At 42.5% G+C, this 69,429-nt stretch overlaps 1 protein-coding gene across 1 annotated transcript; it reads right to left on the bottom strand.

Moving 5' to 3' along the window:
• Positions 1 to 25,497: 25,497 nt before the first annotated feature.
• Positions 25,498 to 37,770, bottom strand: penkb (proenkephalin b). The gene is made up of 3 exons (XM_043688396.2): positions 37,581 to 37,770; positions 36,621 to 36,761; positions 25,498 to 26,426 (listed from the first exon to the last, which is right to left on the bottom strand). The coding sequence occupies exons 2-3, from the start codon at positions 36,756 to 36,758 to the stop codon at positions 25,776 to 25,778; spliced, it is 789 nt and encodes a 262-aa protein (XP_043544331.1). The 5' UTR covers positions 36,759 to 36,761; positions 37,581 to 37,770; the 3' UTR covers positions 25,498 to 25,775.
• Positions 37,771 to 69,429: the final 31,659 nt, after the last annotated feature.

Raw genomic sequence — 69,429 nt, 5'->3', positions numbered from 1 at the left:
TGAGGAGGTCATTATGGTTCCTTGCTGTGGCACGTCGGAACTGGCGGTCGATGAGTTGAGCATCATACCCTGCTCTTGTGAGGGCATTCTTGAGTACATCCAGGTGTCCATCACGTTCCTCCTCATCTGAGCAGATCCGGTGTATGCGTAGGGCTTGTCCATAGGGAATGGCTGTTTTAATATGTTTTGGGTGGAAGCTGGAGAAGTGTAGCATTGTGAGGTTGTCTGTGGGTTTGCGGTAGAGTGTGGTGTTGAGGTGTCTATCCTTGATGGAGACGCATGTGTCCGAGAATGAGACAGATAGTCGAGAGTAGTCCATGATGAGTTTGATGGTGGGATGAAACTTGTTGATGTCACTGTGTAGTTTTATCAGTGACTCCTCGCCAAGGGTCCAGAGGAAGAAAATGTCGTCAATGTACCTGGTTGGAGATCCTGCATAGAGAAGAAGTCTTGTTCGAACCTGTGCATAAAAATGTTGGCATATTGGGGTGCAAATTTGGTCCCCATGGCTGTTCCGTGTGTCTGAGTGAAGAACTGGTTGTCAAAGGTGAAGACGTTGTGATCAAGGATAAAGCGGATGAGTTGTAGGATGGTGTTTGGAGATTGGCAGTTTCTCAGCCCATGGGAAGTGTTGAGTACTGAGGCTGTTGCCGCGATGCCATCATTGTGGGGGATGCTGGCGTAGAGTGCGGAAACATCATTGTGACGAGGAATGTTCCCGGTTCGACTGGTCCATGGGTGCTGAGTTTCTGTAAGAAATCCGTAGTGTCGTTACAGAAGCTGGAGATCCCCTGTATAATAGGTTTCAAGATGCCTTCCACATAGATGGAGAGATTCTCACATAGGGTCCCATTGCCCGACATGATGGGTCGTCCCGGTATGTTGAGACCCCTACTCAGGACTTCAATCTCTTCCGGTCGAAGGGTGTGGTCCCACATACTTCTCGTGTAGGTGACTTCTACTGCCTTCCAAAGGTACATAAAGCCACCAGCATTCTACACCAGCATCCCCCACAATGATGGCATTGCGGCAACAGCCTCAGTACTCAACACCAACAACTGCCAATCTCCAAACACCATCCTACAACTCATCCGCTTCACCCTTGATCACAACGTCTTCACCTTTGACTGCATGAATTTATGTAAAACCCCGTTATCTCACTTTTTAGATTAAAATCAATCTAAACATCATGGCATAGACAGAGAACACAGGGGGCCAACACCTTCAACATATTGTCAAGCTATCACCATTGTTAACAGCTAACCCAAGAATGCAACTTTTTTAAAAAAAGGTTTTGTGATTTGCACATGAAAGACGTGAAACTATCACTGTATTCTAACAGATGAAAAACTTAACAGACAAACAATTTTTCAATGTATAATTTCAGTTACATCACACTGTAAATTTTTGCTATAAATTCTGTGTTAGGATTGAGCCCTCCACTATCACCTGATGAAGGAGCGTCGCTCCGAAAGATGGTGTGCTTCCAATTAAACCTGTTGGACTATAACCTGGTGTTGTGTGATTTTTAACTTTGTACACACCAGTCCAACAGCGGCATCTCCAAACTTTGAAGAAGTGACCAGATTGATAGATGAAGGAAGCACTGTAGATGTCATATACGTGGACTTTATTAAGGCATTTGATAAGGTTCCCCAAGGTAAACTAATGGAGAATGTTAAGTCACATCGTGTGCAGGGTGTTCTAGCTAGGTGGATAAAGAACTGGTTGAGCAACAGGAGACAGATAGTAGTACATGAAGGGAGTTTCTCGAAATGGAGAAAGATGACCAGTGGTATTCCACAGGGATTAGTGATGGGGCCGCTGTTATTTGTATATACATAAATGATTTTTAGATTACTTACAGTGTGGAAACAGGCCCTTAGGCCCAACAAGTCCACACCAACCCGCCGAAGCGCAACCCACCCAGACCCATTCCCCTACATTTACCCCTGCACCTAACACTACGGGCAATTTAGCATGGCCAATTCACCTGATCTGGAAGAGTGTATTGTTGGTCTGATCAGTAAGTTTGCAGATGACACGAAAATTGGTGGAGTAGCAGGAAGCATAGGGGACTGTCAAAGAATACAGGAAATTATAGATAGATTGGAGAGTTGGGCGGAGAAGTGGCAGATAGAGTTCTTTCCAGGCAAATGTGAGGCGATGCATTTTGGAAAGTATAATTCTAGAGTGAACTATATTGTAAACGGAAGAGCCTTGGGAAAAGTTGTTGAGCAGAGAAACCTGGGAGTACAGGTCACATTGTACCCTGAAGGTGGCTGCACAGGTGGATAGAGTGGTCAAGAAGGCATATGGTATGCTTGCCTTCATTGGACAGGGAATTGAGTATAAGAGCTGGCAGGTCATGTTAAAATTGTACAAGACTTTGGTTCGGCCACATTTTAAATACTGTGTACTGTTCGGCTGCCACATCACCAAAAGGATGTGGATGCTTTGGAGAGGGTGCAGAGAAGGTTTACAAGGATGTTGCCTGTTATGGAAGGTGCTAGCTATAAGAGAGGTTGAGTAGGTTAGGATTGTTTTCATTAGAAAAAAGGAGATTGAGGGAGGACCTGTTTGAGGTGTACAAAATCATGAAAAGTATATACAGGGTAGATAGAGATAAGATTTTTCCCAGGGTGAGAGGTCATGTGTTCAAGGTGAGAGGTGAAAGTTTAAGGGGGATATATGCGGCAAGTAACTACACAGAGGGTGGTAAGTGCATGGAACGCGTTGCCAGCAGAGGTGGTAGAGGCAAGTACAGTAAATTCATTTAAGGTGCATCTGGACAGATGCATGAGTAGGTGGGGAGCTGAGGGATACAGGTGCTTAGGAATTTGGCAATAAGTTTAGACATTGATTTGGATCGGCTTAGACTTGGAGGCCGAAGGGCCAGTTCCTGGGCTGTAAATTTTCTTTGTTCTTTGTTCTTTCACTCTTTCTCTTGATACCTTCCACTACTTCTCTGTTCGCTGCTTGACATGTGCTTTGGGACCTCAGCTGTGGGCCTGTCTCCACCATTGCTGCCACTCCCGCAAAGGCCATATCCATGTTGGAGCCATGGGCCTAATCCTATACCTCCTGTTCCCTCTCTGATGCTCCTCCAGATGCTACCACCAGTCATCAGTCACCTGAGTCCTGGCTTTCTGGGCTCTTCTCTGCCATTGCTAAAGACTGGACGACCTCAGTGCTAGAGCTGGAGCTGGCCATCGATCTGGGGTTGAATAGGCCCTAGCTTTAACCAACTCCCCTGTGGGAAGAAAACTTGTGGAGAGACAATGAAGCTGCAGTGGCAGGGAAGGATGAAGATGTATGAAATGATGCGGATGCAGCCAATCCCTGGGATCAGGAGCTGAATGGTGCCAACCCAATCGCCGCCATCTTGAAGATGCTATAACCAATTAGTTGACTGGAATTTACAGGTTTCAGGAGCATGTTCTGCTGACATCACTGGGCTGCGGATGGTTTCGAGAGGCTGGGCAAGCAGAAGCTGATGAATCTGAACTTCCCCTCCATAATGGTATATGCAAAATAGGTCAGTGTAGCTGTTGCTTCTTTGCTGCACTGTTGCCTGACTCTCTTCCAACATTGTGCTGCATGGGTGGGGTTCCTTCTTGGAGTTGGGAAGTTGTGCCTGTGGCTCAAGGCTGCTTTTGCAATTTACCCCTGCTCCCTAGTATTCCTCAGCATTGCTTCCCCATCACAATGACATACATCCTTGTCAAATACTAAAGAACCTGATAAATATTTTTTGCCGGCATCTGCATTGAACAAGTTAATGGCATGAGTTAACCACAAAACTTATTCCTGCATCTATGCACTTGTCTTTGAGCCTGGTCATGCTGGTGCTCATAATAAATGTAATGTGGAGGTGCCGGCATTGTACTGGGGTGGACAAAATCAGAAGTCGCATGACATTAGATTAGATTAGAGTGGTGCTGGAAAAGCACAGCAGGTTAGGCAGCAACCGAGGATTCCCTACAGTGTGGAAACAGGCCCTTCAGCCCAACCTGTCCACACTGACCCCCCGAAGAGTAACCCACCCAGACCCATTTCTCTCTGACTAATGCATCTAACGCTATGGGCAATTTAGCATAGCCAATTCATCTGACCTGCACATCTTTGGACTGTGGGAGGAAACTGGTGCACCCGGAGGAAACCCACACAGACACGGGGAGAATGTGCAAACTCCACATAGTCCAACAGGTTTATTTGAAATCACAAGGTGAAATGACGAACCTGTTGAAGGAACAATGTTCTCAAACCTTCTGATTTCAAATAAACCTGTTGGATTATAACCTGATGTTGTGTGACTTCTGATAATAAATGTAACCATTTTGAAAAGTGTCAGTAATGTTAATTTTGTTCACTTGAAACTACCAAAGTCATTTTTATCAGCAGAGGGAGTCTTTGAGAAGAAGAAGCAGTTTTCTAAAAGAAGATTTTGTTTGCTTGTCTAATTTCAAGCCTGTGCTTCCCTAGTTATGTTGCACCCCAAAAACTTAACAAATTCCAGGTCGGAAGAAATAATTTGATACAGGGAAATCAATAATTTTTATCCTGAAGCTTATAACTGAAAGACACAAATGCACAACATCAAACAAATTTTAAGATTGAAAGGAAAAATGCTGGAAATCATAGCAGGTCAGGCAGTAATTCTGGAGGGAAAGCAAGCTAATGTTTCGAGTCTAGGTGACTCTTCATCAGTGTAGAGGGGGTAGAATTTATGCAATTGTTGGGGACTGGGGGACAAAGGATGTTGACAGTTCAGATTAAGTGGTCTGAATGTGAGAATGGTAGAATATTGGTGCGCCTAACTGTCAGATTGGAAAGAACAGAGTAGGGAGAGGGGAGAGAGGACATGGTGACAGAGAATGTAACATGTGAGGTTAAAAGGGAAGGAATAGGAGTGGACTCACAATCTGAAGGCATTGAACTCAATGTTGAGCCCAAAAGGTTGTAAAGTGCCTAGTCTGAAGATGAGATGTTGCTCCTCCAGGTTTTGCTGTGATTCATTGGAGCATTGCAGCATGCCAAGGACAGAAAAGTGGCACGTGAGCAGGATGCTGTGTTAAAATGACTGTCTATGGAAAGGTTGGGGTCATGCTTGTTCACGGACTACAGATGTTCTTCAAAGCAGTCACACACTCTGTGTTTGGTTTCTCCAATGTGGAGTAGGACAATTGGGTGTAGCGAATACAATATGCCAGATTGGAGGAGATACAGTTGAAATGCTGCTTCACCTGGAAAGACTACTTAGGCTCTTGTATTATTGCATAAATGCTGCCCTGTCCACACTTCATGTCAGCTCTCATGAAGAGTTACCTAGACTTAAAATGTTAGATGGTTCTCTCCAAGGATGCTACGTGATTGATAGCAGTTTTTTTTATCCTTAGTACAGGTTCCATCATCTGCAGAAATGAAAGGAATTCTCTTTATAAGGAATCATTGGATAGTTGGAGCAAAATCTCAGCTAATTTTGTCTTGGTTTTTATTCTTAAAGTCAGAGTTAATGGAAATCTGTATCTCTATGAAGGGTAGGGGATTGCGGAGTGATATTACAGAAACTCAGCTCATGTTCTGGCACCCTGGTTTTGAATCCTGCATTGGCAGATGCTGGAATGTGAATTCAGTGGGGAAAGAAAATCTGGAATTAAGAATCTAGCAATGACCATGAAATTATTGTCAATTGTTGGAAAAACTCATCTGACTTCAGGGAAGGAATTCTACCAACCTCACCTGATCTGTGTAGTGCTGGAAAAGCACAGCAGGTCAGGCAGTATCGGAGGAGCAGGGGAATTGACATTTCGGGCATAGGCCCGATGCTGCCTGACCTGCTATGCTGTTCCAGCACTACACTCTTGATTCTGATCTCCAGCATCTGCAGTCCTCACCTTCTTCTAATCCTCACTTATCTGGCCTACATGTGACTACAGTACCACACAATGTGGTTGACTGACATCTGTCCTCTAAAATGACCTAACAAAAAACTCAGTTGTATCAATTTTTACAAAATCTCAAAGAACTGAAACCAGACAGATCATCTGGCATCAACCTAGGCACTGGGAAGAGTCAATGGCAGAAACAATCCTGTCAACTGTGCAAAGTCCTCCTTACTAAAGTCCAGGGGCTAGTCCACAATTGGGACAGCTGTCTCAAAGACTAGTCAAGTGACATCCTCACATAGTCATACTCAATGAATCATACTTCACAGAGAATGTCCCAGCCACCACCATCACCATCTCTGGATGTGTCCTGCCTCACTAGGACAGAGCCAGTAAAAGTGGCAGCAGAGTGGTATGTCAACAGGACGGAGTTCCTTTGGAGTCTTCATTGACTCCAGACTTAATGAAGTCTTGTGGCTTCAGCTAAATAGGAAAAGGAGGTCTCCTGCTGATTACCTTAACTACTCCTCCATTATAAACAATACTTAGACGAAGCATTGAAGATGACAAGTCCCCAGGTGGGGACTTGCAATGACCACCACCAAGAGTGGCTCAGCAAAAGTATTACTGATCGAGCTGGTTGGGCTTGAAAGAACATAGCTGCTGCAATGGGTCTATGGCAGATGGTAAGGGAATCAACAAGAGAGAAAAAACATACCTGACCTCATCCTTACTAGGCTGCAGAAGCAACAGTCCATGACTGTATCAGTAACAGCAACCACAACAGAATCCTCGTGGAGACGAAGTCCTGCCTTCATATTGAGAATAATGTCCATCGTATTGTGTGGCACTATTACCATGCTAAATGGGACAGACTTTGAACAGATCTAGCAACTCAAGACTGAGCATCCATGAGGCACTGTGAGCCATCAACAGCAGCAGAATTGTACTCCAGCACAATCTGTAACTTCATGGCCTGACATATCCCCCACTCTACCATTAGTATCAAGCCAAGGGATCAACCCTGGTTCAATGGAGAGTGCAGGAGCAATGCCAGGAGCAGCAACAGGCATACTTCACGATGAGGCAGAAGTGGGTGCTGCAGATGCTGGAGATTAGAGTCAAGATTAGAGTGGTGCTGGAAAAGCACAGCAGGTCAGGCAGCATCCGAGGAGCAGGAAAATCAACGTTTCGGGCAAAAGCATCTGAGGATGAGGTATCAACCTGTTGAAGCCATCAAACAGGATGACTTGCATGCCAAACAACTGATAGACACAGCTAAATTATCCCACAACTAATGGATCAGATATAAGCTCTGCAGTCCTGCCACATCAGTCATGAATCTGGCTGATGAACCTTCAGCCAGAAATGCTGTGTGATCCATCCCAGCGTTCAACAATGGCCCTCAGCATCATAGATGCCACTCTTCATAATTCAGTCCACATGTCATCAAGAAGTGGTTGGACACTGCAAAGGTTAAGGATCCTGACAGCATTCGGGCAATACTACTGTAAGTGAGCGCTCCAGAACTTGTTACTTTTCTAGCCGAACTGTTCCAACACAGCTACAACAGTGGCATTTACCTGATAATGTGGAAAATTGCCCAGGTTTGTCCTATAATTAAAAAGCAGACAAATGCAAACCGGCCAATTACTGTCCCATCAGTCTACTCTTGTTCCATAAATAATACTATCAAGTAGCACCTGCTCAGCAATACCCTGCTCAGTGACACCCAGTTTGGGTTCCACCAGGGCCACTCAGCTCCTGACCTCATTACAGTCTTGGTTCAATAATGGACAAAAGAACTGAATTCCACAGGTGAGGTGAGGTGAGGTGAGAGTGACAGCCCTTGACATCACTGCAATCAGTTGCAATCGACTGAATGTGGACTCAAGGAGCCCTGACAAAACTGCAATCAATGAATAAAAGAGGGAAAACTCTCTGATGGAGTTATACCTGGCACATAAGAAGATGTAGGAGGTTGTTGGTGGTCAGTCATCTTAGCTCCAGGACATCTCTGCAGGAGTTCCTCAGGGTTGTGTCCTAGGCCCATCCATCTTCAGCTGCTTCATCAGTGATCTTCCCTCTACCATAAGGTCAGAAGTAGATTAGATTAGATTCCCTACAGTGCAGAAACAGGCTCTTCGGCCCAAATAGTCCACAATGACCCTCTGAAGAGTAACCCACCCAGACCTGTTTCCCTCTGACTAATGGACCTAACACTATGGGCAATTTACCATGGCCAAATCACCTGACCAGCTCATCTTTGGAATGTGGGAGGAAACCGGAGCGCCCGGAGGAAACCCACGCAGACACGTAGAGAATGTGCAAACTCCACACAGACCGTTGGCCGAGGCTGGAAGGGAACCTGGGATAGTTTGCTGATGATTGCACAATGTTCAGTACCATTCACAACTCCTGAGATATTGAAGCGATCCATGTAACAGGATCTGGACAATATCCAGGCTTGTGCTGTCAAGTGGCAGGTAATATTCGCACCACAGAAATGCCAGACAATGCCTATCACTAATAGGAGACAATCTAACCACCACCCCTTGACATTCAATGGTGGTACCATCACTGAACAGCCCACAATCAACATTCTGGAGATTATCATTTATGAGAAGGGGCAGCATTGTGGCTCAGTGGTTAGCACTGCTGCCTCATAGTGGCAGGGACCTGCATTCGATTCCCGTCTCGGGCGACAGTCTGTGTGGAGTTTGCACATTCTCCCCGTGTCTGCGTGGGTTTCCTCCAGGTGCTCTGGTTTTCCTCCCACAATCCAAAGATGTGCAGGTCAGGTGAATTGGTCATGCTAAATTGCCCATTGTGTTAGATGCATTAGCCATGGGTAAATAGAGGGTATGTGTCTGGGTGGGTTACTTTTCAGAGGGCCAGTGTGAACTTGTTGGGCCGAAGGGTCTGTTTCCATACTGTAGGGAATCTAATCTAATCTACTACACTCACCACATAAACACAAGAGTAGGTCAGAGGCTATGAACACTGCTGGAAGATTATCATTTATGAGAAACTCAACTACACACTCACCACATACACACAAGAGCAAGTCAGAGGTTAGGAATACTGCGGGAAGTAACTCACCTCCTGAGTTCTCAAGGCCTGTCCACCACCTACAAGGAGAAATTGAGGACTGCTGATGTTGGAGATCAGAGTTGAGATCAGGGTGCTGGAAAAGTACAGGCAGCATCCAAGGAGCAAGAGAATCAACATTTCGGGCAAGAGACCGGGTCTCGTGAGCCGAGGGGGTGGAGAGATAAATGGGAGGGGGATGGGGCTGTGAGGAAGGTAGCTCAAACTGCGATCGGTAGATGGGAGGTAGTGGTAATCATGATCGGTCGGAGAGGAGGGTGATGCGAATAGGTGGGAAGGAAGATGGACTGGTAAGACTGGTCATGAGGGCGGAGTTTGGAAGTGGGATAAGGTTCAGCAGTCATCAGAGCACAAAAAAGTGGGATATCCTCAGTATGTTTGAATATCTCCTGATCATTGGAGAAATGTCTGTACAGCAGCAAAGATGATACATAAATGGAGTTTAGAATCTCAGCACTATTTAGCAATGGATGACAACGATGACTGCAACAAACATTGTAAATGAAAAACAGCAAATGATGAGGAAGTGAGGCATTTTCCTGATCGAATCTTTCTTCGACTCATGTTTCAAATGGAAGAACCTTATCAGAGAGACAAATTGGAAATGTTTGGATAGTGGAATTATCTAACACACCACTATAGCAGATAAAGGAGCTGATTCAAACAAGATGGGGTTTTAGAGATGGAGAAATGAGGTTCCAACACAGGCAGAGTGAAAAAATCTCCATATCTTTGGGTTCAGGGGATGCATGCCAATCCTCCCAGTGCAGTGAGCTGTTAGTGAATTACCTCTCATCGCATTATCTTTAGCAGCAGAGAAGTCTGTTGATTATGTCAATTTTCACTGTCCACCTTCTCTTGTGTGTCTCATTGGGTCAGGTACAAAAGTTTACACACTGTCAAGTGTCAATCCCTGTTGAAAGAGTGAAAATAGTAACAACAGGAGCTGATAGTGTCACATCTTTCATGTGCAGCCTTTTCCAACACACTAGTGCATGCCTCAATGGGTTCTCATATGATGTTAGAGAGTATAGCACAGAGTGAAGTAGACATCACCTCAGAGCAGGAAGAAACAAGGAAAATGTGTCAGCTTTGAGTAGTTTCCTTTAGAGAATGGTTACAGCCTTGTTCAGGAAGATGAAGGAAGAACAGCATTGGGTGTCACAAAATAGATGGTTCTACCTGAGAATCAATGTGAGTTGTGTCCTCAAGTGTCAGAGTTCCTGATGTACCACGATCTTGACTATGTGCTTTCCCGCTGACCGTGGCATACATTTGAATTGCTGTTTCCCTGAGAATCCTTAACATTGACTCCAGATCACATGAAGTCGTAGGATGTCAGGTCAAACATGAGCAAGAAAACCTCCCCCAGATTTCCACTTACTGCAGATACCTAATCCTTCTCTTGGGAATTCATCTTTCATATGGTATCTTTTCAAATAGTTTTTGGAAATCCAAGTATAACAAGATGATTAGGGGGTTAGATAGGGTTGACAGTGTGAACCTTTTCCCGCGTATGGAGTCGGGTATTACAAGGGGGCATAGCTTTAAATTAAGGGGGGGTAGATATAGGACTGAAGTTAGGGGTAGGTTCTTCACTCAGCGAGTCGTAAGTTCATGGAATGCCCTGCCAGTAGCAGTGGTGGACTCTCCCTCTTTATGGGCATTTAAGCGGGCATTGGATAGGTATATGGAGGATAGTGGGTTAGTATAGGTTAGGTGGGCTTGGATCGGCGCAACATCGAGGGCCAAAGGGCCTGTACTGCGCTGTATTCTTCTATGTTCTATGTTCTAACAAATTTACAAGTTTTACTTTGTCTATTCTTCTACTTACATACTCAAAAAGTTATAATAAATTTGAAAAACATGATTTTTCTTTCATAAAACAATGTTGAATTAATTATACATTGATTTTCTAAGTGCAATAACATTTTTTTACTAATGGATTCCAGCACGTTTCAAAGAGTAATGTCAGACTAACTGGTATAATTCCCCATTTTCTCAATCCCACCTTTTTTGAACTGTAGCATTATATTTATTAACCACCAATCCAAAAGGACTGAACTTCCCCTTCTGTCTAATGGTATATGAGACAGATAAAACATGTGCCTGCATTTATTTTCATAGCTGGACTTTCCTGCAGTATGTTGCTAGCTGTCACCAGAGGCTTTAGATTGAAGTATGTTACTACACATCAAGCATGGACGATTCTCTTCGTCTAATCACCTGCCACAGACATATTGGAAAAATTTATGGATTAATAACCTATATGTTTGGACATGTTACAAAAGCACCTTCAGTGTCCACCAAGTCCTGCAGTGGAATTTGAACTCAAAACTTCTGACTCAGAGGTAGAGACTCTACTATTATTCTAGTATCTAGAGAACTTGGAAAAATCATTTGTTGTGGGTAAATTATCATAAGCTATTCTTAATTCACCTACCTATTAAGAAATTTCTAATCGAAGATGGAGGATGGGAAAAATTGAGGCCATAAGAGCAGTTCCTTATTTGAGGTATTTTAGGTGTTGGAGGTGATTTCCTCAAATTACAGGAGCAGTAATTACTGTTTTATAAGCTTTGCATTGTTTTGGAAATTTGGGGGAAAATATCAAAGCAATGGCACTTAAAAAAGGAGGAAGACAGTCAAAAATAGAGACCACACGGAGAGAGGAAGAAACCTTTACTGCTGTCTGACAAAGCACTGTATCTGCACAGTTACTGCTTTTGCTGTTTGAATTCAAGTATTTCTGGTTATTGGAGTGCAGATAGGAAAAATTAAAAACAGCAAAATTTACAGCTAGCCTTGGAGGAGCCTGTGTGGGAGAGCTCACAACAAGGAGCAGCTATGTGCATAGTTTTTATGTGTAACCTTGCTGTAAATCTACAATAGTGAGTGGAGTGGTTTATTTTTTGATTATATAGAGCAGACAACATAGAACAGTACAGCACAGTAGAGGTATGTTTTATTGAAATCTGTCTCTTTATTAAATTTTAAAAATATAAAACTTAAGTACCCTGTGGCAGTATCTTTTTAGAGCAATAAGATGGTGCTATTTTCTGGGTCTGTAAATTGTTAAGGAACAAAGATGGCCTTTGATAGAGTGATGTGCTCTTCCTGTCGGATGTGGAACAATAGGAAGTGTTTCCATGTTACTAATTATTATGTCTGCAGGAAATGTCTTTGATTGAAAATCATAACATATTGCATGGATCGCGTTGGACCGGCATTTGAGGTAATGAGGAATTTACAGGAGCTAGGTGTGTGATGGATGACAGTCTTAGGAAGGGAGAAATGCCACAGATGCAGTCAGGTAGATGGATTACCTCCAGGAAAGTTAGGAAAGGGAGGCAGGTAGTGTAGGAGTATCCTGTGGCAATCCTTACCTCAAATAAGTATGTTGTTTCATAGGGATGTAGCATGAACAGTTAAGTTTCTGGTATCAAGACTGGCTCTAATGTAAGAGGGGTACATCAGGTTCCAATGGATCGATTGTGATAGGGGACTCTCTAGTCAGAGGCACAGACAGATGTTTTGGTGATCAGCAGCAAGAAATCAGAAAGGCATGTTCCTTCCCTGGTGCCAGGATCAAGGATATCCCAGACAGGGTGTAGAATATTCTCAAAGCAGAGTGGGACCAGCAGGAGGTCATTGTACTCGTTGGAAGTAACAACATAGGAAGGAAAAAGGATGAATTTCTGAAGGAAGAATATTGGAAATTTGGTAGTAAATTAGAAAGGAGGATAGAAAGGGGCAAGAGTGGAAGGAGAATTTTTTTTGATGAGGGATAACATTACAGCTATATGTAGGGAAAATGTTCCTGGGAATAAATGCAGGCAAGTTATTTGGATGGAACTGAGAAATAAGAAAGGGAGGATCACCTTATTGGGATTGTATTATACACACCCCAAAAGTCAACAAGAAATTGAGAAAGAAATTTATAATGAGATATCAGTTATCTGTAAGAATAATTGGTTTGTTATGATATGGGATTTTAACTTTCCAAACATAGACTAGGGCTGCCATAATGTGAAGGATTTAGATGGAGAGGAATTTATTAACTGTACCAACTACAGAAGCTGCAAAACTTGACCTATCTTGGGAAATAAGGCAGGGCAAGTGACTGAGGTGGCAATGGGAGAGCACTTTGAGGCCTGCAACTATAATTTTATTAGTGTTAAAACAGTAAGGGAAAAGGATAGACTGGATCGAAAAGTTAAAGTTCTAAATTGGAGGAAGGCCAAGTTCGACGGTATTAGGCAAGAACTTCCAAAAGTTGATTGGGGGCGAACGTTCGCAGGTAAAGGGATGGCTGAAAAATGGGAAACTTTCAGAAATAGGATAATGAAAGTCCCGTGACAGTGTATTCCTATTAGGATGAAAAGCAAGGCTGGTAGGATAGGGAATGCTGGATGACTAGAGAAATTGAGGTCTTGGTTAAAAGAAGGAAACCTATGTCAGGTATAGACAGCGGAGATCAAGTGAATCCTTAGAAGAGTATAAAAGCAGTGGGAGTATACTTAAGAATGAAATCAGGAGGGAGAAAGGGGACATGAGATAATTTTGGCAAATAGGATTAAGGAGAATCCAAACCAGAATTTCTCTCAATATTCCAAAAGTGGCCGAGCCAATGTCCTGTACAGCCGCACATGATCTCCCAACTCCTATACTCAATAAAGGAAAGCGTACCAAATGTCTTCTTCACTTTCCTATCTACCTGTGACTCCACTTTCAAGTCCCCTCAAAGATCAGCAATGCAACCTATGTGTGAAATCACAGGAGATGGAGGAGATATTAAATGAGCATTTTGCATCAGTATTTACTGTGGAGAAGGACATGGAAGACATAGAATGTGGAGAATAGATGATGACATCTTGAAAAATGTCCATATTACAGAGGAGATGATGGATGTCTTAAAACGCATAAAAGTGGATGAATCCTCAGGACCTGATCAGGTGTACCCTAGAACTCTGTGAGAAGCTAATGAAGTAATTGCTGGGAATTGCTGGGACCCTTGCTGAGATATTTGTATCATCGATAGTCACAGGTGAGGTGTTGAAGACTGGAGGTTGGCAAATGTGGTGCCACTACTTAAGAAAGGTGGTAAGGAAAAACCAAAGAACTGTAGACCAATGAGACTGACATTATTTATGGATAGGTTGTTGGAGAGAATCCTGAGGAACAGGATGTAAATGTATTTGGAGATGCAAGGACTCATTAGGGATAGTCATCATGGCTTTGTGTGTGGGCCATCATGTCTCACTAACGTGATTGAGTTTTTTGAAGAGGTAACGAAGAGGATTGATGAGGGCAGACCAGTGGACATGATCTATATGGACTTCAATAAGCAGGCGACAAGGTTCCGACTGGATAGCAAGGTTAGATCTCATGGGATACAGGGAGAACTAGCCATTTAGATCCAAAACTGGCTCAAAGATAGAAGACAGAGGGTGGTGGTGAATGTTTGCCTTTCAGACTGGAGGCCTGTGACCAGTGGTGTGCCACAAATATCGATGCTAGGTCCAATGCTTTTCATAACTTATATAAATGATTTGGATGTGAACAAAGGAGGTATAGTTAGTAAGTGTGAAGGCTACATCAAGATTGGAAGTGTAGTAGACAGTGAAGAAGATTACCTCAGAGTACAATGGGATCTTGATCAGATAAGTCAATGGGCCAAGGAGTGGATGTTGGAGTTTAATTTAGATAAATGTGAGGTGCTGCATTTTGGAAAGGCAAATCAAGGCAGGATTTATACACTTCATGATAACTCCTGCCAAGTGTTGCTGAACAAAGAGACCTTGAAATTGGAGTCACAGGTAGATAGGAAAGTGAAGAAGACATTTGGTACGCTTTCCTTTATTGAGTACAGGAGTTGGGAGATCATGTGCGGCTGTACAGGACATTGGCTCGGCCACTTTTGGAATATTGAGAGAAATTCTGGTCTCCCTCCAAAGGAAGGATGTTGTGAAACTTGAAAAGGTTCAGAAAAGGTTTACAAGGATGTTGTCAGGGTGTGAGGGATTCAGCTATAGGGAAAGATTGAATAGGCTAGGGTTGTTTTTGCTGGAGCATCGGAGGCTGAGGGGTGACCTTATAGAGGTTGATAAAATCATGAGGGACATAGATAGGGTAAATGATTAGGAAAGATTTAGATGGATATGGGCCAAGTGCTGGCAAGTGTGACCAGAGTAGTTTAGGATAGCTGGTCAGCATGGGTGAGTTGGACCAAAGGATCTGTTTCTGTGCTGTAAATCTCTATGACTCTGTTGTTACGAAGTTGAAGGCATGTACAGTACCTTTACAATGAAAGCTGAAAAGCTGGCAAGCACTGATCATGTGACTAACTAACAAGCAGAAAGTCTACTGGACAATTTGAAGATGTAGCATTTGGGTTGTAACCTGAGTATGTGAGTTGTTTTCATAGCAGTTTGAATTTGACCAATCAGTTTAAATTACGCCCAAGATACTAAAACCCAATCAAATTTGAATTTTAATATTTTGACAACACTGAACCGATGAGACAATCTGATGTTTGGGGTATAAAAAGCCAGCATTTTGGGCAGTTTGTCAGAAAATGAGCACCTTCTGCCATCGAAAGATTGCTATTCAAAAACACTCTCTATTAAAGATACCTTTTTCATATGAAACATCTTTGCAGCAGAAGACCAAAGATGACTCAGGGAGATCTACAAACAGGGGAGGATCGACACCAGAGATGACAGCCGCTCTCTGGTTTTAAAAACTAATTTGCTGTAAATTTAATAGGGGCTTTATCAGACCAGCATATTGTTATAGAGTGGGAGATAGATAACAAATCTTTTAGACAAAGGAGGCTTCAAGTTGTAAATAGTTGTTGTTTAATGTTCACTTTTAGAGTTAAAGAATAAAATTATTTTTTTTTTCTTTAAATAGTAGAATTTTGTAGTTCTCTGTCACCCATACTTTAACGGATTATGGGGCAAGCTGAGCTTTTCTGTGTGTTTGGTTTAATAAACAGAAGGAATTACTGTTGTGTTGTAACACTATGACTCTCAGTACCAAAACATCAACCGAAACATTATTGTATGTAGTAACCAAAATAGGTTCCCTCAAGTAAGCAAGTTAAGGCTCACAACTCAACTTGGCTATTTCCTGAGTAATGGTGGAATTTTGCAAAGACTCCAACCAACATTGTCTGTCTCTGGAAGTGTCCAGGGTTCAATATTTGTGCAGTGTTATTCTTCAAAGTTCTGCTACTGAATTGTTCTAGTATTGTATTCTGATACAATTTTCTCTCTTTTAAGTTTGTAATAATGATCATAATTATTGTTAATCCTTCTGAATTTTTCATCCTCAATATTGATTGTACTTCTGGACACCGCAAGTCTGTAGCTTGCCTTCTTATCAGAAGTAGCTCCCTTTTCCTTTAAAGGAACGGCTGGAAAATGGGAAGCCTTCAGAAATGTGATAACAAGAATCCAGAGAAAGTATATTCCTGTTAGGGTGAAAAGAAAGGCTGGTAGGTATAGGGAATGCTGGATGACTAAAGAAATTAAGGGTTTGTTTAAGAAAAAGAAGGATGCATATGTAAGGTTAGATAGATCAAGAGAATCCTTAGAAGAGTATAAAGAAAGTAGGAGTATACTTAAGAGGGAAATCAGGAGGGCAAAAAGGGGACATGAGATAGCTTTGGCAAATAGAATTAAGGAGAATCCGAAGAGTTTTTACAAATACATTAAAGACAAAAGGGTAACTAGGGAGAGAATAGGGCCCTTAAAAGATCAGCAAGGCAGCCTTTGTGTGGAGCCGCAGAAAATGGGGGAGATACTAAATGAGTATTTTGCATCAGTATTAACTGTGGAAAAGGATATGGAAGATATAGGCTGTAGGGAAATAGATGGTGACATCTTGCAAAATGTCCATATTACAGAGGAGGAAGTGCTGGATGTCTTGAAACAGGTAAAGGTGGATAAATCCCCAGGACCTGATCAGGTGTACCCTAGAACTTTATGGGAAGCGAGAGAAGTGATTGCTGGGCCTCTTGCTGAGATATTTGTATCATTGATAATCACAGGTGAGGTGCCGGAAGATTGGAGGTTGGCAAACGTGGTGCCACTGTTTAAGAAGGGTGGTAAGGACAAGCCAGGGAACTATAGACCAGTGAACCTGACGTTGGTGGTGGGCAAGTTGTTGGAGGGAATCCTGAGGGACAGGATGTACATGTATTTGGAAAGGCAAGAACTGATTCGGGATAGTCAACATGGCTTTGTGCGTGGGAAATCATGTCTCACAAAGTTGATTGAGTTTTTTGAGGAAGTAACAAAGAGGATTGATGAGGGCAGAGCGGTAGATGTGATCTATATGGCCTTCAGTAAGGCGTTCAACAAGGTTCCTCATGGGAGACTGATTAGCAAGGTTTGATCTCATGGAATCAGGGAGAACTAACAATTAGGATACAGAACTGGCTCAAAGGTAGAAGACAAAGGGTGGTGGTGGAGGGTTGTTTTTCAGACTGGAGACCTGTGACCAGTGGAGTGCCACAAGGATCGGTGCTGGGTCCTCTACGTTTTGTCATTTACATAAATGATTTGGATGCGAGCATAAGAGGTACAGTTAGTAAGTTTGCAGATATCACCACAATTGGAGGTATAGTGGACAGCGAAGAGGGTTACCTCAGATTACAACAGGATCTTGACCAGATGGGCCACTGGGCTGAGACGTGGCAGATGGACTTTAATTCAGATAAATGCGAAGTGCTGCATTTTGGGAAAGCAAATCTTAGCAGGACTTATACACATAATGGTAAGGTCCTAGGGAGTGCTGCTGAACAAAAAGATCTTGGAGTGCAGATTCATAGCTCCTTGAAAGTGGAGTTACATGTAGATAGTATAGTGAAGAAGGTGTTTGGTATGCTTTCCTTTATTGGTCAGAGTATTGAGTACAGGAGTTGGGAGGTCATGCTGCGACTGTACAGGATATTGGTTAGGCCATTGTTGGAATATTGCATGCAATTCTGGTCTCCTTCCTATCAGAAAGATGTTGTGAAACTTGAAAGGGTTCAGAAAAGATTTACAAGGATGTTGCCAGGATTGGAGGATTTGAGCTATAGGGAGAGGCTGAACAGGCTGGAGCTGTTTTCCCTGGAGCGTTGGAGGCTGAGGGGTGACCTTATAGTGGTTTATAAAATTATGAGGGGCATGGATAGGGTAAATAGGCAAAGTCTTTTCCCTGGGGTCAGGGAGTCCAGAACGAAAGGGCATAGGTTTGGTGTGAGGGGGGAAAGATATAAAAGAGACCTCTGGGGCAACTTTTTCACACAGAGAGTGGTACCTGTATATGGAGAATGAGCTGCCAGAGGAAGTGGTGGAGGCTAGTACAATCGCAACATTTAAGAGGCATTTGGATGGGTATATGAATAGGAAGGATTTGGAGGGATATGGGCCGGGTGCTGGCAGGTGGGACTAGATTGTGTTGGGATATCTTGTCGGCATGGATGGGTTGGACTGAAGTGTCTGTTTCCATGCTGTACATCTCTATGACTCTATGACTGTATTTGGAGTTGGCTGTCCTGCAATTAACCCCTTTGTTTCAGGACATTCCTTTTACAGACAGTCCCAGGAAACAACTTGTTTATGTTGCTTTGACTCCTTCTTCCCAGGAATGGCTAACAAGCAAGCTACTTTTTATTCCTTTATACCAGTTTCTCCTTATCCGCTTCACCTCAGGAAGCAATTTATTCTAGAAAGTGTTTTGCTGCTTCGTTCCATGTATAACAGTTTTTGTTGATTCTTTCAATCCATGAAGAGTTACTAAATTCTGACGTATACATTATCACAATTGCTAGTTCCTCTGCTATCTCTACAGATATCTTATTCAGAACCCTAGAACATAGGCCAACCGATCCTGATGATTTGTCCAATTTTGTCACATTAAATTATGCAGTACTATTTCTCTGTCTGTATTAATTACCATAACTTCCTTGATCATATTAGCTCCTACATTACCCTCTACTCCTGGTATGTAACTTATACCTTCTTCTATGAAGACAAACATAAAATATTTGTTCAATATCTATGCTATTTCTTGAACTCCCCATTTCTCATGCCTCAGCATCTAAAGCATCAATGTTAACAGTTTTACAACTGTTTAAATAGTTGGCTATTTTACATTCATAGTATATTTTTCCCTTTTTATCAACATTTTGGTGGTTGCTAAACACCAAAATACTCAAGACCGTCAAACTTACTAATACCTTTTGCTAGATTAAAAGCCTCTTCTTTTAATTTCATGCTACCCTTAACTTCCTTAGTTAGAATAAATATATCTTGGTATTTTGTTTTCAATAGATCATAGCTTTATTAAATATTTTAGATTTCTTTCTTTAAATCAGTGGGCGGCACGGCAGCATTGGCCACATGATGGCTCAGTGATTCTCACTGCTGCCTCATAGTGCCTGGGACCCAGATTTGATTCCAGCTTCGAGCGACTGTCTGGATGGAATTTGCACATTTTCCCTGTGTCTGTGTGGGTTTCCTTTGGGTGCTCTGGTTTCCTCACACAATCCAAAGATGTGCAGGTAGGTGAATTGACCATGTTAAACTGTACAAAGTGTTCCAGGGTGTGTGTGTTAGGAGCATTAATCAGGGACGAGAGTGTAATGCTGGAAAAGCATATCAGGGCGGGCAGCATCCGAGGAGCAGACGCATCAATGTAGAGATTCTATATATTCTATAAATGTTTAAGTTGTTATTTATTTCTATGCCCTTTAGCTTCTTCATCTAATTAAAGAACAAAATTGAAAATTCAAGTCAAAAATCTATCAAAATGATTATGTGTGTTTCAAGAAATCAGGATTTGTACTGGAGAAGGTAATGGGAAATGGGCTCATTCCTGAAGAAGGGCCTGTGCCCGAAACGTCGAATCTCCTGTTCCCTGGATGCTGCCTGACCTGCTGTGCTGTTCCAGCAATAAAGTTTCAACTTTGATCTCCAGCATCTGCAGACCTCACTTTCTCCCCAATGGGAAATTTGACATGGGATCAATTGTAAAGGTAAAGTCACTACAGGTCCATTGGGCTGTTCTTACATTAGAGAGACACAGAGAGACAATTGATGGTGGTCAATTCTCCTGCTTCTCGGATGCTGTCTGACCTGCTGTGCTTTTCCAGCACCACACCGTCGACTCTGATCTCCAGAACCTGCAGTCCTCACTTTCTCCTAGCATTAGTCAGGGGTAAATGTGGGGGAAATGGGTCTGGGTGGGTTACTCTTCAGAGGGTTGGTTTGGACTTGTTGGAACAAATGGCCTGCTTCCACAAGGTAGGGATTCTATATATTCTATAAATGTTTAAGTTGTTATTTATTTCTATGCCCTTTAGCTCCTTCATCTAATTAAAGAACAAAATTGAAAATTCAAGTCAAAAATCTATCAAAATGGTTATGTGTGTTTCAAGAAATCAGGATTTGTACTGGAGAAGGTAATGGGAAATTTGACATGGGATCAATTGTAAAGGTAAAGTCACTACAGGCTGTTCTTACATTAGAGAGACACAGAGAGACAATTGATGGTGGTTTAACCTGATGGTTACCAACCCTCAGGTGAGGGGAAAGGCTGAGGAGAAGTTTTGTGGTAACCTTAGCAGGTGTGGGCATTGAATGCACATTGTTGGCATCACTCTGCATTGCAAAACAGCCATTCAGTCAATAATACTGATTGAGCACACCTCCAAATCTGTTAAAGGTGAATGTTAGCAGTCCTATCTCAAAACTGGCCATTTTTTCCCCATGTGGAATCAGAAATGCTTTGTTTAGATAGATTACCTACAGTATGGAACTAGGCCCTTTGGCTTAACAAGTCCATGCTGACCCTCCAAAGAGTAACCCACCCAGACCCGTTCCCCTACCCTATATTTACTCCTGACTAAAACACCTGACACTATAGGCAATTTACCTGACTTGCGCATCTTTGGATTGTGGGAGGAAACCAGAGCACTCGGAGGAAACCCATGCAGACATTGGGAGAATGTGCAAACTCCACACAAATAGTCACCCGAGGTGGGAATTGAACCCGGGTCCCTGGCGCTGAGATAATAGTGCTAACAACTGAGGCACCGTGCCGCCTATAGAGCATGTTAAGACACAAAGTAAATGCTCGTGCTTAATTTAACCAGAAACACAGAAAAGATTTACCCCATGCAGTAATCTGTGAAAATTCGAGAGGCCAAGAACTATTTAAAGTAAAACTTCACAACTTTATTTCTTAAAGTATAACAGAGAATAATTAACTAACAACTATTTACAACTCCTTCCTCTATCCTAAATTTTACTTTCCCTTCTATAATACTAGTCCTATAAAACCCCCAATTAAGATTTACCAAAATTCAACTTTTCAAAACCAGTCAGATGTCAAATCATCTCGTTATGTCTTTCTCTGTCATCTTTAACTCTTCATAGGGGTTTCTGCTTCACAGGTTACGATCAATAAAGGTACCTTTAAGAGAGTTATTCTCCATGCAGTCTTCAGATGCTGGTGGCTTGGTAGTTCTCCTCCCAGCTGTTCAATTTTCCCTGGTCTTACACTCCCAAAAGAGATGTCAATATACTAAATTCAAACTTCGTTTAGAGTTTGGTATTTTTTGAGATATAATTTAAGCTGATTGGCCTAATTCAAATTTGTTTTGTCATCTCCAGGCAACCAGCTAATCGAGTTGTTCAACCAAATGTATTATTATATTTTGTTCAGAACACTTGGTGCTTTTAACCCACATCTTCATTACCAAACAAACATGAGACGGTTGAAGAAGGGAGACGGATTTCAAGTGACATGGGCAAAGTTTCAAAGACAGATTCAAAACAAATGTCTTCAAATAGTAGTCAGAATCAGAAGAATTGTATCCTGGAATGAGATTGAGTGAGATTGAAATGTTTGTATTGCAGTTGTACCTAACCATCAATGGTATGAAAATTGACTTCCATAAAGGGAGGGCAACTACTCAGCTGAGATTTTTCACCCATACTATTTCAATTTTGTTGATGCTGATTATTTGGTAAATTGATAGCTATCCCTCAGCTCTTCTTTGTCATCTCTGGTTTTCATTATATGTTTTCTAACCTACTTGTTCACAGATGTTACGACACACCTCTGAAGCAAGTGGGACTTGCACCCACATCTCCTGGCTCAGAGGTAGGGACACTACTACTGTACCACAAGACCTTTCTGGTTTTAAGACCATAAGACCATAAGACATAGGAGTGGAAATAAGGCCATTCGGCATATTGAGTCCACTCCGCCATTTAATCATGGCTGATGGGCATTTCAACTCCACTTACCAGCATTCTCCCCATAGCCTTTAGTTCCTTGTGACATCAAGAATTTATCAATCTCTGCTTTGAAGCCATTTAGCATCCCGGCCTCCACTGCACTCTGCGGCAATGAATTCCACAGGCCAACCACTCTCTGGCTGAAGAAATGTCTCCGCATTTCTGTTCTGAATTTACCCCCTCTAATTCTAAGGCTGTGCCCACAGGTCGTAGTATCCTCGCCTAACGGAAACAATTTCTTAGCATCCACCCTTTCCAAGCCATGTATTCATTCTATTGAAATTGATGGAATAAAAAGCAGATCATTTTCCTGGTAGTGAAGTTGAAAATAACTAGCAAAGTAGTAGGCTAGCAAAGGAAGTTCAGCGACAAAGTGACTATCCGAAAACTGCTCCATTGTCCAATGACTGAGCAATCATGTCCATAATAATCCAAGGCTGTATTAATGGTTAATCAGATTTGTCTCCTACTGACACTTTGAAAATAGATGAGTCAAAAAGAATCAGTCTGCAGCTGATAAGTGCCAAGGTGCCAAGGGTGTTCCTGATTGGATAAATAGTTTAAATGTTTCTGAGCCATTCAGATTCACTGTTTTCACTGGTTAAGTAGAGCAGTGCCTCAGCAGTTACCTGATGGCCCCTGACTTTGAATCTACTAACAATCTGCCAAGGTTTCTTTGATGGAATCATTTGGCAGGGATCAGAACCACCCTAGTAATGAAGACAACTATTACTCTGATAAGGAAGATTTTCAGATTGGATCAGAATGGGTATGGTATCAACAGCAGCCTGTCCAGACCAGAGTTCAGAAGCTGCACCATTTTATGTTGTGATCACATCTAAACATTCTGGTTATCACCCATCAGATGCCTGACAATCTGGGCCTTGGAGTTGTCTGTGGGAGGGGTTCATTTGGAATTTGGCCACGGGGGATGTCATCCGGTGACAAGTGGTGTTCCGCAAGGATCAGTATTGGGACCACAACTTTTCACTTTATACATTAATGATCTAGATGAAGGAGCATAGATAATTCTGGCTAAGTTTGTAGATGATACAAAGATAGATGGAGGGACAGATAGCATTAAGGAGGTGGAGAGGCTGCAGAAGGATTTGGATAGGTTAGGAGAGTACGCAAAGAAGTGGCAGATGGAGTACAACTTGGGAAAGTGAGGTCATGCACTTTGGTAGGAAGAATAGAGGCATTGACTGTTTTCTAAATGGGAAGAAAATTCAGAAGTGCAAAGAGACTTGGGAGTTCTAGTCCAGGATTCTCTCAAGGTAAACTTGCAAGTTGAGTCAGTAGTTAGGAAGGCAAATGCAATGATGGTATTTGTTTTGAGAGGACTTGAATATAAAAGCAGGGATGTACTTCTAAGGTTCCATAAAGCTCTGGTCAGGCTACATTTGGAGTATTGTGCACAGTTTTCGGCCCTATATCTTAGGAAGGATGTACTGGTTCTGGAGCGTATTCAGAGGAGGCTTACAAGAATGGTCTCAGGAATGAAAAGCTTAATATATGAGGAACATTTGAGGACTCTAGGTCCATACTTGATAGAGTTTAGAGGGATGAGAGGGGATCTAATCGAAACATATAGAATACTAAATGGCCTGGTCAGAGAAGATGATGTGAAGATGTACCTCTATTGGTAGAGGAGACTAGGACCCAAGGGCATAGCCTTGGAGTAAAGGGAAGACCTTTTAGAATAGAGATAAGGAGAAAGTTCTTCAGCCAGAGACTGGTGAATCCATGGAATTTATTGTCATAGAAGGCTGTGGAGGCCAGTTTACTGAGTATACTTGAGACGGAGATAGATTAGGTTCTTGAGTATCAAGAGATTCAACAGTTATGGGGAGAAAGCAGGAGAAAGGGGATGAGAAATTTATTAGCCATGATTGAATAGTGGAGTAGACTTGATGGATTGAATGGTCTAATTTCTGCTCCTATGTCTTATCGGTGTAATAGGAGTACAGTAGGTGGCTGAGGATGCATCCTTTGTGGGGTTACAGTGTTGAGTGTTATTGTGAATGAAGTGTAGTTACCTATCTTCACAGATTACAGTCTGTAGTTCAGAAAGCTGAGGATCCAGTTACAGAGGGCAGAACTGAGTTCAAAGCCATGGAGTCTTGAGATCAGTCTTAAGGGGATAATGATGTTGACCACAGCTCTGCATTCAATGAGGAGGAGTCTGAAATACTTTGCACTCAAGCTGAACACAGTCCAATATCACCAGAAGCTCAACAATGTAGTTAATGGCAGGGCTGTGGGGAGTGCTGCCGAACATAGAGACCTAGGGTTACACGTGCATTGTTCCTTGAAAGTGGAGTCACAACTGGACAGGTGGTGAAGAAAGCTTTTGGTACACTTGCCTTCATTGATCAGAACTTTGAGTATAGGAGTTAGGACATCATGTTACAGCTGTACAGGGCATTGGTGAGAGCATTTTAAGATTACTGCATGCAATTCTGCTCACTCTTATATGGGAAGGATGTTGTTAAAGTTGAGAGGATGCAGGTAAGATTTACAAGGACTATGCCAGGACTGAGGGGTTTGAGTTAAAGGAAGAGGCTGAATAGGTTGGGGCTTTTTCTCTGGAGCTTCAGAGGTGGATGAAGTTCATAAAATCATGAAAGGCATGGATAAGCTATTTTTCCCTAAGATGGGGGAGCCCAACACTAGAGGGTGCAGGTTTAAGATGCAAGGGGAAAGATATCAGAAGGCCCTGAAGGGTAAATTTTTCACACCGAGGGTGGAGCCTAAGTGAAATAAGCTGCCAGAGGAAGTAGTGGAGTTGGGTACAATTTAAAAGGCATCTAGATGGGTAAATTAATAGAAAGGGTTTGGGGAGATATGGTCCAGGAATTTCACATGTAACTAGGTCAGATTGGATGTCTGGTTGGTGCTGACAAGTTGGACCCGAAGGATCTGTTTCCATGCTGTAGGACTCTAAATATATAGCTACTTACATTGAAACAGTAGGTTTAATGAAATTTGTATCTTAATAAGCCACTATAAGTTATACTGGCAGCCATTCATCAATTAGCTTGGTACTGAGCAAAAGCTTTTACATGAAAGCTGCCCAATTGTGTAAACAAAATTAAAGAAACTTATGTGATTGTGAAGTTTCACTCTTAAAAATATACTTGTTAATTTGAATGAAAGAGCAAATATTTTAAAAAATACACACAAAATTTTAAACATCATTTTGCGGTTAGATTTATTTGAATATGTACAACTAAGCAGATGAGATCATTCTTTGTTAACTTATAATGAAAATTAGACAACATGAAGAAAGTGCACAAAGAAGGCATACATTTTGATACTCTCATCTCAACAAAAGGCAATATATATCTGCACGTCAGATGTAGGTTGCATGTAGCCTGTTCTTGTTAAACTAAACAATAAAAAACACCTATACATTCTAAGCAACACAGCACACTTAAATACGAGAACAGAGGCAGTCTTTCTGATTGAATGTCTAAATTCTCATAAATCCACCATATCTCTTATCAAATTCAGGAACTTCTTTGGAATAAATTTCACCATCTTCATCAGAAGGAATGACAGCATCGTTCCAACGTTTCATAAATCCACCATATCTTTTTTGGTAATCTGGTTTTCCAAATCTTCTCATGAAGCCTCCATATCTTTTTTGCAATTCTGGTAAATCTTCTAATTCAGAGATTCTCTTAAATCCATTCATGAATCCTCCATACCGCTTTGTGATTTTGCTATGGTTGTCAGTGTTGATGTTATCTAGGTAATGCTTCTGTTCATTAAGTTCCCTCAAGTTGAGCAGCTCTCGCAGAATGTCAGTAGATTCTACTGATGAAGGGCTCTCAATGTCCTTCTTCATAAACCCTCCATAGCGCTTACTCAGTATCTCTCTTCCTTTATTTTCATCATCAACTTCAGAAATGTATGCATCATTGCTGTCCGCTTTTTTCATGAAACCTCCATAACGCTTTATGAAGCCGCCATATTTTTTATTCAAAAGTAGGTGTTGTTCTTCCTTCTCTTTGTCACTCTTAGGAGAACTTTGACTGTCATCGTGAGCTTCCTCCAGCTCCTTACACATTTCCCACGCCTTTCCTGGTGGCAGTTTACCTTCACACTCTAATGTACAACCCTGAAATAAAACAGCATTTGTGGATCAAAGAATAGAGAATTCATAGTGAAGAGCAGCATGATGGACAAGTGAAGGAGACAGCAATGACCTAACAAGTTTCTAAATCTTAATTAAAATGGGGCAGCAGGTCTGGCAGCATCTGTAGGAATGGAAATGGAGTTAATGTTAAAAGTCAAAAATCATTTTTTGACAGAACTGAAGGGAGGTAGAAATGTCTTTTTTGTTGTTGTTGAAAGGGGAAAAGAGAAAAGAATGAAAGGAAAGCTCTAGAATAAGATAGAATGCAAGAGAAGTTAAATCACAAAAAACTGTCATGGAACAAAGAGCAAAGGGAATGGAAATAGTTGTAGCAAAAAACCTTTCTCCCTCAGAGTGAGCAAAAATAGCAGCATAATTAACAACACTTTCCAAAACCAAAAACACAAGTTACAGATCAGCACATGATAGAAATAACTGAAAATGATGGGCAGAATGCAATATCTGAAATTTTTGAACACAGTTTTAAGTCCAAAATGCTATGAAGTATCTAATTAGAAGAGGAATTCACGTTAACAATCATTACATTCATTTCGTGGTTTGGTCCATTACCTTTTGTCATTTAATTTCTCCTACCCTATACTGTCCCAGACCTCTTCATTCCCACTTTCAATGGCAGAAAACCAACAAATTTTTACCTTTTTTTTAAACCACAACCATCTGATGAAAGGAGCAGTGCTCCAAAAGTTATTGCTTCCAAATAAACCTGTTGGACTATAACCTGGTGCTGTGCGATTTTTAACTTTGTACACCCCAGTCTAATACCAGCATCTCCAAATCATGATTAGCTTTTTTCAGTTCTGAAGAAGAGTCATATTCAATCCTAAACATAAAATTTATTTCTCTCTTCAGATTCTGACAGACCTGCTGAATATTTCTTGCACTTTATGTTTTTATTTCAGATTTCTAGCATCCAAAATATTTTACTTTTATACTACTATAATGGAAAATTAACAAAATTAACATTTACACTGAAATCCATTTACTCTGAAATCTGAAAGACAATGCTTTTCTAAAAGTAAAACTTTCTGACACTTTGCTGAAGTCTGCAGTCGAGGGACAGCTTGTCTCTACGGCACGTTGTAAACATTCAACAAGAGAAAAATATAACAAGGGAATGAAAAGAACAACAACTCAAATCTTCACAGCCTTTGTCCTTGAGAGCGTGATAAGGAACAGTATAAAACAAGTATATGACTTATGCTCAGGGTCCTTGCACAAGGCATTGTTTTCAAGTGCAGGTTGCCCTCTGAAATACAGAGGTTAAAAAAATTAATAAAGCACTTTTTGGTTGCTCTTGCTAATAATTGAGTTGAGTCAATTTAATTTCCATGACTTGGGGGCTCGTCTGGGATCCCGTGACTGGAGAAGATTCTGAAGATTCCCAGGAGGTGCAGGTGCCAGCACCTTGAATTCACTTCATCTCAAGTGCTGAATTGGCCCTTTAGCGTGAGAGGACTGGGAATCTGTGGATCGCCCTAGCATCGGGGTCCGAACTGAATAGGGTAGGGGTAAGAGTCGTGGCTTAAGTAATCCTATATAGAGACTCATTCTAAGAGAATAAATTAATCAGGAAAAGGGTTCAGTAAACTCTTGTGTGATATTTGAGCAAAACCCAAGGGAAAGGGATTGCCATATCTAGAGTGTTTAAGAGACAGTAAGTTTGAGGGTGGTTTTAGACTTGGAACCACCACTGGCTGAGTTGGATTCGCCAAAGACGTACCGGGTACATGGTTTCTTGGTTTACGAAAACCAAGGCAATGTGATGGATGTGCCCAATGTGAGAGGGGAGCTCTGGGAGGTAAAAAGCAAGTCAAAGGGAAAAAAATAACGGTACTGCGAGCGAGAGAGAGAGAGCTGATCACTTTTCCAGTAACACTGAAAATGGGCTCTGGCAAGAGCAAACAAAAAGAGGGTCCACAGAGGACTTGGAATGGCAACCAAAAATACAGTACATGTTAAAGAATTATGTCCCAGAGTCTGTAAAGCAGTTAGAATTATGGGTCAAGGAATGTGATTTTCCGATGGGGGTAAGTTTTAGTAAAAGGCAGTTGGAAATATTGAGGTCGAGGTTGGAGGAGAGAGAGGAGAAATGGAAGGGAAAAATAGAACCTGTGAATTGGAGTGCTTATAACATGTGGAAGGCTGAGGCTGATATCAGGGAAAGGAAATCTCAGGTAAAAGATAGATCGAATACGTGTACAAACACCAGTGTACATGCAGATATTCACGGAAAACAACCTAATGAAGCTGTACAGTGTCTTAAGTCTGTTTCAGATCCTGACTTTGATGACTGCCCTCCGAGACCTACAGGTCCCTACGAGAAATGCCTGGCGAAGGTTCCACGTCAGCGGCCACCGCCTCAGGGTCTGCTGAATCACTAGTAGCATCTCGTACCCGCAACAGATTGAAGCACGAAGCCCAAGAGAAGTATAAATGGCCAGCCGCAAAAGTCCATGCCAGAGCAGCCAACCCACAAGCGGTGCAGAATGGAGACTTTAATGCTTTTGTTGTTGCACTGGCAACTGCTTGTAGGGAAGCATTCCCAGTGCGAATGGACATGATCAAAATTGCCATGTGTAAACAACGAGAAGGTGAGACAGTGTCCCAGTACCTTACGTGCCTCAATGAAGCCCATAACGCTCGTAGTGGACTGAGACCACCTGAGGACATAACGGTGGCAGAGATCATGCCTTATGAAGCACACCTTAGGAACAGCTTCATCAATGGAATGAAAGACGAAATAGCGAAAAAGGCAAAGGATATATGTATTACCTGGGACATGGGAAAGCTGAATTTGATAGAACAACATGTGATTCATGCTGAAAAACTGCAGAACCTAAAGATGGAACAGCAAGCACATAAAGCTTACTATGATGCAGATGGTTGCCCAGCCGTTGAGGGAGGTGCTGCAGAAAAAGAGCGTGGAAGAGATGCATGCAGAGGTTGATCTGGCGGGTGCTTTGTTTGTGAAGCAATGGACCACTGGGCGAGACAGTGCCCACACAAACAGCCTCAATTGGCTCTGGAGACTGGACTGCAGGATGACTGACAGGGGAAGGCTAAGGTGGAGGTGGACAGCCTACAAGGTACAGATAAACCTCTTTCCTTTATGCTTGGCAACGAAGACTCACTTATGCTGATCTCTTCTACTAACCTTACATGCACTGAAACAAGTCCCACCCCCATATTGAGCACTGAGATTGCAGAGTATGTTCAGTACAATGATGATGCGCACAAGTCAATGCCTACCTCTATGTTATATGTGGAAGGTACACCAGTTACCTTTTTTGGTAGATACAGGGGCATCCCGGAAAGGCTTAATAGTGACAATGGGATACAATTTGTCAATAATGCCTTACAGCAAGATCAGTGATTATTTGGGAATAAACATGAGACAACATGGTGCCTACCACCCAGCGAGCGGTGGGGCAGTGAAAAGAGAAAATGCTACCCTAAAAAATAAATCGACAAAATGTTGTGAGGAACTAGGGGTGGCATGGACAAAGGCACTTCCAATTGTGCTGATGTATATGAGATCTAAGAGGAGAGGAAGAGCTAATCTTAGCCTGTTTGAGATTTTGTTTGGTAGGCTACCCAATACAGGAATTGACCCAAGACCGAAGGTAAGACAGATAACAGGCCACTGTGAGGATGAGATGTTGTGTTACTGTATGAAACTCTCTACACTTTTGTCTGAAATACAGAATCAAGTGAAAGCTACCCCAACCAGTGGAAGGGAAGCTGTATAGTTTTGTGAAAGAGTTCAAGAGGAAAAACTGGAAAGCGAAAGGTTGGCTGCGACTGTTTAAAATGCTCCTTATAACATAGAAAGAAGTACCTTCCACTGAAATGGTGCAGCATCTTTTCTCTTTATTCCCATCCTTATCAGAGTCTGAATCAGATTGTCAGTCAATGTGTGCAATTTTCTTGGGAACTGGATCTAGACTATCAAATCTCATTTTATAGAAAATCTTTACAATCAGCAAATGTTTAACCAACTGGCATATATGTATCTTCTCCCACTTTCTTTTAACTGGCTCTGTAGATTTTTAAAAATCTGGCTCTTTTTTTTTGTTGTCCTGGTTGTCATAAAATGACAAAGTGGGGGGAAAATGTAATGGAAAATTAACAAAATTAACATTTACTCTGAAATCTGAAAGACAATGCTTTAGTAAAATTAAAACTTTCTGACACTTTGCTGAAGTCTGCAGTCGAGGGATAGCTTTGTCTCTGTGGAACTTTGACAAGAGAAAAATATAAGAACAGTATATCCACAACAAGGGAATAAAAAGAATAACAACTCAAATCTTCAAAGCCTTTGTCCTTGAGAGCATGATAAGGAACAGTATAAAACAAGTATATGAATTATGCTCAGGGCCCTTGTACAAGGCATTGTTGTCAAGTGCAGGTTACCCCTCTGCAATATAGAGGTTAAAAAAATTAATAAAGCTCTTTTTGGTGCTCTTGCTAATAATTGAGTCGAGTCAATTTAGTTTCCATGACAACTACATATTAAAGTTGTTATTTTTTCTTTGGATACATTTAAACAACTAGGTTGTACCTGTAAAGACTGGACATAGTTGCAACCATCTGGTAGTTTTTGACTACCTAATCCAATCAGACCTATTTTCTTTACAAGATATCTAACTGCAAATATTGCCTGTACACATTGGGTGAGGGTTATAATTCATTAGAAACAACTTCAACTGTATCCGAATGTTAACATCAGTTTAGTATTGGGCAACTGATAAACATGTATATAAACTCAACTAAGCAAGATGTAACAGAAAATGAATGCATGTGAGTAACATCTCTGATTATTGACTTGGGATTGACATGGCTGATCTCATTTCATGTTATCTGAACCCTTCCATCTAACTGCTGTTTTACATCACATTAAATGTTATTTTTGAATAAGTTTTATAAGATTAGATTAGATTAGATTACTTACAGTGTGGAAACAGGCCCTTCGGCCCAACAAGTCCACACCGCCCCACCGAAGCACAACCCACCCATACCCCTACATCTACCCCTTACCTAACACTACGGGCAATTTAGCATGGCCAATTCACCTGACCCGCACATCTTTGGACTGTGGGAGGAAACCGGAGCACCCGGAGGAAACCCACGCAGACACGGGGAGAACGTGCAAACTCCACACAGTCAGTCGCCTCTGGCGGGAATTGAACCCGGGTCTTTGGCGCTGTGAGGCAGCAGTGCTAACCACTGTGCCACCGTGCCGCCCACTATGCCTTTTTTGTATTTTTGTTTAAAAGAAAGTGGGAGAAGATACATATATGCTAGTTGGTTAAACATTTGATGATTGTAAAGATTTTCTATAAAATGAGATTTGATAGTCTAGATCCAGTCCCCAAGAAAATTGCACACATTGACTGATAATCTGATTCAGGACTGTGGCACGGTGGCACAGTGGTTAGCACTGCTGTCTCACGGCGCCAGAGACCCGGGTTCAATTTCCACCTCAGGCGACTGACTGTGTGGAGTTTGCACGTTCTCCCCGTGTCTGCGTGGGTTTCCTCCGGGTGCTCCGGTTTCCTCCCACAGTCCAAAAATGTGCAGGTCAGGTGAATTGGCCATGCTAAATTGCCCGTAGTGTTAGGTAAGGGGTAAATGTAGGGGTATGGGTGGGTTGCACTTCGGCGGGGCGGTGTGGACTTGTTGGGCCGAAGGGCCTGTTTCCACACTGTAAGTAATCTAATCTAAATCTAAAAAAAGGACTCTGATAAGGATGGGAATAAAGAGAAAAGATGCTGCACCGTTTCAGTGGCGGGTACTTCTTTCTATGGTTAGGTATTATCTAATTAGATATGACTTAAGCTTGATTACTGCAAGATAGTTCATATCCTAATACTAAAATCTTTCATCCTAAAAATCACAAATATCATATCTCTATCAGAGAGAAAGTTAATGAGTTTACAGTACTGAAATGTAATTTTTCAATGGTGCAGCTTCAGTAATAAACATCACATGACAATGGCTTGCCATATATGTAACTTCCTTATAATTGGGTAAGGTGCTGTTAGCCATGAATTAAATGTTTGTACAGCAAAAGTGAGTTATGCAGATGCTGTAGATTAGAATCTAGAGTGTGGTACTGGAAAAGCACAGCAGGTCAGGCAGCATCTGAGGAGCAGGAACATCGTTCCTTTTGCCCGAAATGTCGATTTTCCTGCTCGACGGATGATGCCTGACCTGCTGTGCTTTTTCCAGCACCACACTCTCAACTTAAATGTTTATAAGTTAAGTAAACAATTACGCTTTAGCTAAGATGATTCTGAAAATTGAACTTAATTTCTAGACATGATTTCTTACAGTCCCCCTCTCCCCAATGCAGATGCAATTATTTAAAACCAAGAAGTTGACCACTAATGAGAAAATTAAGATAACAATAAAGAACTGTGAACTGGACCTCATCTAGAAACAATAAACTCATTATGCACAATTGGCAGACGTTGCCTCAGTACCATCATCATGAATGGCCAATAGTTATCTTCAATGCTCGGCATAAAGCCGGTTTTCAATTTGGCCATTGTTCATACAGAGAATCCTTTACAAGAAGAGCTTCTTTTTGTCATTGAAATTGCAGATGTGCAGGCCTCAAACAGGTTGGCTTACCATGGGGACTGCTAAGGGATCCACAATGTGTATGTTTCCACTCTTGATTAATTATAATGTTCCTCTTTGTCGTTTATCTTGAATCAGTTGAAAAAAAAACAAAAAAAACCCAGAAATTGTGGGGAATACTCAGCACATTTGGCTGTGTCTGTGGAGAGAGATCAAAGTTATCATTTCATTTTGAGTAACTCTTCCTCAGAACTAATGGTAGCTAGGAAAAAAGTTGTTTTTTTAATGCAGAAGTGTAGGAGGAGTGGTAAGGAATAAACGATAGATGGAGCAAGAGCCCAAGAAGCAAGGGAAAAACAAATGGACAGACAAAGGAGTAGTCAATGATTAATTTCAGAGAATTACTAATGACTTCAACACACCACCGTGTTCCCTGGCCAAAATCTGTCTCAGGCTTGCTGCAATGCTGCAGCTTAGCTCAACTGGAAGAACAACACCTCATTTTTCACTTGGGGATTCTGCAACTTCTGGACTCAATATTGAGTTCAACAATTTATGGGTTGAGGCACCTCCTTCCATGTCCTTACCTCAAATCCAACACACCAGGCGTTATCACATGGTCTACTTCACACACAACCCATTGTTAGTAACTAATGGTTCATTCTCTTAGGCTAATTATTATCAACTCCTTTGTTCTCTCTCCTTGGGCTCTAATCTCCACCTATTGCTTACTCCTTAACCCCCCCCCCCCCCCCCCCACCGCATAAAGAAACAACTCTTTCCTGAGCTACCATTAGTTCTGAGGAAGGGTAATTGGACCCAGAAATTTAACTCTGATTTTGCTTTTCCAACAATTTCTGTTTTTGTTTCTGATTTCCATCATCCGTAGTACTTTCAGTTTTAATCAAGATAAATGACATTTGGCGAACTGTTATTGATATAGTAATGTTCATCATATTCTGTTACATGAATGGGTGAACTTTTGTAAAATAACTTTGTTTGGTTGGAAGTCTTTTCACATTGTAAAACTGCACACAACAGGATTCTGAACACACATTGTTTAACCAAGTTGGTTTCCTCTATTGCCGAATGTATCCCACATATTTATGGAACCATATTCAGTCTAAGAATCGAGTCGAGGCATTGAACGGTATTTACCTATGAATATTGTTGTCATCTCAGGGAAATTCACCTCCTCCCCGGCCTGATCGACATTTATTACCCATCTCTACAATGTAGTGGTTGGTCTTTTAATGCTCACTACATCATATACCACAAAAAATGAAACTTGCGTTTTCTAATGAATCGGATGTATTTATACAGTATTCGATTTCCAGACATCATTCTCCTAGTGTTATTTAAATGTGTAACCCTGATAAGACTTACAGTGCACCGATCGCTCGGTCTTTTTCTGATACACTTTCGCAACTGAGAAATGTGACAGCAAGCCAGAGGACTTCGGATTGACACGGCAAACAGTTGGTTGCAATTTTTTTTAAGAAACTGATGATTTCCACGGTGATGATTGTGGCCAGGTTGCCTTCCAACACCACTTCCTGAAAAATGTTACTTTCCAGTATGCATGGTTAGTAGACAATTACGACAATTCTTATATTTTACACACAAAACCAAAAAAAATGCTGGAGAAGGGTCACTGAACTCAAAATGTTAACTCTACTTTCCCTCCACAGATGCTGCCAGATCTGAATTTCCCCATAATTTCCGCGTGGTTTAGTTCTCCAGCACGCACAGCTCTTTATTTTATCCTATAGTTTATAACCTACCACATTTCTTGCACTCTGTTGGTAGGTTTCCAAGGTCTTCTGCTTTCAGGTGAAACATATAAATATAATTATACTAAATTTCATAAACCTTCCACAGCGTTCGGAAAACCACGCTAAATTAAATTATTTGTTAACTTACATCATCTTCTGGTATTACACCATTGATTTGTTGAGAGCTATTTGTGAACACTAAGTCCAATGACGGCGGGTCTACCCCAAGCGTTCCTGGTAAAATAGCTGAGGATGAACATAGCTGAAAATGTGTTGCTGGAAAAGCGCAGCAGGTCAGGCAGCATCCAAGGAACAGGAGAATCGACGTTTCGCGCATGAGCCCTTCTTCAGGAGAATGAGCATAGCCCCAGCATCTACACCGTGGGGCACACCGCCGCTCATACATTGCGACTCCGTATTCTAAACACTTCTAATACACCACCCAACGATTTTTCACTGAATTTAGATGTCCATTGTCTTATTTTAAAACACGCCCATCACTTGCACTGTAGAGGATATCTACAATATTCGAGATTGCATTACAGCTTTTCTCCAAAACTAGTCAATTAGTAGTATTTGGCCTGGAGCAAAATGAAATCCCGCCAAGGTCTACGGGGAAACTGGATTGAGGCCAAATCAGATTATCGAAGGGTTGGTTGTATTTATTTCCTAGTCTTTACGAAAAAGTACGGGAACAAAAAATACCGAATCGATTATTAAAGACCAACGCGCAATGTTTAGTTTCAGTGCGTAAGTGTTTTTTTTAATTCTTGCGGACCGATGCTGTTGATTATTATGAGGAGGAAATCGAAATGTAATATTTGCCTGGAGTCCTCCTTGTGGAAGGCTGAACTGCGTGGCATTCCACGGTAAACTTGCTGCAAATAGCCACAGTCCGCGATAGTTGGCGCTCCTGGAACTTTAGAAAGCGTCCAGTTCTGTTCCTAGTGCCTTTAGAGACTTTGAGCTTTTGTCTTTGGTATCAGAAATGCAGCGGGGTGTTTAATCATTATATCCTTATCATTATTGTGACAAAGTAATAGCTGTGATTAACAACTTTACAGAATCGTAGCTTTCTCTCTCATTGTTTGTGGTGGTATATTTAAAGTTCCTTTTCCATCTCACCTTGAGATATACAGAGTTAAAAATCACACAACATCAGGTCATAGTCCAACAGGTTTAATTGGAAGCACACTAGCTTTCGGAGTGATGCTCCTTCATTAGGTGATAGTGGAGGGCTCGATCATAACACAGAATTTATAGCAAAAATTTGCAGTGTGAATTTACACTGCAAATTTTTGCTATAAATTCTGTGTTACGATCGAGCCCTCCACATTCACCTGATGAAGGAGCGTCGCTCCGAAAGCTAGTGTGCTTCCAATTAAACCTGTTGGACTATGACCTGATGTTGTGTGATTTTTAACTTTGTACACCCCAGTCCAACACCGGCATCTCCGAATCATGAGATATACAGGCATTCTTCACGTACGCTTTCGCGCAGAGTTTACCCACCTCCCTTTCAAGCACCCTTCACTGCTAATGCAGAAAGCGCTACCGTTACAAATACATCACTTTGTTAAATCAAACGAGAGTGTAAATGTGGAAATCAGTCATTGGATTTGCCAAAATCTAAGTACTGGTACATGAGACCCTACATGTCCATTCTTTGGCTACACGGACGCAAACGACCTTCTGTAACCAGGTTTTGGTCGATAACATAAACTTCATATTAGAATTCGGCTATCACACACGGGGTTGCTGAAGCGGTGAGGGTGGCGGGGCAGTTTAAACTTACCAGCGGGTTAAACTCTGTCAAATGACCGGCCAATTGGTAGGCGCAGTAAGCACAGTCCTGGTCGCAGTCTGCCCCGACCCCCATCAAGGAGGCACACAAGGCCAACACCAGGCAATGGCACTTCCACAGTACCGCCATGAGCTGCAAATATAGGACAGAAAACAAAATATACTTAGTGGAAATACTCAAACGCGTGCCTTCAAACTTTAAACTTCATTCTGCGTTGGTTCAAACACATTTCAGACCTTCCCATCGCGTCAATAAAAAAAATGACGGTTTGGAATATTTTCTATTCTATCTATAAGTTACATAAATATTCCAGCTTTTATAGAAGTAAACCCACAAAGAGCCATTTTGTAAAATGAAGATATTTATTGGGAGATGAGACAGTAAGGGCTGCATATGCTGGAAGTCAGAGTCAATAGATGTGAAGCTTGAAGAGCACAGCAGTTCAGATAGCATCCGACAAGCAGGAAAGTTAACGTTACGGCCGAAACCATTCGCCATATGTTATCAGGAGAGGTTCGGTTAATCGGCCAGACCGCCACCTCCCCCAACCACACCTCCCCCCCCCCCCCAGTACAAACTATATTCAAAACAATTTTTTAGGATCCGCCAATTATATGTGACTGTAATAGAATAAGACACTTAGACAACTATTCCGCAGCAACACAATCCGTCAAACGTAAATACATTGCAAAATAGGAGATTAGCAAAGCATGAAAATTCAGTTTTCATTTCATTCCTCCCCTCGCCATCTCAATCGGAAGAGTTCATTTCGAAAGCGTTCTTCACTCCGAATGCACTACATTCGCCACGCTAAAGGATCAAATATTGCGTGAAGTTATTTAAATCGAAACAATACAACCACAGAATATTGCAGTTGCAGTGAATTTTCGAAGTTGTATTTGTGCCATAAACACAAAGGCGAGTCTCAGAAGACATACTATCTTGCCTTACCTCTGTTGTAGCCTCTCTGAAAATGAAACTGGTCTGAAGCTGGACGTGGCTTTTCCGCCTCTTGCAGACTTCAGCTGGTATTTATAGCGGAATGCGTCGATCTCCGGAGACGACCTAGCAAACAGACAAATACCCTGCAGTTATAACAAACAGTTCACCAGGCTACTGATACCCGACGCGCCCGCACGCCTTTAAATAAGGGCGGGTCACTGTGGATACTTGTCAATCCCTTATCCATGAGGTCAGGTTGCTAACAGTTATAGCGGTCGGGATGGAAACTACGCTATTACAAGAAGCAACAATCCAGTTGCCTGCAAAGTCCCATGACGCAGAACACCAGGATTTTTGATGACACATTTGCCACCTACGGGACAAATATACTGCAGGATCTAGCTGGAAAACAAGTGTGGATATATAAATGAGGGATGATTGATAACTCCAGTTTTTTTTTCACAAACTGTGTAAAATGAGACATTCACATTCCGATACCATCCTCCCCCCCCCCCCCCCACAACAGCGGCCTCTCTCAGACCAATGTAGAAAACTATGGAAAAGCAACAAGTGAGACAGGCGCGTCACTTCGGATTATCACTCGGTGTTCATGAACATCAGAGTTTATGCGGTTTAAAAGGATCGTATGTGCATGCGTTAGATTTTTCTTTTAAAATCAGATTACAAATTAAAAATATCGAAAGTCCAATCAGTTACTTTGGTCTTGTTATATTTGGGAATATCACCAGACTCAAAGCAGGAATGCATTCATGCATATAGGTAACAGCATATTTAGTGCGAAGATCTGTCAAGCAAATGGACGCATTTTATATTAAGTGGATTTAATTTTACTTATTTAGAAAGATATGTTTTGGCAACTGAGTTCATTGAAGCTGGACTCTATTTGAAAGCCTTAAACCAAGTTCGCTTTATATTTTAACCGCACCTGTGTGCTGACACCTGGCCACTATAATGATTGTCGAGAAGATCGCCAAAAATCACTCATGACGAAAAGATGAAACTATTACTGAGGTATGTTTTATGATGCAGTACCACCTGATCATTGTTATCCAGCACTCGGTCGGCATATTTCGGGGATGCTCACCCATCCATGGACATCGTGTAACGCTAACTTCTCTAGCTCTCCAACACCTGAGCTCAAGAATTCTCAGTCCAACGGGATTTTACTTAATTGAAATGCTACGATTTTGTAATTAAAATCCATAGGGAGCTACGTCAATGGTCACTTCAGCTTTAGAACTGGAGTTTGCACATTCTCCCTGTGTCTGTATGGGTTTCCTCCAGGTGCTCCGGTTTCCTCCCACAGTCCAAAGATGTGCAGGTCAGGTGAATTGGCCATGCTAAATTGCCCATAGTGTTAGGTGCATTAGTCAGAGGGAAATGGTCTGGGCGGGTTACTCTTCGGAAGGTCAGTGTTGACTTGTTGGGCCGAAGGGCCTTTACCACACTGTAGGGAATCTAATCTAACCAAAATTGCCAGACTTTAGATAATTACGAGTGAAAGTTTAAAAGTTTTTTAAAAACGCACGCGTAATACATCGGGGAAGTTGCCAGAGCGACTGTTGTGAAAATATGCTTTCGATTTTCTAGAATGAAGAGTGACTCCGTCAAGTTTTAATCGCTTTTTCATCCGTAACTGTGTACGGACCAACCAATCATTTTCTGAGCAGATTTCCGGGGAGATCCTCCATACCCTTTTTGCGGAAGCAGCAAGCACAGGGAAGGACCCCGACTGAAGCGAATTTAGCCTTCACTTGAGTGTGGCACACACAGGTCAGAGGACTTACACCGCTGTTTTCGAACTTTTCAAATAGTATCACTATCGTTACGAGAGGAGTGCAGGGAAAGATTTTGCAAAGCTCTTGTACAGTTGGTCAATTGGAAAGCAGAGAGACGTAACCGATCTGGAAAGTTTAATGAAATTCCCAATCTAGACCGTAATCCTTGTTTCATTCAACTGTGACCCTTGCCAGCCCTGGTTACTAGCCTGGCTACAAGCTGCCTGGATCACTTGCTGAAATTGCTGCGGTTTTGTGAGGAAGCGGGCGCCAACACGGAAAAGGTACTATTTGAGGATAGTTGTTTTAGAAATAAGTTATATTATATTCATAAAGCAAACGGCTAAAATGCTAACAGATATCGCAGGAACAATTATAATCATGAAGATTGCTTTCGCCCACCAAAAATCGCACTTTAAAGTCCTTCAATTTTAGCGGTTTTACAATTCACACTGATGTCTACTAACGTCTATATAGCTCAATATATTTATAATTTTTAAAGAGACAGGCTAGCATTTAGCCTCCCAATTTGATTTATTTGAAACCCAGAGCAAGGCAAAGCCAGTATGCATTTGAAGATTCACAACGCAGTGCTATGTAAAATGAGTGAAGCAACTTAAGGAATGACAACAGCAAGTTGTTTAGGAAGCATTTGCTGATAGTGCTGGACAGGTTTGCCCCACTGAGAGAAGGAAGGGATGGCAGGTTGAAAGAGCCTTGGGTGACAAGGGATGTGGAACATCTGATCAAGAGGAAGAAGGAAGCTTACTGAAGGTTGAGAAGGCAAGGATGAAACAGCCTTAGTGGGTAGGATTAAGGAAAACCCATTGCCTTCTACACTTATGTGAGGAACAAAGGATTGGCCAGAGTGATGGTAAGGCCGATCAGGGATAGTGGAGGGAACTTGCGCCTGGAATCAAAGGAAATCGGGGAGGTCCTTAATGAATACTTTGCTTCAGTATTCACTCATGAGAGGGACTTGACTTTTCCAAGGACAGCGTGAAACAGACTGATATGCTCGAACAGTTTGATGTTAGGAAGGAAGATGTGCTAAAAATTTTGAAAAATATAAAGATAGATAAATCCCCTGGGCCAAATGTGATATACTCTAGGTTTCTACAGGAAGCAAGGGAAAAGATTACTGCATGATGATCTTTGCATCCTCTGGAGTAGTGCTAGATGTTTGGAGGGTGGCAAATGTTATTCCCTTGTTCAAGAAAGCAAATAGGGCTAACCTGGGGATTACAGATCAGTCAGTCTTACGTCAGTGTTGGGCAAAGTATTGGAGAGGATCCTGAGGGACAGGATTTATGATTACTTGGAAAACCATAGTTTGATTAGAGATAGTCAGCATGGTTTTGTGTGGGGTAGGTCATGCCTCACAAACCTTATTGAATTCTTTGAGGATGTGACAAAACACAATGATGAAGATAGAGCAATGAATGTGGTGTAAATGGATTTTAGCAAGGCGTTTGATAAGGTTTCCCAAGGTAGGCTCATTCAGAAAGTAAGGAAGCATAGGATACATTGAAATCTGTCTGTCTGGATATAGAATTGGCAGACTCATAGAAGACAGAGGGTGGTGGTTGATGGAAAGTATCCACCTGGATCTTGGGGCCCTGTGGCATTCTGTAGGGAATGGTTCTGGGACCTCTGCTCTTAGTGATTTTTATAAATGACATGGATGAGGAAGTGGAAGGGTAGGTTAATAAGTTTGCTGATGACACGAAGGTTGGTGGAGTTGTGGATAGTGTGGAGGGCTGTTGTAGGTTGCAACGGGACATTGATAGGATGCAGAACTTGTTGAGATGTGGCAGATGGAGTTCAACCTGGAAAAGTGTGAAGTCATTCACTTTGGAAGGTTGCATTTGAATGCAGAACATAGGGTTAAAGGCAGGATTCTTGGCAGTTCTTGGAGGAACAGAGGGATCTTGGGGTCCGTGCCCATTGATCCCTCAAAGATGCCACTCAAGTTGATAGGGTTGTTAAGAAGGGATATGGTGTGTTGGCTTTCATTAGTTGGAGAATTGTGTTTAAGAGCCGCAAAGTTATGCTACAGTTCTATAAAGTCCTGGTTGGACCACATGTGGAATATTGTATTCAGTTAAGTTCGTCTCATTACTGAAAAGATGTGCAAGCTTTAGAGAGGGTGCAGAGGAGATTTACCAGGATGCTGCCTGGACTGGAGGGCATGTCTTATGAAGAAAGGTTGAGGGAGCTAGGGCTTTTCTCATTGGAGCAAAGAAGGATGAGAGGTGACTTGATAGAAGTGTACAGGATTTTGAGAGGCATCGGTAGAGTAGATAGCTAAAGACTTTTTCCCCATGGTGGAAATGCTTATCACGAGCTGGCATAATTTCAAGGTAGTTGGAAGAAGGTTTAGGGGAGATGTCAGAGATACGTTCTTTACACAGAGAATGGAGAGTACGTGGAATGCACTTCCAGCAGTGGTAGTAGAGTCAGATACATTAGGGATATTTAAGCGACTCTTGGATAGGTACTCAGAAGATAGCACAATGAAGAGTTAGTCTGATCTTAGAGTAGGATAAAAGGCTACACAACATTGAGGGCCAAAGCGCCTGTACTTTGCTGTACCGTTCTAAGTTCAATTTTCTATGTCCTATCCCAATCCAATGGATTATACCTAAGCTCTACAATCCTGCTGCATCCAGTCATAAATGATGTCAGACAATTAACAACTCAATGGAGGAGGAGGAGGGTCCCCAAATATTCCTATCCTCAAAGATGAAAAAGTCCCCAAATATTCCTGTCCTCAAAGATGAAAGACGTAAGATAAAGTGCAAAAGATAAGACTGAAGCATCAGAACAACCTTCAGTCAGAAGTGCCAAATGGATGATCCATCTCAGCCTCCTCCAGTGGTCCACAGCATTGGACAGGTATCAGTCTTCAACCAATTCAATTCATGGTATGGGTTACCAAGATGCATTTGCAGGCGCTGGATACTGCAAAGGCTATGGGCCCTGAAGATTGTGCTCCAGAACTTGCCACTCCCCTAGCCAAGCTCTTTCAGCACATTTACAAAACTGGTATCTATCCAGCAGTATGGAAAATTGTGCAAGTATGTCCCGTACATAAAAAGCAGGTCAAATCAAATTGGCCAATTATTGCCCCATCAGTCTGCTCTCGATCATCAGTAAAGTGATGGAAGGTGACATCAAGAGTGCTATCGAGCAACACCTGCTCAGCAATAACCTGCTCAGCAATGCTCAATTTGGATTCTGCCAAGGCCACTCGATTCCTGCCCTCATTACAGCCTTGGTTCAAACATGGACAAAAGAGCTGAATTCCACAGGTGAAGTGAGAGTGACAGCTCTTGATATTTCTGATGAAGGGCGTATGCCCGAAATGTTGATTCTCCTGCTCCTTGGATGCTGCATGACCTGGTGTGCTTTTCCAGCACCACACTCTTGACTCTGATCTCCAGCATCTGCAGTCCTCACTTTCTCCTAGCTCTTGAATCAAGGCCTCATTTGACTGAGTGTGGCTTCAATGACCCTTAGAAAACTGGAATCATGGATATTGGTGGGGAAAAGCTCTAGGATTTTCATTGGAAGATCGTTGTGGTTGTTGGAGGTCAGTCATCTCAGCTCCACAACATCTCTGCAGGAGTTCCTCAGAATAGTATCCTAGGTCAAACCATTTTCATCTGCATTATCAATGATCTTCCCTCCATCATAAGGTTAGAAGTGCGGAGATTCATTGATCATTGCACCAGCTTCAGCACCATTCATGACTCCTCAGATACTCAGAAGCAGTCCATGTTCAAATGCACAATATCTGGATTATTTCCATGGTTGAGCTGACAAATGGCAAGTAACATCCACTACATAAAAATGCCAGACAATGATTATCTCCAATAAACTATTCATTGCCTCTTGACATTCAATGGTGTTACCATCACTGAATCATCCACTATCAACATTGACCAGAAATTCAACTGGACTCACCACATAATCGCAGTAGCTACAAGAACAGGTCAGAGGCTAGGAATACCATAGTAGTAACTCACCTCCTGAATCCCCAAAACCTGTGCACCATCTACAAGGCACAAGTCAGGAGTGTGATGGATAATTCTCTACTTGCCTGGACGGGTACAGCTCTAAAATACTTAAGAAGCTTGACACCATCCAGGACAAAGCAGCCTGATTTATTGACACCACATCCACAAACATCCACTCCCTCCATTACCGATGCTCAGTAGCAGCTGGGTGTAAAATCTACAGGATAGAACATAGAACATTACAACGCAGTACACGCCCTTCAGCCCTCAATGTTGCGCCGACCTGTCATACCAATCTGAAGCCCATCTAACCTACGCTATTCCACGTACGTCCATAAATTCACCAAAGATCTTTAGATAGGACTTTCCAAATCCATGACTACTTCCATCTAGAAAGACACGGGCAGCAGATATATGGGAATACCAGCACCTTCAAGTTCCCCTCCAAGCCAATCACCAACCTGACTTGAAAATATATTGCTTTCTTTCACTATTGCTGGGTCAAAATTATGGAATTCCCTTCCTAAGGAAAGTCAATCTACAGCATGTGGACTGTAACAGTTCATGAAGACAGCTGACCACACCTTCTCAAGAACAACTAGCGATGGACAATAAATGCTGGCCAGCCGACGATGTCTATTTCCTATGAAACAAGCAATGCACAAAAATTATATCATAAACTGCAAAAGTGAAACTATTCCAATTGATATATAGCAATCTAAATTTGAGATTGCATAGTTCACTTTTCCATTCTTGTACATTTTTGAGGGAGGTGTAAATGGAATATTATTGTTTTTACTAAACAAGTTCCTTTAGGGAAGGAAACTGCTGTCCTTATTGGGTCTGGGCAATGTGCTAACTGGGCAATTAGGGATGGGCAATAAACCAGCCTTAATTCTATGAACAAAAAAATGTTCTTTGCCAATTGAATATTTTATTTGATACCTAATTTTGGTTGCCAGTAATAATAGAAGCAGCCATGGTACTGATTGGCTGCAATCTATCAGTAGACAAATGAAAACATTTTTCACATTTTTACAGAGGATACTATACTTCATTTGTGATATTTAGATAGGTTGCATTTGAAGTCTAACTGATGTAGCGGAGGTGAGTGGTGGGAAGAGTGAAAGTCTGGTAGTGACTCAATCTCTGTTCATCTAATTGGGAAAATGAATGAATCAACAGCCCTGAAAACTTAATGGAAGAGGGAAATTTAATAGTTGGCACGACAACGAGTTATGGTATATATCAGTTTTAGCAATCTATTTCTTGCTATACTTCTCAGTTCAATTAGACTTATTCTAATTCAAAACTGGTAGGTTTCATTAGATCTTCAAGTTGGATTTGAAAGGTTCTATTTTTAGATCCTTGCAACCATAGCACAAGCAAGAACAGAACATGATTATGTACAATGTTCAATGTAAAATGAAATTTCTCAAGATGCTTAACAGGAACATTATAAAGCAAAATATTACATAGAAGAACATAAGGAGATATTATGTCAAGTGACCAAAAGCCTGGTCAAGAAGTAGATATTGAGGAGTATCCTAAAGGAAAGTGAGATAGAGACGTGCGAAGGTATAGGAAGAGAATTCCAGAGCTTCATGTCCAGGGAACTGAAATCATAGCCATTTATATTGGAGCAATTAAAATTGGAGATTTGCAAGTCCCATGGGAGACCAGTTATGTATGCATTGGAGTACTCACATCTGGAGTTATTGGATGCATGAATGCGAGTTTCGGCAACAGATGTGCTGAGGCAGGAATGAAATTGGGTAATGCCACGGCGATGGAAATATTTGGTCTAAGCTCATCTCAGAATTAAATGTGACACAAAGGTAGCAAACAGTTTGGCTTAATTTCAAGTTGTTGCCAGGAATACCAGGAGGTCAGCAGTTAGAGAATGAAGTTTGGAGTAGGGACTGAAAGCAATTGGTTCATTCAGCACATCACAATAACAATAAGATCAATCAGCATTCTATGCTGTAGTTAAAACCCCAGTGGTCATTATTGGTTGGAAATAGTCTGGACATTCTCAGCACAAATTCTGATCAGTTCCATGTTTGATAGAAGTGTAAAAGCCAAACAGATAATTTCTTGGGGCATAAGGATTAGTAATTCTCCTCCAAGCCACTGAGTGATAGAGATATTCACAGCAGGCTATTTGGCCTTTTGAATCCATTTTATCCAGTTGGAACAGTTCCCTTGTTCCATCCCTGTAACCTTGTAAGTTTATTTCCTTTAATTGATTTTGAAATCATGGATCATTTCTGGTTTCATTAACCTCATGGACAGCATCAGGACAACATAATCATTGTCACTTGCTAAATTAAAAAAGGTTATTGTTCACCTTCTCCTTGCAGCTTTTTCCTAAATCCTTAGGACCATGTCCTTGTAAAAATAATATAGATTTCTGTATTCTTCAATAATTAAATTCACCTCAATCTTACCTCTCTGGCAACCTAATACTGATGAACCTCATTTAAATGCCTATTTCGTACACACTGCTTGCTGATTCAAGGGAAATAAGGCTGAGGCTTCAAATTTAAGGCCACTTTGCTTGGCTACTACTGACCTGGGCTGGAAGGATGCAATTTGTAAGTTAAGTTCCTTGTGCAGTATCCTACACTTCTATAAGAATAGTGAAAATATGTTGTTTTCATTACAAAGCCAGAAAAACATATCAAAATAATATTGTAGGAGCCAAAACACAGTGACTGAATGCACTGCATTTTGTGGCACTGAGCAATTAAGACACAGGCTCAATTCCTACTCTGTGCTTAATTAATAGCTTTCAGAGGTGCATAAATATTGTTGTTTGGCTTGGGTGGACTTTCTATCAGAATTGGAACTTTCTGGACAACATGCAGTAATGTTGCTAATGTTTGTGGTAGTTAAATTAGTGAATGTAAAATTTCCTTTACTCTTAGTCACCTTCTCAGTCATTGCAACTACTTGGACCTTGGGAAATTTGAATCTACGAGCTAACAGACTGTAAATCTGAACAAGCAGACTTTACTAATTTTAATCCTGCCAAACATACAGGCAGGAAGTTTTGTTTTTGGTTGAAACAACATAATGTCACCAATCCTGCTGCTTTCAGTCGTTTGCAATTTTTGAAGGCAGGAAGTCTCTTTTTTAAGTATGCAGTTTGACTTTTAATTATGCCAGAATTTGTTGATGGTTTCCCGCTTGTCTTTGTAATTTAATTCAACTTCTCTGATTTGATTATTGTCAGTGATTAGGCAACAGAATATTTCAATCCAGTGGTTTTAGTTCGTAAATATGTGACTACTGAATTAGATTTATTTGTTTGCAGAATCATATTTATTGTTCTACTCCTCAGTGCTTTTTGCTTGTAGGCTAAAATTATTTTCATATTTCTAGACAAAGGCAGGCAAAAATTATCTAAAATTCTAGTAACTATTCCTGCTCACTATCTTGAGTTCTATGCCAAAAAGTAAGATTGAGGACAGGATTAACAGCAAGTATGGATTTGACTGGGGAGATGGATTTAATATAGCAAAAAAGGAAGTCATCTCTCTGATTGTTGTACGTATGACAGTGTAGACATAATCATGATACTTTGGGTAGTCACTGTTTCTAGAGAAATTGAACATATTTAAGATTTATCTAAAAAGACTGAACTGGCTACATCCTGATGAATCACTGACAATATTGCTAGACATTGCAATCAGAACAATTCTTCTTCACTATCTTGACAAAGTACCTTCAAGAAAGCAAATGTTTGAAATGTCATGTTTCATGAAAAATTATTGTGCTAAAATAAGAATTTTCTTTCAGTAATCTATGTGCAAGCTTTTTTTTATTTTAACCATTTCTCAATAAGATAGATTTTTCTTCAGTTAAATAAAATGATCACTGGCTATTCGATATAATTCCTGTTTTTGATTCACAGGGAAGGGGAGCAGCACCTAGCCACACATTTACAAACCATGTTGTTTATATAATGCTATTACAATGTGTATTTCAAATAATTCTGAAAGATTTAGTTTTAGAGGAATTAATCTGAAGTGGCAAATTGAAAGGAAAACAACCATGCTGTAACCTCGGGCCAAAAAAATTATCACTCATTAAAAGGAAACCAGAAAAAAACATATTTGACTACTTGCATCTAATACTTTGTCACTGTCTGATACATGCAAAGAACAGCTACCTAGTACTGGCAATATGTTACTATAACATGTTTATTTCACCGTGGCTGTTTAACAAAGAGATAATCGCTTATAAACCCACTTTCATGTTTATCGTTTCTGATAGCCCTGTACTTGAGTAAAGAATTTACAAGAAGCTGAAAGCAAATTTAATGCTGAATATAAAGTAGCATAATCTCTGCCATTTTGCAGCAATATTTTTATGGGGATGTTGAGTGAACTTTAATATAAATTCTAATAATTAAATATCTGTCCTATTCTGTTCTTATTTTAAGTAATTCACACCATTTCTATTGAAATGAACAGGCAGCAGATTGTTCAATTAAAAAAAATGCTCAGAAGCAAATTGGAGGTATCCTTCCATCTGTGAGAGATGAGAGATGCAAAAGCAGCCTTAGAATATAGGTGATGTGAGATGGGTACATCTGCTCCAGTTATTTTGGTTGTTGACCAAGTAGTTTCGAGAAAAGCAAAGTCTGTCACAATTGCCAAAGATGAAGGTATCCCTGGTTGGTGGTGCAGGATAATGGCTGATCCCTTGTTTGCAAGGCTGGAATCTTGAAACCACACATGACAGTGGCAAAATTCTGCCCACAGCTGGTCTTGCCAATCATCAGATAGGGTTTCCCACTTGTCATGATTGATCTGGGGATCTCCATGTCTCTTTTCACAGCTTCTTTGGATCAAAGCTTTGGGTGCTGTTCTGGTCCCTTGGCATTGATTATCTTACTTCTAGCATAAGTTTGGAAATGTGACCATCTTCCATTCTGTGCACAAGCCCAAGGCTGAGAAATCTTTTTTTGATTTGCTCAAGCATGCACAACAAGTTTGCCCTAGAAAAGATTGGCTGACTGCTTTCATTATTGTGTTGTTGAAACTGATTACAAATGAAGATCTTAAGATATAGGATCAGAGTTGGGCTATTTCGCCCATCAAATCTATTCCACTATTTAATAAGCTCATAGGTGATACTTGCCAACTCCACTTTCTTGCCTTTTCACCATATTCTTTAATTCCCTTACTGATTAAAGATCTAACTATTTCAGCCTTGAACATACTTAATGATCCAGCTTTGATGTCCCTCCATGGTAAAAATTCAACAGATTCACTACCTCAGAAAGAAGAAATTTCTCTTCATTTCTATCTTAAATGAACTCTTGGCCTCAGACCATACCATGTAGTCGTGGACTGTCACACAAGGAGAAACAACCTCTCAGCTTTTTAAACCCCCATATGCTTCAATAGGTCATTTCTCAAACTTCTAAACTCCAATGTTTAGACTCAAACTATTTAATCTCTCCTCATAAGAAAAATTCTTTCGCCTCAGATCAACCTAGTCACCCCTCTCTGGGTTGCTTCCGATGCCACTGTTTCTTTATTTAGATAAGGGGACTGTTTTAAATCAAAGTGTTTCCAAATGAATCTTCGAATTTGGTTAAATGTAGTTAAACGAACACTCAACAACATAAATGTACTTAACTATGAACATTTATTAAATAAACAAAAAAATGAAAAAGAACATAAAAAAAGAGCAATAAGTCTCAAACCCTTCTGACCATCGGGGACCCCTGATCAATGGCTGGTATGGAGGCTTAGGTTCGTTCCTTGCACCACTCATGTTCTCAGTCCAAGGGGAAGTCCAATGATTTGGAATGATACTCTATCTTTTACATTGTAACAAACCATAAGTACATGAAAACAAGTTGTTTGTGCTGTCTTGGGCACACACAGGAATGTGAGTCATTTATCACAAGACTTACTCATGCAGCTGTCGAATAACATCATAAATTTTCGCCCATTTTATACAATTCACCCCTGATGATATTTGACAGTGTATAGTTTCAATTGCAAATGTGATACAAATCAGCGAGAGTTGCAAGAGAATAAGACAATGTAACCTACACCAGAAAATTAAAACTACAGTGAAAATAGTCATCGTTAATATCAATAATACAAGAATAGGGTGTATCATCAAATTAATGATCACAGTGGGTCTTTGGGGACCAACCCTCAAATATATCCCACCAGTGATGTATGGTCAAGGCTGGGATGGAATCAGCAAGTCAGGTTTACTCTCCATCCTCATATGATGTAGCAACTTTCATTCATCCACAGCAGCATCCATCTATAACAAATTTGCATGGTTCTGCAAATAAAGCATATCTTAGCAGTTTATGGTCTTTGACAACTCACTCACTTTTTGTTAATTTCCCTTTGTATACATTCTGGTACTTCCTGCGCTGTTATCAATATCCAATAGGTATCACCCTGTCCATGGACAAGTATCTCACCAAGCTTAGGCATGGTGTGGGTAGTTTACCTACACTTTCACACCTGTGCAAAGGTAGGAGGATGTAACTGGCCAACTTCTTTAAACATTCTACTCATGGATGTCACTTCTTTCAGGGAATTGCATAATTCAGATTATGCAATGCCTGTGGCAACACTTTGAGCCATCCCTGTAACCTATGATTGGGGGTTAGTAATTTAATTTGTTGTTTTAATAACCCATTCGTTCATTCTACAAGGCTAGCTACTGGAGGGTAATAAGGAATGTGGAACATCAAATGGATCCCATTCTCTGCAGCCCATTGTTGCACCTGTCAACCTGTAAAATGTGAGCCATTATCTGATTATATTTCTGATGGTTTGCCATAGTAGGATATCAACTGCTCTCAGCGCTTAGTAGTGTTACTCTGATTTACTTTGATTGTAGGGAAAACTAATATTAACTCAGAGTAAGTTATTGAAATTGTTGTTGTAATGGTGATGGGCCAACATAGTCAATCTACCAGATTTGAGCTGGCTGATCTCCTCATTTGATTTGTGCCGTTGGCTTTATCAGAAGTAAAATGTGTTTGCCTTTTGACATGTTTCACACCTGTTAATGACTTCTTTCACCAGATTGATGGGTAAGTACAAACCTCAATCTCTTGCACATTTGTACCGAGCTGTAATACCCTAAATGTCCTGATTTTTCATGAACCCATTTTCCAGTGTGATACTGTTCAGATGCAAACTTAACTGTAATGGCTTTAACTTTTTTTAAAGAATAGATTCCCTACAGTGTGGAAACAGACCCTTCAGCCCATCAAGTCCACACCAGCCCTCTGAAGAGTAATCCACCCAGACCCATTTCCCTCTGACTAAAGTCCCTAACACTATGGGCAATTTAGCATGGCCAATTCAGTTGACCTGCTCATAGAGTCATAGAGATGTACAGCGTGGAAACAGACACTTCGGTCCAACCTGTCCATGCCGACCAGATATCCCAACCCAATCTAGTCCCACCTGCCAGCACCCGGCCCATATCCCTCCAACTCTTCCTATTCATATACCCATCCAAATGCCTCTTAAATGTTGCAATTGTACCAGCCTCCACCACATCCTCTGGCAGCTCATTCCATACACGTACCACCCTCTGTGTAAAAATGTTGCCCCTTAGGTCTCTTTTATATCTTTCCCCTCTCACTTTAAATCTATGCCCTCTAGTTCTGGTCTCCCCGACCCCAGGGAAAAGACTTGCCTATTTATCCTATCCATGTCCCTCATCATTTTGTAAACCTCTATAAGGTCACCCCTCAGCCTCTGACGCTCCAGGGAAATCAGCCCCAACCTGTTCAGCCTCTTCCTGCAGCTCAAATCCTCCAAACCTGGCAACATCCTTGGAAATCTTTTCTGAACCCTTTCAAGTTTCACAACATCTTTCTGATAGGAAGGAGACCAGAATTGCACGCAATATTCCAACAGTGGCCGAACATGACCACCCAACTCCTGTACTCAATACTCTGACCAATAAAGGAAAGCATACCAAACACCTTCATCACTATCTATCTACCTGTGATCCACTTTCAACGAGCTATGAACCTGCACTCCAAGGTCTCTTTGTTCAGCAACAGTCCCGAGGACCTTACCATTTAGTGTATAAGTTCTGCTAAGATTTGCTTTCCCAAAATGCAGCACCTCACATTTATCTGATTAAACTCCATCTGCCACTTCTCAGCCCATTGGCCCATCTGGTCAAGATCCTGTTGTAATCTGAAGTAACCCTCTTCGCTGTCCACTACACCTCTAATTTTGGTGTCATCTGCAAACTGACTAACTTATGCTCGCATCCAAATCATTTACGTAAATGACATAAAGTAGAGGGCCCAGCACCGATCCTTGTGGCACTCCACTGATCACAGGCCTCCAGTCTGAAAAACAACCCTCCACCACCACCTTTGAGCCAGTTCTGTATCCAAACAGCTAGTTCTCCCTGTATTCCATGAGATCTAACCTTGCTAATCAGTCTCCCATGGGTAACCCTGTCGAACGCCTTACTGAAGTCCATATAGATCACATATTACAGGCAGGCGAGGAAGGAGCTTAAAAATGGTCTGAGGAGAGCCAGGAGGGGGCACGAGAAAGGCTTGGCAGAACAGATTAGGGAGAACACAAAGGCATTTTACACTTATGTGAGGAATAAGAGAATGGTCAAAGAAAGAGTAGGGCTGATCAGGGATAGCATAGGGAATTTGTGCGTGGAGTCTGAGGAGGTAGGGGAAGCCCTAAATAAGTTTTTTGCTTCTTTCTTTACGAAAGAAAGGAACTTTGTAGTGAATGAAACCTTTGAAGAGCAGGTGTGCATGCTGAAATGGATAGAGATAGAGGAAGCTGATGTGCTGAAAATTGTGTCAAACATTAAGATTGACAAGTCGCCAGGTCCAGACCAGATCTGTCCTTGGCTGCTTTGGGAAACGAGAAATGCAATTGCTTCGCCACTTGCGAAGATCTTTTCATCCTTGCTCTCCACTGGAGTCGTACCTGAGGACTGGAGAGAGGCAAATGTAATTCCTCTCTTCAGGAAGGAAATAGGGAAATCCCTGGCAATTACAGGCCAGTAAGTCTCACGTCTGTCGTCTCCAAGGTGTTAGAAAGGATTCTGAGGGATAGGATTTATGACCATCTGGAAGAGCGTGGCTTGATTAAATGCAGTCAACACAGCTTTGTGAGGGGCAGGTCATGCCTCACAAACCTTATCGAGTTCTTTGAGGATGTGACTAGAACAGTTGATGAGGGTCGAGCTGTGGATGTGGTGTATATGGACTTCAGCAAGGCATTTGATAAGGTTCCCCACGGTCAGCTCATTCAGAAGGTCAGGAGGAATGGGATGCAGGGGAACATAGCTGTCTGGATACAGAATTGGCTGGCCAACAGAAGACAGCGAGTGGTAGTAGAAGGAAAATATTCTGCCTGGAAGTCTGTGGTGAGTGGTGTTCCACACAGCTCTGTCCTTGGGCCTGTATTGTTTGTAATTTTTATAAATAACTTGGATGATGGGATTGAAGGATGGGCCAGCAAGTTTGCAGATGACACAAAGGTTGGAGGTGTCGTTGACAGTATAGAGGGCTGTTGTAGGCTGCAGGGGGACATTGACAGGATGCAGAGATGGGCTGAGAGGTGGCAGATGGAGTTCAACCTGGATAAATGCGAGGTGATGCATTTTAGAAGGTCCAATTTGAAAGCTGAGTACAGGATTAAGGATAGGATTCTTGGCAGTGTGGAGGAACAGGGGGATCTTGGTGTGCAGGTACATAGATCCCTTAAAATGGCCACCCAAGTGGACAGGGTTGTTAAAAAAGCATATGATGTTTTGGCTTTCATTAATGGGGGATTGAGTTTAAGAGTCGTGAGAACTTGTTGTAGCTCTATAAAACTTTGGTTAGACCACACATGGAATACTGCGTCCAGTTCTGGTCGCCCTATTATAAGAAAGATGTGGATGCTTTGGAGAGGATTCAGAGAAGGTTTACTAGGATGCTGCCTGGACTGGAGGTCTTATCTTATGCGGAGAGGTTGACTGAGCTCGGACTTTTTTCATTGGAGAAAAGGAGGAGAAGAGGGGACCTAATTGAGGTATACAAGATAATGAGAAGCATAGATAGAGTCGATAGCCAGAGACTATTTCCCAGGGCAGAAATGACTAACACGAGAGGTCATAGTTTTAAGCTGGTTGGAGGAAAGTATAGAGGGGATGTCAGAGGTGGGTTCTTTACAGAGAGTTGTGAGAGCATGGAATGCGTTGCCAGCAGCAGTTGTGGAGGCAGGGTCATTGGGGACATTTAAGAGACTCCTGTACATGCATATGGTCACATAAATTTGAGGGTGCATACATGAGGATCAGTGGTCGGCACAACATCGTGGGCTGAAGGGCCTGTTCTGTGCTGTACTGTTCTATGTTCTATGTTCTATGTTCTATGTTCTATGTTCTATGTTCTATGTTCTATGTTCTACATTTATTGCTCTGGCCTCATCAATCTTCTTTGTTACTTCTTCAAAAAACTCAATCAAGTTTGTGAGACATGATTTCCCACACACAAAGCCATGTTGACTATCCCGAATCAGTCCTTGCCTTTCCAAATATATGTACATCCTGTCCCTCAGGATTCCCTCCAACAACTTGCCCACCACCGAGGTCAGGCTCACCGGTCTATAGTTCCCTGGCTTGTCTTTACCGCCCTTCTTAAACAATGGGACTATGTTTGCCAACCTCCAGTCTTCTGGCACCTCCCCTGTGACTATCGATGATACAAATATCTCAGCAAGAGGCCCAGCAATCACTTCTCTAGCTTCCCACAGAGTTCTTGGGTACACCTGATCAGGTCCTGGGGATTTATCCACTTTTAACCGTTTCAAGACATCCAGCACTTCCTCCTCTGTAATCTGGACATTTTGCAAGATGTCACCATCTATGTTCCTACAGCCTATACCTTCCATATCCTTTTCCACAGTAAATATTGATGCAAACTATTCATTTTGTATCTCCCCCATTTTCTGTGGCTCCACACAAAGACCACCTTGCTGATCTTTGAGGGGACCTATTCTTTCCCTCGTTACCCTTTTGTCCTTAATATATTTGTAAAAACCCTTTTGATTCTCCTTAATTCTATTTGCCAAAGCTATCTCACGTCCCCGTTTTGCCCTCCTGATTTCCCTCAAGTATACTCCTAGTTTCCTTATAATAATCAACTGCCATTTCTCAACTTCCGTCAGACATTTTTTATTTTTACAGACTATCCAGGGCTGTTGTATGCAGATATTGCAAGTGTCACAATTCCTGCAGCTAACAGGCTCTGTACATGTACCCCAATGTTTTTGTGTCCTCCTGGAATACAGTACTATTTCATCAAAACCACTCATGTGCCCATTTTACTTTGCCAACAGTAACTGTCACAGTTTGTATACCAAAAGAGAACTTGCCCAGTGGGGTTTGCAAGGTGGTATCTTTTAATAAATCCATACCAATAATATTTTCTGGTACATTGGATATCAACACCAGGATTACTCGTGAGAGCTTTTTAATATTTGTTCTAATTGCCAGGGCTACTGCCCCACCAAATCCATTAATAGTCATTTTGAGCCTTGTACATCTGTATGGATTGTCACATTAAATAGTAACTTCAGCCCCATGTCTAATAATGCAATATCTCATTGTACATTGCCTTTCTGACAACAAATGGTGGTAGAGCCTTGGGGCTCCTGTCATCCCATCTGATGTCCTTACAAAGATCACGGAAACCCGGCCCCATTCCCAATTAATTGGCTAGTTGGCTTTCCACAACTGTCCAACCTCCTGCAGGCTAAGATTTGGTGATTTTGTGGGAGACACAGTTGATGTGGTGGTGTCCTTTTTTCCCTCCACATTTTACTTTCTTATTCTTTGGAGAGCAGTGCATCCTCCACAAACTGTACATAGTACCCATGTTTACCTTACTCTTCTCTACTCCTGCTTTTAATAATGCCATAAACATTTCTTTTCTGGTTAACTTTTGTTTCACCTTCAAACCCGCCTCACCTCCAGCTTGTTGTTTTTTTGTCACTTGCGTGGGTGGGACTCACTTATCACTTACTATCCTCTACATTCTCTAACTGTCCTAACAACAAACATGCATGTTCCACTGCCTGTCTCAGAGCTGGCACTAATAGGGTTAATAGGGCACTTTTGAACAAGCTGCACAACTTCACATCAGCAGACTCCTCATTCCGGCTGTGAAAACTTCCTGGTCTGGACCTCGAAACTACTGAGAATACATACCTGCTTGTGTAGCCAAAATCTCTCAAACGTTTTATACCTTCTGGTATGCTTTCCCATTTTTCAACATCAACTTCACAATCTATTGGGGAAGGGTATTTGTTTCCTACTTTTTGCATTCCACAATGACCCAGTTGACCCTATGTTTCTAAAAACACTATTCACATATGGATTAACACTTAATGCTTCCAGATTCAAAAACTCTGTGGCACTCAGCATGATATGGGTGGTGCCCTGGCCCCATGACTGTGTCAGCCAAGAGTTCAAATGATTTCTGCTTAAAGCTCGATCCCAAGTTCTGCAATTCAGACATAGAATAATCTCTCACTATTCTTGAATTTTGTGGGTTTCGTCCTCCTATTTAGTGTCATAGGGATGTACAGTATAGAAACAGACCCTTCGGTCCAACTCGTCCATACCAACCAGCTATCCTAAATTAATTGAGTCTCATTTGCCAACAGATGGCCCATATCCCTCTAAACTCTTCTTATTCATGTACCCATTCGGATGCCAAATAAATGTTATAATTGTAACAGTCTCCACCACTTCCTCTGGCAGCTCATTCCACACACACACACACACACACACCACCCTTTGTGAAAAAGTTGCCCCTTCGGATCCTTTTAAAATCTTTCCCCTCTCACTCTAAACCTATGACCTCTCGTTCTGGATTTCCCACAACCCAGGGAAAAGACCTTGTCTACTTACCCTAAGCATTCCCCTCATGATTTTACAAACTTCTATAAAGTCACCCCTCAGTCTTTACACTCCAGGGAAAACAGCCTCAGCCTATTCAGCCTCTCCCTATAGTTCGAACCCTCTAACCCTGGCAACGTCCTTGCAAATCTTTTCTAAACCCTTTCAAGTTTCACAACATCTTTCCGACAGAATTGCATGCAATATTCCAAAGGTGGCCTAACCAGTGTCCTGCACAGCCACAACATGTCCTCCCAACGCCTACACTCAATGCTCTGACCAATAAATGAAAGGATACCAAACGCCTTCTTCACTACCCTATCTACCCATAACTCCACTTTCAAGGAACTACGAACCTGCACTCCAAGGTCTCCTTGTTCAGCAACACTCCCCAGGACCTTATCATGAAGTGTAGAAGTGCTGCCCTGATTTGCCTTTCCAAAATGCAGCATCTCACATTAACCTAAATTAAACTCCATCTGCCACTCCTCAGCCCATTGGCTCATCTGATCAAGATTCCGCTTTACTCTGAGGTAACCTTCTTTGCTGTCCAATACACCTCCAATTTATTAACTATACCTCCTGTGTTCACATCTAAGTCATTTATATAAATGCTGAAAAGCAGTGGAGCTAGCACCATTCCTTGTGGCACTCCACTGGTCACAGATTTCCAGTCTAAAAGGCAACCCTCCACCACCACCACTCTCTGTCTTCTATCTTCCAGCCAGTTCTGTATCCAAATGGCTAGTTCTCCCTGTATTCCATGTTATCTAAACTTAGTAAACAATTTACCATGAGGAACCCTGTTGAATGCCTCACTGAAGTCCATACAGATCACGTCCTCTGCTTTGCCCTCATCAGTTCTCTTCTTACTTCTTTGAAAAACTCATTCAAGTTAGTGAGACATGGTTTCCCATGCACAAAGCAATGTTGATTAACCCTACTGAGTCTTTGCATGTAAATCCTGACCCTCAGGATTCCCTCCAACATGGTAAAAACAATGACTGCAGATGCTGGAAACCAGATTCTGGATCAGTGGTGCTGGAAGAGCACAGCAATTCAGGCAGCATTCGAGGACAGGCAAAATCGACGTTTCGGGCAAAAGCCCTTCATCAGGAATAAAGGCAGAGAGCCTGAAGCGTGGAGAGATAAGCTAGAGGAGGGTGGGGGTGGGGAGAGAGTGGCATAGAGTACAATAGGTCAGTGGGGAAGGAGATGAAGGTGATAGGTCAGGGAGGAGAGGGTGGAGTGGATAGGTGGAAAAGGAGCTGGGCAGGTCGGACAAGTCCGGACAGGTCAGGGGATCGAGTTGCTGGAGGTTAGAAGCTAGGATGAGGTGGGGGAAGGGGAAATGAGGAAACTGTTGAAATCCACATTGATGCCCTGGGGTTGAAGTGTTCCGAGGCGGAAGATGAGGCGTTCTTCCTCCAGGCGTCTGGTGGTGAAGGAGCGGCGGTGGAGGAGGCCCAGCACCTCCATATCCTCGGCAGAGTGGGAGGGGGAGTTGAAATGTTGAGCCACTGGGCGATTTGGTTGATTGGTGCGGGTGTCTCGGAGATGTTCCCTAAAGCGCTCTGCAAGGAGGCGCCCAGTATCCCAAATGTAGAGGAGACCGCATCGGGAGCAACGGATACAATAGATGATATTAGTGGATGTGCAGGTAAAACTTTGATGGATGTGGAAAGCTCCTTTGGGGCCTTGGATAGAGGTGAGCGAGGAGGTGTGGGCGCAGGTTTTACAGTTCCTGCGGTGGCAGGGGAAAGTGCCAGGATGGGAGGGTGGGTCGTAGGGGGGGCGTGGACCTGACCAGGTAGTCACGGAGGGAACGGTCTTTGCGGAAGGCGGAGAGGGGTGGGGAGGGAAATATATCCCTGGTGGTGGGGTCTGTTTGGAGGTGGCGGAAATGTCGGCGGATGGTTTGGTTTATGCGAAGGTTGGTAGGGTGGAAGGTGAGCACCAGGGGCGTTCTGTCCTTGTTGCGGTTGGAGGGGTTGGGTCTGAGGGCGGAGGTGCGGGATGTGGATGAGATGCGTTGGAGGGCATCTTTAACCACGTGGGAAGGGAAATTGCGGTCTCTAAAGAAGGAGGCCATCTGGTGTGTTCTATGGTGGAACCGCTCCTCCTGGGAGCAGATACAGCGGAGGCGGAGGAATTGGGAATACAGGATGGCATTTTTGCAAGAGGTAGGGTGGGAAGAGGTGTAATCCAGGTAGCTGTGGGAGTCGGTGGGTTTGTAGAAGATGTCAGTGTCAAGTCGGTCATCACTGATGGAGATGGAGAGGTCCAGGAAGGGGAGGGAGGTGTCAGAGATGGTCCAGGTAAATTTAAGGTCAGGGTGGAATGTGTTGGTGAAGTTGATGAATTGCTCAACCTCCTCGCGGGAGCACGAGGTGGCGCCAATGCAGTCATCAATGTAGCGGAGGAAGAGGTGGGGAGTGGTGCCGGTGTAATTACGGAAGATCAACTGCTCTACGTAGCCAACAAAGAGACAGGCATAGCTGGGGCCCATACGTGTGCCCATGGCTACCCCTTTGGTCTGGAGGAAGTGGGAGGATTCAAAGGAGAAATTGTTAAGGGTGAGGACCAGTTCGGCCAAACCAATGAGAGTGTTGGTGGAGGGGTACTGTTGGGAACGTCTGGAGAGGAAAAAACGGAGGGCTTGGAGGCCCTGGTCATGGTGGATGGAGGTGTAGAGGGATTGGATATCCATGGTGAAGATGAGGCGTTGGGGGCCGGGGAAACGGAAGTCTTGGAGGAGGTGGAGGGCGTGGGTGGTGTCTCGAACGTATGTGGGGAGTTCCTGGACTAGGGGGGATAGGACAGTGTCGAGGTAGGTAGAGATGAGTTCAGTGGGGCAGGAGCATGCTGAGACAATGGGTCGGCCAGGGTGGTCAGGCTTGTGGATCTTGGGAAGGAGGTAGAACCGGGCAGTGCGGGGTTCCCGGACTATGAGGTTGGAAGCTGTGGGTGGGAGATCTCCTGAGGTGATGAGGTTCTGTATGGTCTGGGAGATGATGGTTTGGTGTTGGGGGGTGGGGTCATGGTCAAGGGGGCGGTAGGAAGAGGTGTCCTTGAGTTGGCGTTTGGCTTCAGCGATGTAGAGGTCAGTGCGCCAGACTACCACTGCGCCCCCTTTGTCCGCTGGCTTGATGGTGAGGTCAGGATTGGAGCAGAGGGATTGGAGGGCTGCGCGTTGTGAGGGTGAGAAGTTAGACTGGGGGAGGGGGGTCGACAGGTTGACCAACATGTCAAGCTCACAGTATATGGCTCCCTGGATTTTCGTTACCACCTTTCTTAAATAGAGGCTTCATGTAAGCCAATCTCCAGTCTCCAGGCATGTCACCTGTGACTATTGATGATTCAAATATCTCAGCAAGGGTCCCAGCAATCACTTCCTTAGCTCCCTGCAAAGTTCTAGGGTACACATTTTCAGGTCGTGGTGATTTATCCACCTTTATGCGTTTTAAGACATTCATCACCTTCTCTTCCGTAATACAGTATTTTTCAAGTTGTCACCATCTATTTCCCCACATTCTGGATTTTATATGTCCTTCTCCATGGTAAACACTGATGCAAAATCTTTGTTTATTATCTCCCCCATCTCTTGTGGTTCCACACATAGGCTGCCTTGCTGATCTTTCAGGGGCTGAAAATGTGTTGCTGGAAAAGCACAGCAGGTCGGGCAGCATCCAAGGAGCAGGAGAATCGACGTTTCGGTCATGAGCCCTTCTTTCGGGCTCATGCCCGAAACGTCGATTCTCCTGCTCCTTGGATGCTGCCTGACCTGCTGCGCTTTTCCAGCAACACATTTTCAGCTCTGATCTCCAGCATCTGTAGTCCTCACTTTCTCCTCCCTGATCTTTGAGGGGTCCGATTCTCTCCCTAGTTATTGTTTTGTCGTTCATGTATATATAAATAAGAGAATCCCTTTGGATTCTCTTTAACCCTATTTGGCAAAGCTATCTCATGTCTACTTTTTGCACTCCTGATTTCCTCTTTAAGTATACTCCTACTGCCTTAATACTGTTCTAAGGATTCACTTGATCTCTGCTGTCTGTACCTGCCATATGTTTCCTTCCTTTTCTTAAGTGAACCTCAATTTCTCTGGTCTTCCAGCATTCACTACACCTATCAGTTTTGCCTTTCACCCTAACAGGAACATATTCTCCTTGGACTCTCATTATATTATTTACAAGGAGGTTGCCAGGGTTGCAGGATTTAAACTATAGGGAGAGGCTGAACAGGCTGGGGCTGTTTTCCCTGGAGCATCGGAGGCTGAATGGTGACCCTATAGAGGTTTACAAAATTATGAGGGGCATGGATAGGATAAATAGACAAAGTCTTTTCCCTGAGGTGGGGGAGTCCAGAACTAGAGGTCATAGGTTTAGGGTGAGAGGGGAAAGATATAAAAGAGACCTAAGGGGCAACTTTTCACCCTGAACTCAAGTTCACCTGGACCATCATGGACACCTCCCTCCCATTCCTGGACCTCTCCATCTTCATTTCTGGTGACCAATTAAACACGGACATCAACTGCAAACCCACCAACGCCCACAGCTACCTGGACCACACATCCTCCCACCCTGCCTCCTGTAAAAATGCTATCCCCTATTCCCAATTCCTCCGCCTCCACTGCATCTGTTCCAAGGAGGACCAATTCCACCATAAAGCATCCCAGGTGGCCTCCTTCTTCAAAGATCGCAATTTCCTCTCCTGAGTGGTCGACAATGCCCTCCAGAGCATCTCCTCCACTTCCCACATCTCCGCCCTTGAACCCCACCCCTTCAAATGCAACAAGGACAGAACCCCCTCCCCACCCCCCCCACCCCGGTTGTCATCTTCCACCTCACCAATCTCTGGATACATCGCATCATCTTTCGCCATTTCTGCCGCCTACAAACAGACCCCACTGCCAGGGATGTATTTCCTTCCCCACTTACATCTGTATTCCAGAGAGACCATTCCTCCGTGACTCCCTTGTTAGATCCATGACCCCACCAACACATCTCAACACTCCCATGCCCCTCACCAACATTCCCAGCATCTTCCTCTGCCACTGCAAGAAATGCAAAACTTGCACACACACCTCCCCCTTACCTCTGTCAAAGGCCCCAAAAGGATCCATCTACATCTGACAGAAATTTACCTGTACTTCAACATACATCATCCACTGTATCAGTTGCTCTCAATTTTTGTCTCCTCTACATTGAGCATAGAACATAGCAGGACAGTACAGGCCCTTTGACTCTTGATGTCGTGCCGACCTGTGAAACCAATCTGAATCCCATTCTCATCCATATGCCAATCCAATGACCATTTAATTGCCCTTAAAGTTGGTGAGTCTACTACTATTGCAGGCAGTGTGTTCCACGCCCCAACTACTCCTCTGAGTAAAGAAACTACCTCTGACATCTGTCCTATATCTATCACCCCTCAATTTAAAGCTATGTCCCCTCATGCTAGGTATCACCATCTGAGGAAAAAGGCTCTCACTGTCCAACTTATCTAACCTTCTGATCATCTTATATGTCTCAATTAAGTCATCTCTCAACCTTCTTCTCTCTAACGAAAACAGCATCAAGTCCCTCAGTCTTTCCTCATAAGACCTTCCCTCCGTACCAGGCAACATCCTAGTAAATCTCCTCTGAACCCTTTCCAAAGTTTCCATGTCCTTCCTACAATGCGTTGACCAGAACTGTACACAATACTCCAGATGCGGCCGCGCCAGAGTTTTGTACAGCTGCAGCAAGACCTCATGGTTCTGAAACTCAATCCCTGTATACCAATAAAAGCTAACTGTATGCCTTATTAACAGCCCTATCAACCTGGGTGGCAACTTTCAAAGATCTACGTAGCTGGATACCAAGATCTCTCTGATCATCTACACTACCAACAATCTTACCATGAACCCAGTACTCTGTATTCCTTTTACTCCTTCCAAATTGAATCATCTCACACCTTTGTGCATTAAACTCAGGCTGAATATTTCCCATCAACCATCACCCTCTGTCTTCTTTCAGTGAACCAATTTCTGATCCAAACTGCTAAATCACTCTCAAATCCCATGTGTCCGTATTTTGTGCAATAGCCTACCGTGGGGAACGTTATCAAATGCCTTACTGAAATCCACATACACCAAATCAACCACTTTACCCTCATTCACCTGGTTGGTCATGTTCTCAAAGAACTCAACCTACCCTTCACAAAACTGTGTTGACGACCCCCATACTCCTTCTTTAAAGACCGCAATTTCCCCTCCTATGTGGTTGAAGATGCCCTCCAATGCATCTCATCCATGTCCTGCACCTCTGCCCTTGAACCCCACTCTTCCAACTACAACAAAGACCGAACCCCTGGTCCTCACCTTCCACCCCACCAACCTCTGCATAAATCGCATCATCTGCTGACATTTCTGCCACCTACAAATGGACCACACCACCAGGGATATATTTCTCTCCCCACCCCTATCTGCTTTCCGCAAAGACTGTTCCCTCCAGGACTACCTGGTCAGTTCCATGCCCCCCAACAACCCACCCTGTCCTCCTGGCACCTTCCCTTGCCACCACAGGAATTGCAAAACCTGCACCCACACCTCCCCCCTCATATCCATCCAAGGCCACAAAGGAGCCTTCCACATCCAAAGTTTACCCATACTTCCACACAAGTCATTTATTGTATCCATTGCTCCAGATGCAGTTCCCCTACACTGGAGAGACCAGATGCCTTCTCGCAGAGCGCTTCAGAGAACATCTCCCGGACACCTGCACCAATCAACCCCACTGTCCCGTGGCCGAACATTTCAACTCTCCCTCTCACTCTGCAGAGATCATGCTGGTCTTGGGCCTCCTCCATCGCCACTCCCTTACCACCTGACACCTGGAGGAAGAACGCCTCATCTTCCACCTCAGGAACCTTAACCCCATAGCATCAATATGGACTTCATCAGTTTCCTAATTTCCCCTCCCCCACCATACCGCAGTTCCAACCTTCCAGCTTAGCACCATCCTCATGACCTGTCTCACCTGTCAATCTTCCTTCCCACCTATCCACTCCACCCTCCTCTCTGACCTATCACCTTTACCCCCACCTCTATCCACCTATTGCACTCCCAGCTAGCTTCTCCCCAGGCCCACCTCCCTCCCATTTATATCTCCACCCTCAAGGCTCCCAGCCTCATTCCTGATGTAGGGCTTTTGCCCAAAATGTCAATTTTCCTGCTCCTCGCATGCTGTCTGACCTGCTGTGCATTTCGAGCACCACTCTGATCTCCAGCATCTGCGGTATCCACTTCCGCCTACGTCCATGGGGAGACAGGACACCAACTTGTGGAATGTTTCAGAGAACATCTCCGGGACACATGCATTAAGCAAACCCACCACCCGATGGATAAACACTTTAACTCCCCCCTCTCACTCCGTCAAAGACATGCAGGTCCTGAGCCTCCTCCACTGCCAAACCCTAAAAAACCCAATTCCGGAATAGAGTGGCACTGGAAAAGCACAGCAGTTCAGGCAGCATCTGAGGAGCAGGAAAATTGATATTTCGGGCAAAAGCCTTTCATCCAGCACCACTCTATTCCGGAATCTGGTTTCCAGCATCTGCAGTCATTGTTTTTACCTAATAAACCTGGAGGAAGAATATCTCACCTTTTGCCATGGGACCCGCCAACCACATGGGATCAATGTGTATTTCACGAGCTTCCTCATTTCCCCTCCCTCCACCCATCCCGAATTCAACTTCCAACTCAACACTGCCCCCTTGAACTGTCCTACCGGTCCATTTTCCTTCCCACCTATCCACTCCACCATCCTCTCAGACCTATCACCTTCACCTACCTTTCATTTGAAGGTGCCAGTGGTGGACTGGGGTGTACAAAGTTCAAAATCACACAAAAGCATGAGCTTTCAGAGCACTGCTCCTTCACAGGTGGTTGTGGAGTATAAGATCGTAAGGAGCAGAATTTATAGCAAAGGTTTACAGTGTAATGCAACTGAAATTATATATTGACAAAGACCTGGATTGTTTGTTACAACTCTCAAATTTCAGAATGACCATGTTGGTTTCAGTTCTTTCATATGGAAAGCCCAGAAGGTTTTTTTTAAAGTTACATTCTCAAGTGAACTTTAACAATAGGTGCCATATTGGCCCAGATAATACATTGAAGATGTGAAGTGCCCTGTGTGAGGCTGACATGCCCCCATGTTCAGATTAATTCTATTTCTAAAAAATTCTATTTCTTGTATGGATTCATGCCGTTTTTGAGCAAAATAAAATAAAATGTACAAATTCATCCCACAAACATATGCATGAGTGTGTGTGTGGTATGACTGTCTGTGAAAGAGAGTGTGGGTATGTGTGTGAATGTGAGTGTAAAGGGGTATAAGTCTGTGAGAGGGTACATGTGTGGGTGTGAGTATTGGGGGGTGTGTATGTGTGAGAGTGAGAGACTGTGAGAGTGAGAGTGAGAGAGAGAGTATTGCAATGGGGTCACCTATAGTGTGATGTGAACCCAAGGTCCTGGTTGAGGCCATCCCCATGGGTATTGAACTTGGCTATCAGCCTCTGCTTGGCCACTTTGTGTTGTTGCCTGTCCTGAAATCCATTTTGGAGGTTGGTCACCAGAAGGTCCAAGGTCGAATGTCCCAGACCGCTGAAATGTTTTCCGACGCAGAGGGAATATTTCCGTCTGTTAATTGTTGTGCTGTGTCCATTCATCTGTTGCTGTGGTGTCTGCTCAGTTTTGCCAATGTACCATGCCTCAGAGCATCTTTGCCTGCAGTATGAGATAGACAGCGTTGGCTGAATCAAATGAGTAGCTGCTGTTTATAATGGTGTGTGGTGTCCCCATGTATCATGGTGGTATCCATGTCGACACTGACACGTTTTGCAGTGTCCACTGTGACAAGATTGTATGTTGGGCAGCTTGCTGCGAGTATTGATCAGTTTGAGGTTTGCTGGTTGTTTATAGATGAGAAGTAGAGAAGTGGAGATGTGGGGAAGGCCTCCAAGGGCACTTGGAAGTACTCAAGGATGCCCTCGTAAAAATGGGGTAAAATGATCAACTCATCAACCGCCAGTTCCGATTGCCACAGCAAGAAACTGTAATGACTTCCTCAGGAGACAGACACGAGCTGCAAATAACAGGGTACCCTTCGTTGTCCGGTACTTCCCAGTAGCTGAAAAACTACGCCATGTTCTTCACAGCCTGCCAAAGATTATCAATGAGGATGAGTACAACACCAAGACCTTCCCACGTTTCCACATCTTGCCTTTAAACAACCACCAAACCTCAAACAGATTATTGTTCGCAGCAAACTGCCTGGCATTCAGTGCAACATTATACAATCGTGTCATGATGGATGCTGCAAGACGTGTCAGAGTGTCAACACGGATACCACCATTACACATGTGGACACTCTCACCATAAACGCAGCAGGTACTTATGTGACTCGGTCAACGTCTATCTCATATGCTGCAGGTAAGGATGCCTTGAGGCATAGTACATTGGCGAGACCGAGCAGAGGCTATGTCAACAGATGAATGGACACCGCACAACAATCAACAAGGAGTGTTCCCTCCCAGTCAGAGAACACTTCAGCGGTCCTGGATATTCGACCTTGGACCTTCAGGTGACAGGCAACAACGCAAAGTGGCCAATTAGAGGCTACAGGTGACCCCCACTGCAATACAGACTCTCTCTGTTTGTCTCTCTCTCTTCGTCACTCTCTTTGTCTCTCTCTCTCTCTCTCTGTGTCTCACACACACACAGACCCATAGATTCACGCATACACATACACACCCAAATACTCACACACACTCTCTCACAGATCTATACCCCTTTACACTCACACACATACACACACTCATTCACAGACAGTCATACTCCCCCTCACACACACACCCACATGCACACACACATGTAAGTTTGTGGGGTGAATTTGTACTTGCAAAATTACGTTTTTTTTTGCTCAAAAACTACATGAATCCATGTAAGATTCTGTAAATCCATTTTTTAGAAAAATAATCAGTCTGGGACAACATGTCCATTCTAGGACAAGCCAAACAGAGACACGCACAAGAATTCCTAGAAGCATGGCATTCCAACTGGAACTCTATTAACAAACACATTGAGTTAGATCCCATCTACCACCTCCTGAGAAAAAGAACAGGAAATGACATCACCACAGGAAATGACATCACCAACCCAAAGAAACCCAAAGATATAAATAGAACGCAGGAATTATCAACAGTGCTTTGCCCGGAGGCCCACTGAAGATATTACCTAGTAGGGTGATGAAACATCTGGAAATGAACCTTGCAGCTCAGCGAGCAAACCTACATCCAGATCATGACCTATTTTCTTGAACAACCACTAATGTTCATTTACTGTTTTTTTTCTGTTCAGCTCCTTCCTCAGTCCACTTCAGCCAACTCTGCCCTCATTACTTTGTAATTACCCTTATTTAAGTTCCTGTGGTTGTTTCTGACCAGAGTTTCTCATTCTTAAACTGAATGATAAATTCTATCATATTATGACCACTGCTTTTTTAGGGCATCTTTTTGCTGGGAGATAGATATTTAAACCTGCACATTATCAGGTCCAGACTGATACCTACTTAGATTGAAGCAACTCGAGATTGAGCAGCTGTAATCACTGTAGTCCTATCACATCCAGTCATGAATAATGGTTGGAGTATCCAGCACCTCAGTGGAAAAGGTAAGGCTGACACACTTGGAACAATCTTCAGGCAGAAGTGCCTGGTGGATAGTCCACCTCAGCCTCCTCCAAAGGCCCCCGCATCACCGATACCAGTCTTCAGCTCATTTGATTCACTCCGAAAAATGCTGGAGCCACTGAGTTTGGCAAAGGCTATGGACCATGAAAATATTCTGAAAAATTTTGATCTAGAACTCGCAGCACCTCTATCAAAGCTATTCTCGTCCAATTAAAACACCGGCATCAATGTGACAACGTAGAAAGTTTCATGTGCACAAAAAGCAGGACAATTTCAACCTAGCCAATTACCACCCCATTGATCTACTCTTGATAATCAGTAAAGTAAGGGAAATTGTCATTAGCAGTGCTATCAACCAGCATCTGCTCAGTAATAATCTGCTCACTGATGCCCAATTTAGGTTCTGCCATAGCTACCCAGTTCCTGATCTCAGTACAGCCTTGGTCCAAAATGGATAAACAGCTGAATTCCAGAGGAAGCTTGAGAGTGATTGACATCAAATCTGTATTTTACTGTGTGGCATCAAGAAGCCCTAACAAAACTGGAATCATTGAGAATCAGGGGAAAACTCTTTGCTGGTTAGAGGTATACCAGATACAAAGAAAGATGGTTGTGCTTGTGTATGCTGGAGGTCAAAGAGAATCTAACCATTATTTATTTGACATTCAATAGCACTACCATCACTGAACCCCCAAAATCCCCCACTATCAAGATCCTAGGGGTTACCATTGGCTAGAAACTGAACTGCACTAGCCATATGATTAATGTAGCTGCAAGATCAGGTCAGAGGCTTGGAATCTTGCAATGAGTAATTCACCTCCGGACTCCCCAAAGCACATCCAAGGTGCAACTCATGAGTGATATAGAATAATATCCACATGCCAGGATGAATGCAGCAACATTCAAAAAGCCGGACAAAATCTAGGAAAACTCAGCCCATTTAATTTTCACTACATCAACAAACATTCACTCTCTCTACCACCAACCATCAGTACTGCAAATATTCTCCTTAGGCTCCTTAGAAACCATCTTCCAAATCCATGATCCCTACTATTCACCAAGACAAGCGCAGCAGATACATAGGAACATCACTACCTACAAGTTCCCATCCAAACCATTCACTATTCTGATTTGGAAACATGTCCTTTACTGTTGCTGGGTTGAATTCCTGGAATTGAGTCTACTGACAGCAGATGTTCTGCAGTGAAACAAGAAGGCACCACTATCTAAAAAGCAACTAAGGATGAGAAATGAATGTTAATCTAGCAAGCAATGCCCACATCCCATGAGTGAATAGAAACAAACGCTGCTTGTAAAAATCAATTCTGAAGACAGGTCACTGGACCTGAAAAGTTAACCTGCTTTCTCTCCACAGATGCTGCCAGCAATTTCTGTTTTTATTTCCTCAAATCAATACCCCTGAGTTCCTGCAAGCCCTTGCCTGTAGTTACACCCTCCTGCGTCAAGTCACTGAGCAAATTTGAATGACCTTATCGGAGGGGTGTAATAATTTCCTTGTGCAATCTGTTCAAGTGACTCTTCCATCCCTGATGTCTTACAGTACTTGCAATTCAGACTCAAGTTCTTTAACGTGGATCCAAAGTTCCTAGAGCTGCAAACACTTTTGAGAGACTGTCTTGGTGTTTAGCAGCCACCACATGCAGCAGCAGCAGAATCACTTCACTCATCCTGACATCACTATCATATTTAATTAAATCCTCTAGTATCCTGCTCTTTACACTTCATTTTTTTTTTTTACACACAAATATCAATCTTATACTTAAAAAGAAGAGAAAAAAGACTGGAGACTTATATGCATACTAAAGACTAAACTGCAGACTTTAAAGACTAAAACTTCTCTCCAATCCAACTCACAAATCAACTGCTTTCTCTGCATGCATCACATCGCGTTTTCTGGTGTTACTCGGTTGCTGACCCATGCATTTTATCCTCTCTTGCTCATCTCTCATTAAACCTTACTTAAAGCATCTTTTACCTCCATGCTCTAAATTCCCACAAAAAAATCAGAATAGCTGTTGGAACTCAGCAAGTCTGACAGCCTCTGTGGAGAAAAATCAGGGTCAACATTTTAGGTCCAGTGAACCTTCTTCAAAACTGACTATAACAAGGAAATGGTTGCTTTAGATGCAGTGGAGAAATAAACAATAGGTGGCGATGGAACCCTGAGTGAGTAAACAGCAGTCAAGCAGTCAAAGGAATGGTGAGCGGGAAGATGAAAAGTTGTGAATAGGGACCATTAGTGAGTGAAAATAGGTTGGTTGTGGTGAAAGCTCGCAATATGGTCTCCTACGGAAGCTGAATGAACAGCATCTCATTTTGCGTTTGAGGACCCTGC

Source organism: Chiloscyllium plagiosum, unplaced genomic scaffold (genome assembly GCF_037043375.1).
Source record: "Chiloscyllium plagiosum isolate Xiang-an unplaced genomic scaffold, Cpla_swu_hap1 HiC_scaffold_4, whole genome shotgun sequence".
NCBI lineage: Eukaryota > Metazoa > Chordata > Chondrichthyes > Orectolobiformes > Hemiscylliidae > Chiloscyllium > Chiloscyllium plagiosum.
Note: the sequence above shows the minus strand (reverse complement) of the source record. Positions and strands in the feature narration are given on the sequence as shown.

Bases quoted from the DNA above. Each gene is read 5' to 3' on its own strand.
- penkb (XM_043688396.2), bottom strand. From the start codon at position 36,758: ATGGCGGTACTGTGGAAGTGCCATTGCCTGGTGTTGGCCTTGTGTGCC. The intron at 26,427-36,620 runs GTAAGTTTAAAC...GTTTTATTTCAG, and splicing joins TGACAGAGTTTAACCCGCTG to GGTTGTACATTAGAGTGTGA.